Source organism: Magnolia sinica, chromosome 11 (genome assembly GCF_029962835.1).
Source record: "Magnolia sinica isolate HGM2019 chromosome 11, MsV1, whole genome shotgun sequence".
NCBI classification, from domain to species: Eukaryota; Viridiplantae; Streptophyta; class Magnoliopsida; order Magnoliales; family Magnoliaceae; genus Magnolia; species Magnolia sinica.
The window spans coordinates 12,728,969-12,801,057 of record NC_080583.1 but is presented as its reverse complement, the minus strand read 5'-3'; the positions used below and the strand labels follow the sequence as shown (position 1 = coordinate 12,801,057).

At 40.7% G+C, this 72,089-nt stretch overlaps 2 protein-coding genes across 3 annotated transcripts; one reads left to right on the top strand and one right to left on the bottom strand.

Annotated features, from left to right (window-relative positions):
• Positions 1–28,619: 28,619 nt before the first annotated feature.
• LOC131218016 (pentatricopeptide repeat-containing protein At3g12770-like) lies at positions 28,620–30,449 on the top strand. Its single transcript, XM_058212699.1, has one exon. The coding sequence runs from the start codon at positions 28,620–28,622 to the stop codon at positions 30,447–30,449; it is 1,830 nt and encodes a 609-aa protein (XP_058068682.1).
• A 5,635-nt stretch (positions 30,450–36,084) lies between these two features.
• Positions 36,085–70,271, bottom strand: LOC131218833 (GTP-binding protein At3g49725, chloroplastic). Of its 2 annotated transcripts, XM_058213673.1 has the most exons (14): positions 69,662–70,261; positions 64,386–64,450; positions 51,316–51,382; positions 51,091–51,176; positions 50,785–50,897; positions 45,433–45,501; positions 42,340–42,484; positions 40,836–40,891; positions 40,621–40,671; positions 40,115–40,169; positions 39,956–40,012; positions 38,490–38,609; positions 37,632–38,036; positions 36,085–36,359 (listed from the first exon to the last, which is right to left on the bottom strand). In XM_058213673.1, the coding sequence occupies exons 1-13, from the start codon at positions 70,140–70,142 to the stop codon at positions 37,632–37,634; spliced, it is 1,770 nt and encodes a 589-aa protein (XP_058069656.1). In that variant the 5' UTR covers positions 70,143–70,261; the 3' UTR covers positions 36,085–36,359. The 2 variants fall into 2 exon arrangements, with proteins under 2 accessions (XP_058069656.1, XP_058069657.1); XM_058213674.1 differs by lacking the exons at positions 36,085–36,359; positions 37,632–38,036 and adding an exon at positions 38,043–38,225 and having other exon boundaries at positions 69,662–70,271.
• Positions 70,272–72,089: the final 1,818 nt, after the last annotated feature.

The following is a 72,089-nucleotide window of genomic DNA, read 5'->3' as shown; positions in this document are numbered from 1 at the left end:
CTACCCTATCAAAGCACCCACCGCTTGATCTTCTTGCTCTCTTGGCTTCCTTAGCTCCTTGTGCTTCTCTTTGATGGAGGAAGATGAGAAATGGATGGTTAGGATGGGAGATCTAGGGATGAAAAGGTGGGCCACACTTGCATTTTCTCACCATGGGAGGGTTTGGACGTGAGGCTCTCTTGCTTGGATTGGATTTGAAAAAAAAATGAATGAGAGAGAGAGTTGTAAAGGGAGAGAGAGAGGGAGTGATGGGTGATGGAGTGATGGATGGGAGAGAGAGGGATGGATGTAAGAGCTCTTTTTGACTTTTTTGGCAAAAGTTGTAAGAAAGGTATGGCTTGTGAGATTTTTTTTTTTACTTTTCGGGCTTGCTTGGGAATGGGTGAAAGGTGATGTGTACTTAACATGATGGGATTAATGGGATTGATTGATTGATGTGACACCTTGTAAAGATTCCCTCGAAATTCGCACTCGCGGCGTTTTCCTCGCACCGAACGTTGGCCCACATCTCCCAACCACGGTATCGCCTTGGCGCGCGAGTCGCGGCATCGAAACCGCGGCGACGACGTGGTCACTAAGGTATAAGTCCTGGGTTGAGTCGACTCGGGTTGACGGCATGAGAATCAGGGTCGCGCGCAAATACCGGTTAAGGGTCGAAGGTTGCCGGAATTCGACCCGGAAGACCGCAGAAGCCTATGGAACGGTACGGTCTAGGATACGGGGCTTACAGGAATGACCGTGATATGCATGAAAATGACCGTGAAGTGAGGCGATTGTGCTGCGAAATGCGCGAAAATGACTGTGAAGTGAAGGGGCATGATCGTGAAATGCGTCGAAATGACCGTGAATCAACACAGATTAGGCGAGAATGCCCGTGAAGTGAGGCGATTGTATCGCGAAATGCCTGAAAATGACCGTAAAGTAAAGGGGCATGACCGTGAAATGCGCCGAAATGACCGTGAATCAACACGGAATAGGCGGGAATGACTGTGATTTCCATGCATATCACAGTCATTCCCGCTTATTCCGTGTTGATTCACAGTCATTTCGATGCATTTCACGGTCATGCCTCTTCACTTCACGGTCATTTCCGCACATTTCACGGTCAATTTGCTTCACTTCACGGTCATTTCCATGCATTTCACGGTCATTCTCGCATATTCCGTGTTGATTCACGGTCATTTCGACATATTTCATGGTGAAGTGTAGCGATTGGACTGTGAAATGCACGGAAATGACCGTGAAGTGAAGGGGCATGACCGTGAAATGCGCCAAAATGACCGTGAATCAACACGGAATAGGTGGGAATGACCGTGATATGCATGGAAATGACCATGTAGTGAGGCGATTGGACCGTGAAATGCGCGGAAATGACCGTGAAGTGAAGGGGCATGACCGTGAAATACGCCGAAATGACCGTGAATCAACACGGAATAGGCGGGAATGACTGTGATTTCCATGCATATCACGGTCATTCCCGCCTATTCCGTGTTGATTCACGGTCATTTTGACGCATTTCACGGCCATGCCCCTTCACTTCACGGTCAATTTGCTTCACTTCACGATCATTTCCATGCATTTCATGGTCATTCCCACCTATTCCGTGTTGATTCATGGTCATTTCAACGCATTTCATGGTGAAGTGTAGCGATTGGACCGTGAAATGTGTGGAAATGACCGTGAAGTGAAGGGGCATGACCGTGAAATGCGCTGAAATGACCGTGAATTAACACGGAATAGGCGGGAATGGCCATGATATGCATGAAAATGACCATGAAGTGAAGCGAATTGATTGTAAAATGTGCGAAAATGACCGTGAAGTAAATGATATGAATGAAATTGACCACGAACTGATTGAAATTGACCGCAAAGTGAATGAAATGGATTTTTGACCATTGACCTGATGGAATCTTGGAAAATAACTAGGTTAGTTGGCTAAAGTAGCTTCTCCTACCCCAAAATCATGTAGGGTACATCAAGTAACTAATTTTGGTTTAGAAGATATTCTTGTTAAATGAATAAAGATAGAAATGAAAAAAAGAGAGAAATGTTTTTTTATATGCTTATATATACATATTTATATAAATATGTATTAGAGAAAATTGTAGGTAGAATAAATTTCTCCATGTAAAAAATAAAAAATAAAAAATAAAAAATAAAAAAATTTAAAAATTTGCATAGACTTTTACGGACTGCAGTTATGGCTACGGCTATAATATGTAGCTATATCTTCAATACATATTGAATACACTTCGATTAATTGAAAATTGCAGGATTTTTTATGCAAAGTTGCTGGACAGTTCTGGACCTTTTTCAATTAATCGAAAGACAGTCGATATATCGATGTACATATCGAAAGAACTTTGATGCATAGTAAAGGACATATTGAAAAGGCATGGGCTGCGGTTTTCTTTACTGGATATAATCCGTAGCCATAGATTCCAAGATTTTTTTTTTTTTTTTTTTGTTTTCCCAGTTGTAATCCCAACCGCCTTTGTGGGTCCTTTATGAGGTATGTGTTATATCCAAACCGTCCATCTATTTAGCGAACTCGTACTAATGCTTGGGAAGAAAAATAAGACAGATTTAGCTATCAAGTGGACCACACTGTAAAAGGCAGTGGAAGATTGAACGTCTACCATTGAAACCCTTTTAGGTGTCCCAGAAGTTTTGGATCATTACGAAATTTGTTTTTCCTCTTCATCCAGGTCTTTGTGACCTTATGAATAGATTGGATGGAAAATAAATGTTATGGTGGGCCCTACAAAAGTTTCGATAGTGAAAATCAATTTTCTGCTGCTCTTTGTGGTGTGGTCCAGTTGCTCTTTGGATATGATTTTTTTTGCTTGGGTAATGCTCCCAAATGATCTCGAAATATGGATGAACGTTGTGGATATAATAAATACGTAACTGTGGGGCCCATGTAACTTTGATATCTTTTGAACCGAAGTGTCAGCGCTCGTCTTCGAGCAGCGGTCGATCCGCTTGAAGGAAAAAGCAGGGTCATTTTAGACCTTTGGCAAGCCATCCGTTCAGCTCGGGCTTATTTTTGCAAGGTAAAATATGGTGGGCTTGGTCTCGTAAATGGGCCATAAAAGGGTCGTACGGTCGCAAATTTCTCATTAGATACTGACAAGGTCAGTATCCAAATCGCTACTGAAGTTGCGTCACCAAGCCTTGTGGACCCCACCATGCTGCATGTGTTGTATCCATACCGTCCATCCATTTGGAGAGATCGTTTCATGGCATGAGAAAAATAATGAGATATATCTAAAGTTCAAGTGGACCCCACCATAGAAGACAGTGGGAGCAATGACATCCACCGTTCAAAACTTCTTAGGTGCCACAGTTTCTGATCAAGCTTATATTTTTGTTTTCACTTCATCTATCTCTATGTTAACTTATGAATAGATTGGATCTAAAAAATACATCATGGTGGGCCCTATAAATGTTTCAACGGTGGGTGTGACTGATCCCACGGTTTTCTGCGGTGGGTCCACTTGAACTTTAGATCTATCTCATTCTTTTTCTCATGCCATAAAACCATCTCTACAAATGGTTGGATGGCATGGATACAACACATGCATCATAGTGGGGTCCACATAGCTCGGTGACATCACTTCAATAGCAATTTGACCACTGACCTTGTCAGTATATAATCCGCACCATAGACGGGGGAGTCAGTGAGGGAAGAGGATTGGCTGGTGCACCACACGCCGCCGACCTGGGTGGTGTGTCTGTGTCAGCGAGTTAATGTGTCACCGAGTTAATAGGTCCTCACTTGTACTTCTTACTTTGGCAAGTATCATTCTCCAGACATGAGGAGGCTCTCTTACTAGGGTTATTGTTTTGAGGTTTCGACCATTTCTTTAATCGTGTTAGCTTTTAGGCTTAACTAGATATGTGTTGATGTCACCAAGTTCTATAGGTCCCATCAAAGCATACGCCCACCAATCAGATATGAGAAAATGATTAAATGCACTATAATGCTAATGTATATGAGGAACAAAGGGGTTGAGAAGGGAATAAGTGTTACACGATGCTAATACTTTATTTTGATGGAACCGATTAGGGCTTAAACGGTTGGATGAATGGTAGCATCTTAAAGTTAGATTTAGTGGCTCATATTTGAACTTGGGTGGCTCAGAATACTTACACTCTAGCTAAGCTAGGATAGACCAAAGTTGGGCTCTCTCTCACTCTTACTCTCCTTGGTGGAGGGATGGCTAGATGACTAAGGCTAAGGGATCTCTAGGTGAGAAGGGATCCAAATGAGAGTGGATGATTTCACTGGATGCTTCAGAGTTTTCTGAGACACTTGAAATGGGAGTGAGTGCTTGAAATGAGAAGGGAACAGGGGCTATTTATAGCCTCCAACCTGGTTTTCTTGTAATTTCTGGTGATCCCAGAGACAAAAAGTGGTTAAAGAGTTGGGATTGGATGTTACCACATGATATCATCTCATGGGTTGGATGGGGGTAAGAGGATAATTTTGGATAAAGAGATGGGCATCAGAATAAATGCACCTAAACCGCATACTTAAGTTTATTTTTTTAAAAAAAGAGTTTCACATACTTGAGGGATGCTGCCCCAAAGAGGGAGAGTGCCATGTGGCCAGCGGCAGCATGGCTGCTACCAGTCCCCACTTGATTCCCTGCTTTGGCAAGCAACATCTTCCAAGCATGCGGAGGCTCTGTTGTGAGGGTTGCTGCTTTAAGGTTTCGACCATTTCTTCGATTGTGCTTGCTTTTGGGCTTGGGTTCAGCCTTGGGTTTGAGCTTAACTAAGTGAGTCAATTGGGTTGTGGGGTTGGGTAGGTCGACCGATTGAGTTGACTTGCTAAGTCGACTTAAGGCTCTAGGGTTTTAGCTTCATAGGGTTCAGGGTTAGGCTGGATGGGTTGACTGGTTTGAATGGGTTGAGTTTAAGGCATAAGACTGGGGTTCCTAGGGTTTAAGCTTCTATAGTTATGGTTCAGGATTCGAATTCGATGGTTCATCCATCAGTTCAAATTCAATCAGCTTATCAACCTAGGGTGGAGTGTCTACAGATGCTCCTCTTTGGTAGAGGTTGTGTGCAACTGAATGCCAAAGGGGGTGTCCACCCCGCCTTCGCTAGTCAGTCACGAATTGCGATCTGGATTCATTGCCTGACTTTGTATCTGTGTCAGCTGGTTTCCTGTAAATAGATAACTTGCACATACCGTGAGGGTTTGAGAAAAACATTGTGATTGTCCCTGCGCGGGTCGCCAATCGTAACCCTTCACTCCTAATCAATACTAATATCGAAAAGGTATAGTAGAACCCTATTTTTTCTTTGGCCTTACAAGAATACTAACCCGGTACTGGATTGTCCGTTGCTTCCCATATCATCCCAAGAGTACTTGTTTGATTGTCAAAGTGGTTAGCTGCCCTACGCTTTCTACAGCCTTACAAGGAACTAACTATGCTAACTTGAACTCAATTAAATCACGCAAGCATCCACGCCCGGGTACGTGTGGGTGACCTTTTAAAATGCAATCTTCTGATTTTGACACTTAAGTTACAATTTGTCTGTTTTGCCATTTAGATAATTTCTTCTAACCAATCTTAGCCTATCGTCTTTTCAGAACATTAGTATTTGATACAATGGAGCTGACACTAGAGTTCAGTCCAATCGTATTTTAATGTGCATTCGGATCCGATAATTTTCGAGGAAACCGCGAGATATCGGATCTTATTTGATTTTTCACCGACTCCCACCTAAAGATATGAAAGATCTCTTAGTGCATCGGAAGTCTGACACTTTATTTTGTAAATGTTTTGTGATTTTGAAAGTCGCCCTACTCTGGTGAGTGATACTCTATATGGGTTTTTATTGAAAGATGATTTTGAAATGTGTTTAGCTACTGGTTGTCTCCACTGGGTGTGCCTATGGGATTTCACGTAAGCTGGTTTTTATTAATAATATGTGAGGGGCTAGTGCGCATGCTGGTTATGATGAGGATTGACCTAACTGGGGATTATAGATTTTGAAGATATTGTATTTTATTGCTTGGATTTTGGATGTCATAATCAGGACTGAGATCTGTTGGGGATAGTTCATTTAATGCAAGTCTGATCAGTGGTCGTGATCAGGAGTCTGATTAGATATGGTTGATCGGTTCCATTGTCTCATAGGGTAATCAGATTTGATTGTTTTTTAGGCTAATCCGGAAGGTTGGTTGCGATCAACTCCGACTTTTATTATGCATATTTGCCCATCAATGGCGATCAGGATTTCGATTTGCAACTAATCGAGTCTGTCGTCTCATTTTTTGTGGTCAAGATTCCAATCTATGGTCGATCGAATCCGTCATCTCACTGTTTCATGGTCAAGATTCCAATCTATGGTCGATCAGATCCATTGTCCCACTATTTCATTGTCAAGATTCCAATCTATGGTAGATCAGATTCATCGTCCCACTGTTTCATGGTCACGATTTTGATTTATGATTGATTGAATTCATAGTCACACTGTTTCGTGGTCAAGATTTTAATATATGATAGATCGGATCCGTTGTCCCACTGTTTCATGGTCAAGATTCTAATATATGATTGATTGGATCCGTCGTCCCATTGTTTCATGGTCAAGATTTCGATCTATGATTGATCATATCCGTCGTCTCGCTATTTCATGGTCAAGATTTCAATATATGATTGACTAGATTCATCATCCGAAGAGTTTGTAGTCAAGATTTCGATCCATGACCGATCAGATCCGCCATCCCACTGTTCTGTTGTGAAGATTTTAATCTATGATTGATCAGATTCGTCGTCCCACTGTTTCGTGGTCAAGAGTCTGATCTATGATTGATCGGATCAGTCGTCCCACAGGTGTGCTCTCTAGGGAAATGTTTTTGGAATTTTGAAATATGATCTGGTCCATTGGATCGTGAGTTGACGGTCGCGCTCGATGCCAATTTTTATTGAAAGATCCGGTCCATCAGATCACCATTTGATGGTTGCAATCGATGCTAGTGATGTTTTTGAAAATATCAAATCCATCGGATCGTGAATCGACGGTCGCGATCTATGTTGGTTTTTATTAAAAGATCCAGTCCATCGGATCGCGAGTTGATGGTTGCAATCGATGTTGAGAATGTTTTTTTAAAAGATTCAGTCCATCGAATTGTGAATTGATGGTCGCATCCATGCTGATTTTTATTGAAAAGAGATTGAATCCATCAAATCTCAAATCGACGGTCGCAATCGATGTTGGTTTTTATTGAAAGATCCAGTCCATTAGATAGCGAGTTGATGGTTGCGATCGATGCTAGGAATGTTTTTTTAAAAGATCATGACCATCAGATCACGAATCGACAATCATGATCGATGCTAGTTTTTATTGAAAAGAGATCTAGTCCATCGAATCACAAATCGGTGGTCACGATTGATGCTGGTTTTTATTGAAAATAGATTCAGTCCATCGGATCACGAATCAATGGTCACAATCGATGTGGTTTTTATTAAAAAGATCCAGTCATCGGATTGCGAATCGACGGTCGCGATCGATGCTGGTTTTATTAAAATGATTCAGTCCATCAGATCGCGAGTTGATGGTCACGATCGATGCTAGTTTTGTTGAAATGATTTAGTCCATCAGATTGCAAGTTGATGGTCGCGATCGATGCTTAGAATGTTTTTGAAAAGATTCAGCCCATCAGATCGCGAATTGACGATCATGATCAATGCTGATTTTTATCATAATTTGTTTTTGCAAAATTTGAAAATGCATGGGATTATCGCTCTCCTTCATATCAACCTTCCAATTTCTCATGAGTTATTAGATTTTGGGATTAAAATTCGAATTTTCCCACCATTTTCATCATATTCTTCCTTTTCTCTCTTCTATCACCTCACAATGGACAATCCGTGCAAGATTCCTTACAATGAGGTCTTCCCAAGGTCCATCTCTCCCCAAGAGAGAGGGCTAGGCTAAATCTCATCAACAAGAGGGTGACCGGTGGCAACCTGGCTGACGCCGATCCTTCCTTTACCCACTAGTTTCTTCCAAGTGCCGAGTAATGAGGTGTGGCCTTCTCTTCTATATATTTCAACTCATGGTAGCTCATCCAGCGTGCTATATTTCCAAGTTCTCTCATCTTTCTTGCCTTTCTCTCTTTCAAGTTCTCTTTCTCTCCTTCTTTTCTCTCCATCTCTCGGTTTTAAGTTGAGGCTTTGTTTGGAGTTTTGGACAACAAGGTGGTGCCCTCTTGGTGTGATGAGATAAAGGTAAAGGTAGGGTTCATTTATGATTTCCCTTCCCTCCATTTGTCCCATTTCTCTCCATGTGTTCTCATGCCTTCTCTCTTTTTCTCATAAGTACTCCCTTGAGATTTGAAGTGTGGTGGACAACAATACCATTTTGAGGCTAGGTGTTGCATGGAGTCGCGCTTTCAAGATTTTTTATTTTTCCATTTTTGCTCTCCTATGCTCCCATCTTCCCACATGTACAAAACGATACTTTCTTTCATGTGCATTAAGCTACATGTAAGGAATGTTATTTTCTTTGGGAGCTTTTATGCTATGCAAATAATGGATCCAGGGTGATTACTTGGGCCCATGTGCATTTGGATGGGCCTAAGCTTCATTTTGGTTCCCCTTTTCATGCTCTCCTTGCTTTTGCTTTCATGCTTTGTTATCTTTTTTCATTTTAAAGTGATTGGGCTCATTGAGATGGAATGGCCCACATCAGATTTTTGGTCTTCAAAATTCTCCAAGGGGGCGTAAGTGTCTTTTGGGAATCCTATGGATGAGAGAAAATGACCCGCACTATACTTTCCTGTTCAAATGAGCTTGTGATTTCGTATGGGGCACAAGTGATACAAGTGACCTATCTCTCTTTAGGGATTCCTTGGGTTAGCTTGCTCCTTTTGTATTTATGGGCTTAAGTTCCTTGGGCTCATATATCTATACCCTCTTCCCTTCTTTGGTGGGCCTTTAACAACTTTTGTGGCCCATGTCAATATTAGTCAATAACGTAGCTACTTAATGTATATGTAATGCCCAAGTGGGCTCTCTTTAGGAAGATTGTTTGCTTTTTGTAAGTGTAACGTCTTGGATTTTCACTGTTTTGGATTTCAAAAAAAATCCTTGAATTTTTTTAAAATGTAATTAACTTATATTATCACTTACAGACCATTAGCACTCAATGTTAATCTATATACAGTTGGTACCAGTAAAGAACCGCACAAGTCCGATTAATCAACCGTAGGAAGCCAACGAATCCGCCCGATCACTTGAACACCGAATTTAGCCCCATGATTTATTCACATAGGGCCCAAATCTAACTAACCTATTGCTAACTAATTAAGACAATCATTACTAAATTAAAGATCTAACCGAAGCTGAGTCAGATAAGGCCCGGATCTTGACTAATAGACCAAATCAACCCCGTTAGCATAAACCGATGGTTTAGAGTAATCATGATCAAATCTCCACTTTCACTAGTTATAAATAGGCCACACTATGAACATAGTTAATCCAAACCCTAATCATTGCCCACGAGAAATCTCAATACATAATTCATTCCAGAAATGCCCCGATTTTTCGAACAAGCTCTGGATCGCTCGTTAGTGGGCCACTAGTTCCAAAACTATAGAATAATGTCCGTCTTACTTGGCTCGATGTCCATTGTAGGAGTCAGACCTGGGTAGTGTCCAGAACCACTCAACTTGAGCCGAAGGACAAGTGCATGAGAAGTGCAAATACCTTAAAGGAAGAAGTTGAAACTTAAGTGAATTGGGTCATCCACTCTTATGCAAAGTTAAGAATTTCGGACCGTTGGTTTATGACCAAACTTCACACGTAAAGTAAGGATATTTCTCTTCTCATATCCATATGGCCGCGGCCCCGATCGACCATTGGTGACTGTTAAACAGACTTTTAATCATATCCGTTATTGGCACATCCAAATGGCAGGCCGATCATATCCACACGTAGATCATCATTAGGGTTAACTATCTTATGGTGTATATCGACATGTACACCCCATAATGGGCCCTAGAGGTTAGAAAAATCCTCCCATAGGGTTAATATAGTAAAAACCCAGCCCTTAGGGCCATTTACACGAAATATGGCACTATATAAGGGCTTCATTTGGGTACCCCCTCTCCCCATACGAATTTGCATTTTCAAAGGAAAGAAAGAAGAAAAGAAGAAGAGAGAGTAGGTGTGGGGGAGGCTTTAGTGCTTCCCTTCATCGGTTTAGAGTAGGTGTGGGGGAGGCTTTAGTGCTTCCCTTCATCGGTTTCCTTCAATTAAAGCCCTAGCATCGATCATTTTCTTCCGTCAAATCCGCCTCATTCGCGATTGGAAGGTAAGAAACGAATCCTACTTCCCAACCTAGTTTTTTCTAAAATGAATTGCATGGATCTTACATAATTGCTTCTAAATTGGTATAAGAATCATTTTTCCCAATTTGCTAACCCAAGGGACGCCATGAGTTGGGCGAAACATCACAAGTTACAGACTATTATCCTTAGGTGGCCAACTACCAATTTTAGGATGAATTCAATGATTATGGATGTTAGGGTGATGTGCATGAGTAATCTATGGAAAAACTAGCTAAGAACCTACAAGATAGGTCCGCCAACTTACTTGCGTTGATAAATTTTTGTTTGATTGGTCTTCAACATGTTTGGGTATGAAATTGGTGTTGCATGTTCTTTGTCACATCTAATTTTTGAATGATCTTCCTTGTAGCATGTATGATTGCTTCATTTTTTGTTATATTTTTGTACTATGAGTGATGTGTTGCCCTTGGTCTCTTAGGTAATCTAGCACCACATGCACACATGTTTATTTTATGCTATTAAGAGTAGTTGCATTCATAGTAACAATCTGAAATTTTATCCTCGATGTATTGTACACATGATTCTACCTGTACTAGAAGATGAACTCTTAATTGCTTAAAGTGTTATTGAATACAACCCACTTTCTAGGTTGGTCAGGGAACTGAGATTTGTGAAGGTGGTTCCATTGGTTGGACCGTCCTGTGACTAGTCCGACTGATTTGGGTGGACGCGAACGAGAGACGGTAGTAGGATTACATGGGTTGCTTCCAACCGAAGTCGTACGTCGCGTGCTTGCCTGAACTTGGGCGGTCTAGTCCACTGACTGACCAACCATATTTTTTAACCATGTTTGCTCACACCTGTTTGGAACCTGGAACATCCCTCGCCCATTGACGCCCACTGACAACAGCTAGAAACTGATCCACAGTTTTATGAGCCGGGTATGGTGGAATGGGACACTATGTTCGAACTGTCAGCTTACACTGGGGTGACAAGCCTCCCCGTAGTGACCGCGAGCAATCCCGCTATCCAGCACTCCCCACATGCTTGCAATCGGGGGTGGGGACCTTGACGGGGTCAAGGATCAAGGGGTCCTGGCCTCGCGTATTGAGGGGTCCGGGCCTCACAATTGGATAAGGGCATTAATATCATCGGGGTGTACCATTTTTTCCAACCTCTTGGATGAACGGAATTAACTAAATACTCAGCTAACATTATTCATGAATCACATTAGCTAGGATTTGGCGACTCGGCAGTTGAGGTAGCAATGAAGGAGCGTTGGTCATGCGCGACCGTGAGACGAAGTCGCTAAAGGGAGTGTTGTAGGTGAGGTCATGCATCATACATAATTCATGCATACGTATTAACAAAGACTAGTTAGTAATGTATGAATTTGTGTTTTTCATTAAATTCATCATAGAATTGTTATTTGATGTAACCTATAGCTAATGGCACCCACTGAGTTAACTACTCACTCCCACTCTGAGACAGTGTTTTAAAACACTGAGGCGGAGCTCGACGAGCTGAGTGGGGTGAGCATGGATGAGGAAGAGGAGCTTCCCCCCTTCCAGACTTTCGACAGATCCTTCTAGTCTGAGTTCGGGCTACCACGGGGTATGGATCAGGGCTCTAGTCACTTTGGATCATGTATAGGTGGGACTAGTTCCCTATTTAGATGATTTTGGATTTGTGGTTTGGATATTTTTATATTTAGTGGCACTTGATATTACTTTATGACTTACTTATGCTTCATGCCTTGCTAAACTCTTCATTGTTTATGAGATCATCCAAATGTAATTCAAATCTGAAGCTCATTAGGGCACCCATAGCACCTAGGAATTCGGGAGTCAAGTTCTTACACGGCCCCTGAAAATCTGGGGCGTTACAGATGGTATCAGAGCAATGGTTTGGATTAAATTGGGCAGTAGATTATGAGCTCGCCATAACGCATTCGTTGATGTAGGAGGAGGCAATCGAACTTAGCGACACTTATAAGACCCTAGGACCAAGCCATCCAGCTAATCTGAGCACTGAAGTCTTAGCCTAGGGTTCAGGTATAGAAATGACTTAGGTCATAAGAAATGATCTAAATCCCTTATAGTTAGGAATTCAAAGATTGGAGGTAATATGACCCAATGTCAAGGAGTCAAGCGGCTGAAGTACCACGCGTTGCCCCAGACACGTGCATTGCACTTCCGATAATCCGATCCGAGGCAGGACATACTCTCATTTTGGTTTTAGCAGGCCGAGTCGTCTCCACCTTGAGCTTGAGAGACTTCTGACCTACCTAGACCATCAAGTGAACGACGACCCTTTTGGGATTCAAGACGAAGAAGAGGAGGGGGACGATGAAGATGATGAAGATGAAAATGAGGAGGAAACCGAGGAAGCAGAGGAAACCAGGAAGAGGACTTTGGCTGCCTACCCCATGGCGGCCTAGTTGAGAGGAATCCTCTTGGTCCCGATGAACAACAAGGTCATCAAGAGACAGCTGACCCCCACAATGCGGGTAGTATTACCCAACAAACAGACCCAGAAGTACAACCAACTCAGGGTCACCGTCAACGTGCCGTCAACTCTCTCTTCCAAATCCAATATTTTTCCACTATAAGTCCCCTCTCTAGGCTAATCTTTCAAATCTCATTTCCTCCCAGGCCCATTAACCTTTAGAATCTCCCCTTCCAACTCATCTTCTTCAAAAATCTCACCTTCCACGACTTTATTCTTCTAATTTTTCTACGTACTTTCATTTTAGACACAAATCCTAAAGCTCAAGGATGAAGAACTATAATTAAACGAAAATTTATTATAAATAGTAAAAATATAAGTGAAGTGGACTTTTGACCATTAACCTAATGAAATCTTGTGAAATAACCATGTTATTTGAATAGAGTAGATACTCCTACCCCAAATTCATATATGGCATGTCGAATAACTCATTCTGGCTTGCGAGATATGCATGTCGTAAGGTGCCCCCGCCCGAGGAGCTAGTTTTCGGAGGGACCCCCACCCGGGGACTTCCGCGTGGCCCCCACCGGCCGCCGCATGGTGACCCCCTTTTGGAGTCCAAATTCATGTGGGGCCCATTTTCTTTGCAACATAGAACCTTAAAACCCCACCTTCCCTCTTTTTCACTACATTTCATCCTTCCCAAACCCCTTAGAAACCTCCCTACCTCCCAAAATCTCTAAACCATTCGTAGGAAACCACTCAAGCTCGTCACTCATTTCCAAAACCATCTTCTCCTACTTCATATTGGTCTTTTCCTTTTCCTCCATTTCACTCCATTTCCAAAACCCATCCTCAAACCTCATTCTCATACCCATTCTCAAACACCACTTCCTCTCCAAACCCTTAAACCCATCTCTTCTTCTTCGCATCAACTCTCTCTCTCTCTCTTCAAGCCTCCACCCTCAACAACCCACCTGTAACACCATGGCCCCTTCGGTAAGATATTGTCCGCTTTGGCTGGCACAATGTCCACCTTCACGGCTTTGTTCTCGCAGGTGAAAGCGGTTAGCGAACCACCCGCAAAACACGCCTTACCCTTAAGGTTGAAGCCCCGCATATAGACTAAGATCTTAAGCTCTCCCTTTCCGATGTGGGACTAGACACCCACCTCCTTGATAGCTGACTCGTCACCAACCTGACTGGGCAGGGACTCACCCCACCTCGGGAGACAGAGCGCCCTCGCTCTGATACCATTTGTAACACCTCAGCCCCTCCGGTAAGATATTATCAGCTTTGGCTGGCACAATGTCCACCTTCACGGCTTTGTTCTCGCAAGTGGAAGCAGTTAGCGAACCACTCACAAAAAGCGTCTTACCCTTAAGGTCGAAGCCCCACATATAGACCAAGATCTTAGGCTCTCCCTTTCCGATGTGGGACTGGCCACCCACCTCCTTGATAGCTGGCTCACCACCAACCTAGCTGGACAGGGACTTTTGTAACACCGTAGCCTCTCCGGTAAGATATTGTCCGCTTTAGCTGGCACAATGTCCACCTTCACGGCTTTGTTCTCGCAGGTGGAAACGGTTAGCGAACCACCTGCAAAACGCGTCTTACCCTTAAGGTCGAAGCCCCACATATAGACCAAGATCTTAGGCTCTCCCTTTTCGATGTGGGACTGGATGCCCACTTCCTTGACAGCTGGCTCGTCACCAACCCGGCTGGGAAGGGACTCACCCCACCTCGAGAGACAGAGCGTCCTCGTTCTGATTCCTTTTGTAACACCCCGGCCTCTCCGGTAAGATATTGTCTGCTTTGGCTGGCACAATGTCCACCTTCATGGCCTTGTTCTTGCAGGTGAAAGCGGTTAGCGAACCACCCGCAAAACACGTCTTACCCTTAAGGTCGAAGCCCCACATATAGACCAAGATCTTAGGCTCTCCCTTTCCGATGTGGGACTAGACACCCACCTCCTTAACAGCTGGCTCGTCACCAACCCAGCGAGGCAGGGACTCACCCCACCTTGGGAGATAGAGCGCCCTCTCTCTGATACCATTTGTAACACCCCGACCCCTCTGGTAAGATATTGTCCACTTTGGCTGGCACAATGTCTACCTCATGGCTTTGTTCTCGCAGGTGGAAGCGCTTAGTGAACCACCTGTAAAATGCGTCTTATCCTTAAGGTCGAAGCCCCACATATAGACCAAGATCTTAAGCTCTCCCTTTCCGATGTGGGACTGGACACCCACCTCCTTGACAACTGGCTCGTCACCAACCCGGCTGGGCAGGGACACCTCCTTGACAGCTAACTCTTCTTCCTCACTTTCAACCAATCATACAACACTCAACCTCAAACACATTCTCCAACATTCAATCCCCAAACCCACCTTTCAACAATCAATTCTCTTCTTCCTTCTATCACATTATTTCAACCCAACTATTCCCCACACCACCAATCCATCTCTTGTCTCTAACTTCCAAAGGAACTCACCTCAAGCCGAGGAAGATGACTTTCCTTGCAACCATTACCTCAATTTTCTCCATCCCCATGGTCCTCCCCCTCATGGGAAAGAAACGACCGGCCCCGAGGAAGCAGGGCCGAGCAAGGAACGGTGAAGCAAGCATGACGCCGATCCAAGGGGGAGATCAAATCCTGAAGTTCGATCCAAAAACAGAAACGACACCCAAATTTCAGGGTGTTACAACATTTCTGCAACTTTGAATTACCAGTGAACCAGACATATCCTTCATATATTAGAGTTTTAAAACTTTGTATCTTTTTAAAAATTGCTTCTAATCATGCCAGGAATCGTCTTGTATGATTAAATTAGATTATTTTTAGTATATTTTTATATTCCAAGTAGTTTCTAATATGGTTGGATTACAACTCCTTAGAAGGATTGAATTTCATTGCTTAAGACCTTGTAAGTTCGTATTCGATGTGAACTTCGCTAAATATTATGCGTTCCTAAAACTTTTTCTTCCTTCCCTTTTTGCATCATTGTTAGCGTCATCAGCCCTCCAAATCTCTGAGATATCTTAAAACCTTTGATTCTTCCTTTTTCCCGAAATCAACGAAACCGAAGCGTGATTTGCTCATAACCCACGCCCATAAGATCAAAATTACAATATACGGAAACATGTTTAGGTCATAGGAAGCCTTCCTAGGATAATCGTTTGACCATAGGCACCGTGGGAGATTTAAATCATTAAGTTAAAACAAGAATTAAAATGAGAACTTTCTTGGACCAAGACCCAAAGGACGACCTTATAAATAGGAGATTTGAACTTTTCATTGATGGACATTTCCTAAACATTTAGATTAATCGGACTATGGAATTACGGAAGTATACACCTGCGAAGCATTTGCTGCTTGACCCAATTCTCAATCATGGTTGACTACCAATGGACTCACTGCTCTGACTGAGCAGAAGAGCAGGATCCACCAGGACGAAGAAGGGATATAATGAGCCTTCTACCCTAGTCAGGTAGATGATCGACGTATCGGGTTCAAGCCTACTACAACCGTCTCTCCGTATTGGTCGAACATTAAAAACAAATATTTTTACTCTAGATAAAAGGAAATCGTCGTCATGAATCCAAATCTTTAAAAATAAATAGATAAATAAATAAATTATAATAAACCATCAAGGTGAAAAAGTTTTAAAGGGGGTAGACTAAAATGAATCAGACTAGCATAGATAGTATACACCCTACCACGCATATAAACTTGAAATCAATAAAACTTAGGCAAATAAAATAATAAAATCTTTACTTATTACCCTTAGGCAATTTCGGGGATGAAATTATTTTTAAGGGAGGTAGATTGTAATGTCCTGGATTTTCACTATTTTGGATCTTCAAAAAATCTTTGAATTTTTTTAATGTAATTAACTTATATTATCACTTAATGTTAGTTTATACACGGGTGGTACCAGTAAACAACCGCACAAGTCCCATTAATCAACCATAGGAAGCCAACAAATCCGCCCAATCACTTAAACACCGAATTTAGCCCCATAATTTATTCACATAGGTCCCAAATCTAACCGACCCATCGCTAACTAATCAAGAAAATCATAACTAAATTAAAGATCTAATCGAGGCTGAGTCAGATAAGGCCCGGATCTTGACTAATAGACCAAATCAACCCCATTAGCCTAAAACCGACGGTTTAGAGTAATCATGACCAAATCTCCACTTTCACTAGCTATAAATACACCATACTATGAACATAGTTAATCCAAACACTAATCATTACCCATGAGAAATCTTAATACTTAATTCATTCAAAAAATGTCCCGATTTTCCGAACAAGCTCTGGACCGCTCGTTAGTGGGCCACTAGTTCTAAAACTATAGAATAATGTTCGTCTTACTGGTGTCGACGTCCATTACGGGAGTCGGACCTGGGTAGTGTCTAGAACCACTCAACTTGAGCTGTAGGACGAGTGCATGAGAAGTGCAAATACCCCAAAGAAAGAATCTGAAACTTAAGTGAATTGGGTCGTCCACTCTTATGCAAAGCTGAGAATTTCAGACCGTCGGTTTACAACCAAACTTCATACATAGAATAAGAATATTTCCTTCCTCATATCCGTATAGTCGCGGCCCCGATCGATCATCGGTGACTGTTAAACAGGCTTCTAATCATATCTGTTGATTGGCACATCCAAATAGCGGGCCGATCATATCCACACGTAGATCATCATTAGGGTTAACTATCTTACGGTGTATATCGACATGTACACCACATAATGGGCCCTATAGGTTAGAAAAACTCTCTCATAGGGTTAGTATAGTAAAAACTCAGCCCTTGTGGCCATTTACACCAAATTTAGCACTATATAAGGGCTTCATTTGGGCACCCCCTCTCCCCATACGAATTTGCATTTTCAAAGGAGAGAAAGAAGAAGAGAAGAAGAGAGAGTAGGTGTGGGGGAGGCTTTAGTGCTTCCCTTCATCGGTTTTCTCCATTCAAATCCCTAGCATCGATCATTTTCCTCCGTTGAATCCGTCTCATTCACGATTGGAAGGTAAGAAATGAATCCCACTTCCCAACCTAGGTTTTTCTAAAATGAATTGCATGGATCTTACCTAATTGCTTCTGAATTGGTATAGGAATCATTTTTCTCAATTTTCTAACCCAATGAGCACCATGAGTTGGGCGAAACGTCACAAGGTGTGGACTGTTATCCTTAGGTGGCCAAGTACCAATTTTAGGATGAATTCAATGATTATGGATATTAGGGTGATGTGCATGAGTAATCTAGAGAAAACCTAGTTAAGAACCTAGAAGATAGGTCCTCCAACTTACTTGCGATGATAAATTTTTGTTTGATTGGTCTTCAACATGTTTGGCCATGAAATTGGTGTTGCATGTTCTTTGTCACATCTGATTTTTGAATGATCTTCCTTCTAGCATGTTTGATTGCTTCATTTCTTGTTATATTTTTGTACTATGAGTGATGTGTTGTCCTTGGTCTCTTAAGTAATCCAGCACCACACGCACATACGCTTATTTTATGCTATTAAGAGTAGTTGTATTCATATTAACAATCTGAAAATTTATACTCGATGTATTGTACGCATGATTCTACCTGTACTAGAAGATGAACTCTTAATTGCTTGAAGTGTTATTGAATACAACCCATTTTCTAGGTTGGTCAGGGAACCGAGATTTGTAGAGGTGGTTCCATTGGTTGGACCGTCCTGTGACTAGTTTGACTGATTTGGGCGGACACGAACGAGCAACGATAGTAGGATTACATGGGTTGCTTGCACCCGATGTCGTGCGTCACATGCTCGCCTAAACTCGGGTGGTCTAGTCCACTGATTGACCAACCATGTTTGTTAACCATGTTTGCTCACGCCTGTTTGGAACCTGAAACACCCCTCGCCCACTGATAACAGCTAGAAACTGATCCATAGTTTCATGAGCCGGGCATGGTAGAATGGGACACTATGTCTGAGCTGTCGGCCTATGCTGGGGTGACGAGTCTTCCCGTAGTGACCGCGAGTTATCCCGCTTTCCAACACTCCCCACGTGCTTACAGTTGGGGGTGGAGACCCCGACGGGATCAAGGATCGCAGGGTCCTGGCCTCGCGCGTTGAGGGGTCCGTGCCTCGCAAATGGATGAGGGCATTGATATCGTCGGGGTGTACCAGTTTCCCCAATGTCTTTGGTGAACGGAATTAACTAAATACTTGACTAACATTATTCATGCATCGCATTAGCTAGGATTTGGCAACTTGGTAGTTGAGGTCGCAATGAGGGAGTATTGGTCATGCGCGACCGTGAGACGAAGTCGCTCGAGGGAGTGTTGTGGGTGTGGTCATGCATCATACATAACTCATGTATAAGTATTAACAAAGACTAGTTAGTGATTTATGAATTTATGTTTTTCATTAAATTCATCATGGAATTGTTATTTGATGTAACCTATGCCTAATGGCACCCACTGAGTTAGCTACTCACTCCCACTCTGGGACGGTGTTTTAAAATACCAAGCAGATACGTCATTAGATGTCGGTGAGGCAGAGCTCGACGAGCTGAGCGGGGTGAGCATGGATGAGGAAGAGGAGCTTCCCTCCTTCCAGACTTTCAGCGGATCCTTCTAGTCTGAGTTCGGGCTGCCGCGGGGTATAGGCCAGGGCTCTAGTCACTTTCGGTCATGTATGGGTGGGACTAGTTCCCTATTTAGATGATTTTATATTTGTGGTTTGGATATTTTTATATTTAGTGGCACTTAATACTGCTTTATGACTTATTTATGCTTCATGCCTTACTAAACTCTCCATTGTTTATGAGATCATCCAAATGTAATTCAAATCTGAAGCCCATTAGGGCACCCATGGCACCCGGGAATTCGGGAGCCGAGTTCCTACACGGCCCCTGAAAACCTGGGATGCTACAGTAAGCCTCTTTCGGGCCTTGTCTTAAAAATCCCGATCTCATTTGCGTAATTGAATATTGTCACTTTTGCTTGAAAGTGGATCATAACTTAGTTCATACAAAGCCCTTTATGAGTGTAGGAATTGGGGCATCCTTGATTTAGATTTTCTAGTGCTTGGATAGACTCGCACTCTTGCCTTTCTCAAATGTCCTAGTAGTAGACCTTTGGTCCTCTTATCATTTGCCATGTACATTTTGTGAAAAGGACCAATCTCATGGTGTGGCACTTGACAAAATTCACCTTGGTGGTGAGATAAGTTCATCATGATTTAGGGCGCCTCAATTTCCACCTTAAGACCACTTGTATGCTCGTATTTGCGGCTTGTATCCTTAATGGGCTTTCCTCTTTCTCATTGGGTGCCTTCTTGTCCATAATGCCTATCTTGAAGTGGGTCATGGAATAAGCTCACGTGAAGCATTTTTTGGACTTGTTATGTATTGTGAAGCCTTTCTCATGTCTCACTTTAAGTTAGTCATCTAAAGATTAAAACAAAATGGGATATGGTACTTACCTTGACCGGCTCTTATGTAGATATGTTGCGTCGTTCTCGTAGTTTGACCAACGCTTCATCGTCATTAGATGTCAATCCTACCCACATCACTCATGAGAATAACCATCTTTCGTCGGGAGCTCATCCTAGTGTTTCTTTGCCTTTATCCGAGAACAGGGAGCTCGTGAGAATTGGGAGGATTGGTTTCCCAGCCTTCAGTCTCACCTTGATGCTATCTTGGAGGCTTCCCTATTTTCAGGCTTCCTGAGTCTTCAATTCCCTCAGGCCAGAAGGATGTTGGTGGTGGCCATATGTGAGCGTTGGTGGAACAATACTCGCACGTTTGCATTGCCTTTTGGTGAGTGGGGGATTACCCCACTAGACGTCTTTATGCACATGAGCCTTCCATTCTACGGTGAGTGTGTGCCGAATGCTGATACTCTGCCAGTCGTTATTGATGATAACTGGATGAATATACTCGGTGCTATTCTCCTTAGCTCGGAGTTCTATTATAATGAATTGAAACTCCGATGGCTGACGGCCACCTTAATGCACGTTATCCTGGGGAGATGATCGGGCGTCCTTATTCAAGGATAGAGTCATGGCAATGTTCCTCTTGGGTTCTCTCATATTTTGCTTGGGAGGATGAATTGTAAATTGATCTTTTTTATTGGAGGACACCTCGTTCCCTTACAACTTGAAGGTGGCTCTTTTAACTTGTTAGTACCATGATCTGAATAAAGTCACATGTGACAGCCACTTCCAAACCAGGTTTTGGTCCATCATTAAGGCGACCGCCACTCCCGGGCCAGTTTGGCTGGGCAAATCCCATGGGATTAGGAGGGATGGGATGGATTTTAAGGTAATGATGGTAGTGTCAATGGATTGGTTTAAGATCCAAGGGATTGCTATATCCCGGGACAAGTTCACTGGGTCTGTTTGGCACTTCCAGCTTATCCCGGGATTTTACCTTCCAATCCATCCAACCAAGGGATGGGATCAATTTTAAGGTAATGATGGTGATGTCAGTGGATTGTTTTAAGATCCGGGATTGCTTATATCCCGAGACAAGTTCACCAGGTCTGTTTGGCTCGTCATGCATATCCTGGGATATCACGATCCCATCCCTCCTAATACCGTGGGATCGGTCCGGCCAAACAGGCCCTTAGCCCTGGTTTCTTGATCCTTGGAATGGTGCCCATATACTTATCAATGCAGGTACAGGGAATGTGCTTGATCGATCTAGGTGACCCAGATGATGGTCCCTACATTGGCTAGGCCATGGCCCAAAATATTGTTGGATGCTCGTCGGTAAATTTTGAATGGATCATACCCATTCTACGGTGGCACCCAAAATATGGACGGTTCTAATCATGTCTACTTGTGAGCCCCACCAAGCAACATTATGTACACAAAACTGACGCAGGGATAAACGTGATGAGGATAACTACTTCGAATCCACGGAGCTTCTCTGGACTCCTCACAGAGACTTCTCGAATCCACGAGGAAAGAAAGTAGAAAATAGAAATAAATTCTAAGAAATTTGAAATTAATTAATTGATGAATAAAAACGAGTTCACAACGCTTTAAATAGGGGTACCAAGCAATGGGAAAGAAATCAGAATCAAACTACAACTCAAACTCCTAGAATCCGCGACTTACTATAAATAGTAAACTTACTATTTATAAACGGTCGTGATGTCTACTAGTGCGCAAGGTTTTCGGCCAAAAATAGTAAGTGTCCTATTTGGCTTCACCAAACCGTTCTCCTAATTATTCTAAGCTCTTTTCACGTTGGGCGCAACTCCTAAAGCCCAACGGATGAAGAGTTATAATCAAACTAAAACTTACTATTTATAGTAAAAACGAAATTAAAACAGGGAAATGACGGTCGATCCAGGGGTTTTTTGTAATTTCGGGCTGCGTAACCTAGCATAGTGGGGTTGGTTGGCTTCAGTAGCTCGTTCTACCCCAAAATCATATATTTTATGTCAAGTAACTCATTCCGGATTGCAAGATACGCCCGATTTAAGGTTCGATGGTTTGGATCACTTCTGTCGTCGACCGGGCCTTTTCTAATCCATCTTGGCCATGTAACTGTCCACGACCCGCTTTACATCAGTCTCCTCCACTTTAAAAGAACTCGTCCTCGAGTTCTCGTCATGCTCTGGTTCATGATACTCGGTCAGGTCCGCGACATTGAAAGTCTGTAAGATTGCCATGTCATCTAGAAGATCAACTATATAAGCATTGTCATTGATCTTTCGGATGATTGGTACCGGTCCAATCTTCTTATTTTTCAACTTGTTGTACGTCCCGGTCGAAAATCTCTCTTTGCGTAGATGGACCATAACGCGGTCGCCCACCTCGAACACTTTTTGTCGCCGATGCTTGTCCACTTGTTCCTTGTACTTCTCGTTCGAGGCATATAGCTTGGTCTGCACTTCTGCACGGATGCCCATGATCTTGTCTGCCATATGTTCTGCTGCAATGCTCATGTCTGGGTGCTTAGGCAGAGGGACCAAGTCAAGTGTGTGGCGAGGCACTCATACGTAGATAATCTGGAACGGTGATCTCCCTGTCGAGCGGTTCACCATGTTGTTGAATGCAAACTCTGCTTGAGACAAGGCCAAATCTCGCTACTTCGATTTTTCTCCTGAAATACATGAAGGAGGTTTCCCAACGTGCAATTCACAACTTCGGTTTGCCCATCAGTCTGTGGGTGGTAAGCACTGCTGAATTGAAGTCGTGTATCGAATCGATTCCATAAAGTTCGCCAAAAGTGGCTAATGAACTTCGTGTCACGATCGGAAGTAATGGTCTTGGGGACCCCGTGTAGCCGTACGACCTCTCTGAAAAATAAATTCACTACGTGTGTTGCATCGAGGGTCTTCTTGCATGGGATAAAGTGCACCATCTTAGATAAACGATCTACCACCACGAACACTGAATCCATGCCGCGTTGTGTTCGTGGGAGACCAAGCACGAAGTCCATTGATAAATCCTCCCAAGGACCGTTAGGCACAGGTAACGGGGTATAGAGGCTCATATTCTGAGATTGCCCCTTGGAGGTCTGACAAACATGGCAACATTGTACGGCTTTTCCCACATCACATACTAATTGCAGCTAGTAATACCGCTCTTCCACAAGAGCTCGCGTCTTGTCTCACCCCAGGTATCCACCGAGGGCACCTCCATGTAGCTCCTGAATAATTACTCCCTCAAAAAACTTTGGGGGATGCACAATCGATTCTCTTTGAAGAGAAAATTGTCCTGTATATGAAAGTCACTGGGGTGACCTTCTTGGCACTGCATCCAAGAATCTTTGAAGTCCTCATCCTCGGCATACAGCTCCTTGAGACAGTCGAAGCCGATCATCCCGTTGCTCATCGTAACAAGTAGTGATACACGACGACTAAGTGCATCAGCCACCTTGTTCTACTGTCCTAACTTGTGCTTCAGAACGAACGTGAATTTCTATAAAAATGCAACCCATCTAACATGCACACGATTCACATTAGTCTGACTATTAATAAACTTTAATGCTTGATGGTCAGTGTCTCTTTGAATTAGATAATGTCGCCAATGTCACAACGCCTAAACAACTGCGTACAACTCAAGCTCATAAGTCGACCACTTCTTTCGGGCTTCGCTGAGCTTCTCGCTGTAGAAGGCTACCGGCCTGCCCTCCTGTGATAATACTCCTCCAATTCCGATGTACGAAGCGTCACACTCAACTTCAAACAACTTGTCGAAATTAGGAAGCACCAAAACCGGTGTTGTAGACAAACGATGCTTGATCTCATGAAAGCTCTTATCAACTTTATCGGTCCACTGGAACGGTCCTTTTTTCATGCAATCTATTATAGGCGCGACAATGGTGCTAAAATCTCGCACAAATCGACGATAGAAAGTCGTCAACCCATGAAAACTCCTCACCTCATGAATATTTGTCGAGATCGGCCATTTCCTAATAGCTCGCACCTTTTCATTGTCCACACGAATGCCTGTGGACGTTACAATAAATTCTAGAAACAACAGGTTGTCAGTTAAAAAATTACACTTTTTCAAGTTGAGGTACAACTTGTTAATTTGTAGGACCTGCAGCACCTGCCTGAGATGTTTCCTGTGCTCCGCCTCATCCTGTCTATATATCAGTATGTCATCAAAATATACTACCATAAATCGGCCAGTGAACGGTTTTAGAACTTGATTCATCAAACGCATAAAAGTACTTAGTGCGTTCGATAGGCCGAAGGGCATGACCAACCACTCATACAACCCTTCCTTGGTCTTGAATGCCGTTTTCCACTCATCACCGGGTCGAATACGAATCTGATGGTACCCGCTCCTTAGATCTAGTTTAGAGAACACCTTGGCCCCTTCTAACATATCAAGCATGTCGTCCAACCGTAGTATTGGGAACCGATATTTGATGGTAATTTTGTTGATTGCCCGACTGTCGACACATGCGTCAGCTTCCATCTTTTTTTGGCGTTAATAATGCTGGTACGGCACATGGGCTCATGCTCTCTCTCAAGAGACCCTTACGGATCAATTCCTCCACTTGCCCCTGAAGTATCTCACACTCCTTCGGACTCATCCGATAATGAGGGCGGTTGGGCAGGCTAGCCCCAAGGACGAGGTCTATGTGATGTTGGATGTCCCTCATGGGGGGCAATCCATTAGAGAAATCCTCAGGCCAGATTTCTTTGAATTCGTTTAGCAATAGTCTTAAACTTGGAGGAATGTTTGAGGGTTCCTCTTCCTCGCCCTTCACCGCTACAGCGTATACCTCGTCGGTTTCCTTGGATTCCTCCATAAAATCCCGAATGGTCAAGAGGGAACTCCCCTCCACTTTAGAGGCTTCAGGGTGGTTCTCTGGTGCCATAGGGGCAAGGATTATTTTTCAAATATCCTTGACGAATACGTAAACATTATCTCGTCCCCTATGGGTCGCATCACGGTCCGACTGTCAGGGTCAACCGAGTAACATATAACAAGCTTCCATATCGACCACGTCATAAAGTATTTGATCCTTATAATTTTTGCCAATTGAAAACGAGATAGTGCATTGTTCAGTTACCTTGGTCTCATTCACCTTCTTTATCCAGCCGATTGAGTACGGGGAAGGATGTTTCATCATTGGTAGCCGCAACTTATCCACCATCACTCTCGAGACGATATTTTCGTTACTACCACTGTCTATGATCACATCACAGACCTTTCCGTTGACGGTGCACTGAGTACGAAATATATTGTGTCATTGTGGATGTAATTCCTTTCGTGAGGCATACAGTAATTGCCTCACAACTAGAAATTCGCCACGATCCTCGCCCGTCATTTCATCGTCACCTGCTATTTCTTCAGTAATTTGTTCATGTTCATCAAAGCGATGGTCTTCTTCTACGGCCTCATCTTCAGTACCCCCTTCGTTTATAGTCAAGTATGTTGCGGGACGTTGAGGACAAGTATTTGATAAGTGGCCTGGTTGGCCACAGCGGTAACAATTGTTCGACCTTGGCCGAGCATAATGATTTGGAATCCTACTCGGACCCGTTGTTGTGGGTGCTGCACGTTGAGGTCTGGATGAGCCGCTCCCCGTATCACGATTTGCTATTGTAGGAAGTTGAGGTACTGGGTCTTTTCCTCGTGGCAGCACTGGATCCTGCATGGGACCCGTCATAGGGGGTCGAGTTGAAGGATATAGACGAGCAGGAGCTCTTGCAAGTTGTGTTTCTGCCCTACCCGTCAATTAAACTACTTCATCCACAGTCCCGACTGGGTATATCTGAACTCGGTCCTGAATTGTCGGTCGCAACCCACCTATAAATCGTGTCACCTTCTGTGACTCAGATTCTGACAGATCATTTCGTGTAGCCAGCCGTTAGAATTCTTCAATGAAATCTGTGACTGTTCATTTCCTTGTCTGCAATTTTGATATTGCTGGAATAATTTCTGCTCATAATCACTGGGGAGAAATCGAGATCGAAGAAGGCGTCTCATTCGCAGCCATGATAAGATGGGCACCTTGTTTTAGCGGGTTCGTGAGAGTTGTAATTGTTCCCACCATGCAGAAGCACCAGATTTTAATTTAAACGCTATCAATTTTACCCTTTTATGATCTGGCACATCCATGTAATCAAAATATCTCTCTACTTCAGCTAGCCAATTGAGAAAATCTTCTATACGTAATAAACTGTTAAAACTAGGAAGTTCAGCCTTGCCTCGATAGTCTTTTTCAGCACGATCTAGATGATCACCTCAATGGATTGGTCGTCGAGCAAAACCCTCATTAAGGTCCTCGTCGCTAGAACTTAAATCATCTGGTGTAGCCCTACGGTTTGCCACTGGTAGTGCTCTACGAAAATCGGGGTTGCGTCGTACAGCAACCATGGGTGGTGGAGCCACCATGGGTGGGGGAGCAACCAAAGGTGGTGGAGCACCGCCTAGGGCTCGGGGCAGGAGTAGCGCATCTGCAAGACGGTCGAGAGTTGCCTGCAGCCCTTGCATGGTCAACTGACTCTCCCGGTGAAAAGCTTCCATTCTTTCCAAAAGATAACGAATCCCTGCATCACCGTCCACAGGATTTTGATTCATACCTTCATTGTTTGTCATCGGCCCAAGGGGAATCCTCGCTCTGATACCAATTGACGCAGGGATGAACGTGATGAGGATAACTACTCCGAATCCACGGAGCTTCTCTGGACTCCTCACAGAGACTTCTCGAATCCACGAGGAAAGAAAGCAGAAAATAGAAATAAATTCTAAGAAATTCGAAATTAATTAATTGATGAATAAAAACGAGTTCACAACCCTTTAAATAGGGATACTAAGCAATGGGAAAGAAATCAGAATCAAACTACAACTCAAAACTCTTAGAATCCGCGACTTACTATAAATAGTAAACTTACTATTTATAGACTGTCGTGATGTCTACTAGTGCGCAAGGTTTTCGGCCAAAAATAATAAGTGTTCTATTTGGCTTCACCAAACCGTTCTCCTAATTATTCTAAGCTCTTTTCACGTTGGGCGCAACTCCTAAAGCTCAACGGATGAAGAGTTATAATCAAACTAAAACTTACTATTTATAGTAAAAACGAAATTAAAATAGGGAAACGACTGTCGATCCAGGGGTTTTTCGCAATTCCGGGCTGCGTAACCCGGCATAGCGGGGTTGGTTGGCTTCAGTAGCTCGTTCTACCCCAAAATCATATATTTTACGTCAGGTAACTCATTCCGGATTGCAAGAAACGTCCGATTTAAGGTTTGATGGTCTAGATCACTTCTGTTGGACCGGGCCTTTTCTGATCCATCTTGGCCATGTAACTGTCCACGACCCGCTCTACATAAAAAACGAACTCATCCATGACCAATTGTAGTTGAGATACATGGTCCACATGTATAGCAGATCCACCGTCCCATATCTACAAAATCCTACGAGCCAACCATATGGGAACATGGATCTGTTATCCAAACCGTTGGATCTGATGGCAGCCTGCAAATAGACAAACGAGGAGAAAATACAACAAAGGATGATGGACCAATAATCTAACGGCTTATAATCTAAGAGATTTTCAGGGACTTCCACATCCATATTGGAGCCCATTCGATAAACGGTTTGGATCATAAAATCACAGACCCATATGTTGTACGTGAGAGACTCTAGTTCTCAACCTACCAAAAGAATTTAGAGACTCTTCTCAAAGGAAATTACCAAGCACTTAATCTCCGTACACGTGTCACGCATGTGTAAGATCCATCAATTTCCATGGATGGATAGGCCGTGGACAAAATCACAAGGGTTAGACGATCTTAGCCATTGACTGGAGGAATTTGGTGCAGTGAATACTGAGAAAATCTTTGATACTGTTGCAGATAGTGATGGACGATACGCTCGCACTAGAAATCGCATACGTGGTATATCAGTAATTCAAATTAAACTGTCCAAATTATGGTTCCCAGTTTAGATGTATCACAATACAAAAATTACGCTTTTTTTCGTAAGAAAATTATCAGATGGGTGGACATTATTTGGACGGTTAAAAATTAAAATATAAGTGGTCATATTTGAATAAACAAGTTTCTACCAATAAGAGGTCAGGATTACTCAACCAATCTAATTTTGGGACTGTGATCTAAAGACAATGGTTTACCCACTTTAGTCGGTTTAATTTGAGTTAATATACGCCACATGTGCAACTTTTGAGTGTCTGCGTATCAAACCTCATACTCTGGCAGAGTATCAAATAACTGGAGGGGGTTGAAAGCCAACGAGTAAGGAGATTCCAAGTTAGTTAGCAACGGCATTGCATCCTCCCTCCTCTTTCTAACGGTCATCTTTTTTCTTTTTCGTTTTTTGCAAATTCAAAATCTCTACGAATCCTTGCTCTGGGTTTTCAGCCTTATATATGCTTCTTACAACCACCAAAACACATTTTCCCTTCTATCTAATCAGACCTAAAACATCTAAAATATCCGATCTACTCCACACCACATCAGAAATTCAATACCCATGCAATTCCTACACTCACCTCTTCAAATCCCACCCGCAAACCCGCTCAATCGAGCAGATACACGCCCGAATCATTGTCGAAGGAACATGCCACTGCAGTTTCTCCGCCACCCATCTTGTCAAATCCTATGCGAAGGCGGGATATCACTTGACGGCCCGCCGCATTTTCGAATCGGTGCCCAACAAGTCGGTCTTCCTCTGGAACGCCATGATCCGTGCTTGTAACCAGATTGGGTCGTGGTTGGAGGTTGCTGAATTGTATCGGAGAATGGAAGGTGAAGAAATCGAACCTGATGGCTTCACTCTTCCCTTTGTCATCAAGGCGTTTTCTGCTCTTTCGTCTGTTGAAGATGGGAAGAGGATTTACGAACTCGCTAACCGAATTGGGTTGGTGAGAAATGTCCATGTTGCAACTGCTTTGATTGGCATGCTCCTGAATTTCAATGAAATTGGTCTTGCTCGTGAGATTTTTGACAGAATGCCTGAACGGGATATCGTGGCATGGACTGCCATGATTACTGGATACATCCATCTTGGATACCATTGTGAAGCTTTGCAAATTTTCAGAGAGATGAGATTGGGAGATGAGAAACCAAATTCGATCACAGTTCTGAGCTTGATTTCGGCTTGTGGATACACAATCCATGCTTTAATAATAAAACTGGGATTGGGTTTCTCTGTTGAGGTGGAGACAGCAATCTTAGACATGTATGCGAAGAGTGGGGATCTCGCAATGGCCCTCAGTCTATTCGACAGTATGTCGCAGAAGAGTTTGGTCTCATGGACTGCAATGGTTGATGGATATGCAGAAAACAAGTTTCCCCATGAAGCGATTTCATTATTTCGTCAAATGCTGAAATTTCCAGACCTCAAGCCAGACACCGTTGTGACAATGAGCGTGATTCAAGCTTGTGCCCAGCTGGGTTCTTTGAATTGCGGAGAGATGATTCATGGGTATGTTCTCCAACATGGGTTTGAATCTGAATTACCAGTTGAAACTGCTCTAGTCGATATGTATGCGAAATGCGGTAACATAAATGCTGCACAAATGGTTTTCAATAGAATTCAAGATCCAAGCATGGTCACATGGAGTGCAATGATTTCAGGCTATGGATTTCATGGGCTGGGATGTAGATCTCTTGATCTTTTTGAGCAGATGAAGACAGTGGGATTCATGCCTGATGAAGCTGCATTCCTGAGTGTTTTATCTGCTTGTAGCCATTCGGGTCTCGTTTATGAGGGAAGGGAGTGTTTTGAATCGATGGTTCAAATGCATGGCATGACGCCCAATGTGAAGCATTATGCCTGCATGGTTGATCTCCTCGGGCGGGCTGGGCTGATAGTCGAGGCATGTGGCCTCATCGAAGGGATGTCCGTCGAGCCGGATGCGAATGTATGGGGAGCCTTGCTGTCGGCTTGTAGAGTCAAAGGGAATGTGGGGGCTGCTGAGCTGGCATGTAGGAGTCTGTGTGAGTTGGGTGCTGATAATGCAGACTACAATGTCCTTATAGCTAATGTATATGCAGGTTTTGGGAGATGGGATGAGGTGTCTAAGGTCAGATCTGGTATGAGAAGAAAGGGAGAGGGAAAAACACCAGGTTGCAGCTTTGTTGAAGTGAATTGCAAGATGCATGCCTTTGTTGCAGGAGATAGATCTCACCCTCAATCCAAAGACATATATGCAATGTTGGAGAATGTTCATGCTCTTGCCGGTGATGAACGGTGAGCCTGTGGATAGCACTAGGGTCTTGATTGTTCATAGGGAGGAGGAAATTATACCAGAAGAGGTATATGATTCTTGATCAAAAGAGACAGTTTATTTGTTTGGCACAAGAACAGTGCAGGTGGGGCCCGCCTTTTGGTAATCTAAGCCATTGATCTGGTGGTCAGCATCATTACAAGGGCCATGCCCTAATATTTCCCCATTGTCCCACATTTTACGGGGGGAAGTTTTAGGTACGTCCAATCGGTCATGAGAACCCACCCTAGAAACCATGTGCATCACCAACAAGCAGTGGATCAAGTTCTCAATCAAGCATTGGATATTTCCGTATCCAAAGATAGTGATGTGCTCTATTGAAGAATGTACCATTACTTTTGGGCCCAGATGAAGCGAGAAGAATATCATTTTGGATGTAAGAGACGAGCAAAGCAAGAGGCGCAGCCATGGGTAGTTTTAAGGGGCTGCATTGGGAATGTTCATATTCCCTTAACGGGACAAGCAAGAAGGATCTCAAAGTGGATATTTGATTGTGATGGAAACAATGAGCCAGGCGGGCCATTGTAGCGGTGGGGTAGTTTCACTGCAATTGGAATTCTCAAATAAAAGTGAAATCCATACTGCAATCAGAGACATTCAACTACACTTCCTGTTGTGGCACAGTAAAGAGAAGCATCAATAGAAGTTTAACTCGAGCGGCATTAGTTTTCTTCAGGTAGGTAGAAGACTGTTCAGTTGGAATCAAATCCTGTTTACTCAAAACCAAGATCTTGAGCTTCATGATCTTAGAGAGAGCAATTATCTTTCGCCGTGAGCTATGGTCTAACCGAAGTTATGGCCTTTGACAGACTGGAATGGCAGAACAGGATTCATGTAGCCAACTCGAATTAATTGGGATAAGACTTAGATGATGATGATCTTTTTGCCCGTAGGATTGCAACGATGAAAGTTGTAAAAAAAATTAAATTAAATTAAAAACATGAAATAAATGAGATCCCAATCTGCATGTGCTTGTCTTTGGGTTTCATTTGATAATTTTGAAAGATCCAGCTGAAGGAAAGTAAAAGAAAAGAAATATTACCCAAGAAAATGTCTGTTGAACAATTTATCTTCTTAATTACACTGATTTGCACTTAATTCAACATAAAAGTATGCATTTGATGAACAACACGACGTCCATCTCGCTAAGGGGGCATTTGGATAGTGAGTTGCTTAAGATAAGCTACTTATTCCACAAGTAGTTTATCTTAATTTCTACTTATTAAGAAGAAAAGTATGTTTGGCAAACAACATATTTATCAGCTTCTCCTCTCTTTCGTCTCTCCCGATGCCTCTCTTCATCTACTTAAGAAAAGTAGAAATGCTAAAAAAATTAACTGAAGTAATTATGTACTTTTAAGTTCAAAAGTTCCTTATAACTAATCATAAACCAAACTTATCTAAAATAAGTCACTTATCTACTGTTGTAAGTAAAAAAAGTAACTTATTTGGTGGTATCCAAACGGGCCCTAAGTGGGTTGGACTGGCCAGTCAGATTTTGGGGCCTGTTGTGATAGGAAACATGCCCGGGCTTGAGTTTTGGGCCAGCAGGCCAGGCTCAGACCTGAAATTCATAACCTGATTACGAACCGGGGTAGACAGGCCTTAGTGATTGAGGCCCATCGATCCCTTATGTTGTTGTTTAATAAGGTCAAGGAAACATCCTATTAGTTTGTGTGCTTTTTGTGGTAGTCCTTAGGTCAAACGTCTACCATACCTTTTAATCATACAGCACGCCTACCTCAATCGCAAGGCACTGGAAAGCACTACATCCAGCGCAAAATGAAAAAAGCACCATGTGGCCTATTATGCACGGGACTCACAATGAGAAAGCAAAGATTGCCGATATGAAATTAGAGCTGTATACGAACCGGTTGGCTTAACTCGATTGACTCGACTCGGAAAAGATCGATTCGACTCAGCTCGAAATTGGGTTCGAGCTGATTTTTTTAGCTCGACAAAATTTTGAGCCGAGTCTGAGCTAGACCGAGCTTGACTCAAAACTTGACTTGAACGTGACTTGATTCAAATCAATTCAACTCAGATTTGTAAATATTTATATTTAAATAAATTATATATTTTATATACTATAATATATATTATATATTATATACATTAAAAATCTTAAAATTTGAACTCCAACTCGGCTCGTAAGCTTGAACTTGAACTCGGCTCGAAAGATCAAGCTCAAGCTTGGCTTGAACTCTGCTCAAGCTGGCCCGAGCTACTGACCAAGCCAAGCAGAGCTGGCCAGTCAGGCTCGAGGTCCGAACCAAGCCAAGTTTGAGCTGAGGTAGCCTGTTGGCCAAGCGAGCCGAGTTGGGCCAAGCGAGACTCGGTTCGTCTCGTCTACAGCTCTCTATGAAATGATAATTTTACTCTTTTCACCCTAGGTCTCATGTCCATACACATGCGCGCAGCGCTTTTTCGGATGTAGTGCCCCGTCAACATCCTTGCCAACCTCCCTCGGTCATTACTACTCTCCAATCCCTTGGCAGATTTTCCTATATATATATATATATATATATATATATATATATATATATATATATATATATATATATATATATATATATATATATATATTAGGGTAAGGACCAAATACCCCCTTGAACCACCCCCCCCCCCCCCCGTTTTATTTTTATTCCTGTCCACTCCCCACCTCCAAAGATACCTCCTCAATGTACCCCGTGTCCAAAGTACAAAATCCACCTTAAATTTTTATCTAATTTGCATACTGCCATTATTCGTAGCAAGACTTTTATAATAATAGTTATAGTTTAACGTTTTAAAAGCACAAATGGCGTAGTTACAAGGCAAACCACACCTTTCAAAATGCTGAACCAAATGTGGATTAAGCATAGCAAACAATTACACCACGAATTTACAATTGGAATTTGCCATGCTCATTATTTTCTTTTAGCCATCCATTTGATAGCCATGAAATGAGTGGTGAAGATTGATAAACCAGTGTGATTTTAGAGATGGTCGAGATAGTCTTAAATGAGCCAGCACTATAAAATGGCAGATAACTATTTAGGTCTAGCCACTTGGGCAAGGCAAGCATATATAGCGCTATCAACGGGAAATGGGCGCCGAGTTGTTTCGGAGCGGATTTTAAATTGCTCGTGCCAGGCCTATTCAAAATTTTTATTTTGCTCAGCTTAAGCCCGGCCCATCTACAGCCCTACTCATGTATGTCAGTTTTGGTTACAGAGAGCCACATAGGCACAATTTTCATGAGATCCACACCTTACATCAAGTAAGCTTCCTCATTAGGTCATTACACGTCTTAGTGGTAGACACATGAGTTTCAACATGAGGTCATGGGTTCAAGTACCCATTGTCGTGAAATCCCACTGTGGTGTGAGTGGCAGGTGTGAGTGAGTGGGTTCAAATATAATACTAGTAAGCTTCCTCTTTTCCCCCTATAGCCAAAAAAATCATGGTGATTTAAAAATCAGGTAGGTCACACCTTGCTTTTTGTAGGGCACGCAGTGGTGCTTATATGCCACCATCCATTCATCCTAGTGGTTCGCCACAACCCCAGTCACTGCGGTTTTGCTTAAATACGCCCTTAGGCCACATACAGCTTCAAAACTCCATAGAATGGTAATGAGATTCATCGCTTGATCCTTTGAAGCATCACAAAAAACTTAAAAGAGTTTCATTAGCAAACTGAAGGTGAGAGATTTCCACGTCAAAGTCCCAAGCACAACAATCAATCAGTCTGCTTAAACTTTCAGCCACAATGGGACATTGGAACAGAGAGATACAGGACTGCCATGCCTCAAGAACCTCTGAAACCTAAGTAGCTACTGAAGAGAATGCCTTTTCCATGTCATTCTTGCATAATATTCCAGCACTCCCAGATTTCAAGACTGAGACCCAATAACCTCTCTCATCTCATTTGGTTAGCCAATTTTTAGTAATTTGGGGAAAAAAATGGTATGAGAGAATGAAGAATTAGGAAGTTGTGATTTATTTCTTTACTTTCTTGTTTTTTATTTCTAAATATTTTTGGACCAAGCCACGACTCATTAAGAAAAATTCCCTCGAATAGCCCCACAGATTTTCTGCATTCGGCCAATTAGTAAACATGCTACAGGAATATGTTTGATCTGGGTCATGTCTCATCGCTTAGACAAATCTCAGATGGAATGAGAACGGAAACATCCTAAAACGATCTATGTTTTCCTTTGAAGAATGTAACTTAAATCACACAATGAAAAAGGGGGAAACAATCTCAGAGATGGAATGGGAACGGAAACATCCTAAAATGATCTATGTTTTCCTTTGAAGAAAGTAACTTAAATCACACAATGAAAAAGGGGGAAACGTCATCAATAATTCCATAGGCTACAACAGGAGTCTGCAGCTCCTTATGCTTCGACGGTCGACCCTTCAGCTGTGTTTGGATGTGTAAGTAAATTGAATTGCAGCAATCATCTTAATCAAAGAGGAAATGACCACAAAAATAAATAAATAAATATGCATCCTGGAATTCATAATAAGTAGCCCCCAAATTGAGTTATGTCCTTCTCGACAAAGAAATTGCAATATCAAATAACAAATGTCTATTTGCCTTAATAAATCTAGAGTCATCCCATAATCTAAAAATGAATGCTAAGGAGATTGAAATTTGGTAATGTCCAATAGATGAAATTGGATTAAATAGTGTATCCAAGCACGCCCTAAGTGTAGGTAGTCAAAGCTCTGACAACAAACATTTTACTCACCCATGTAAAAAGGAATTGTGCCCTGAATGAATAAAAAACACAGCTGCGTTAAAATGCTGCATTGCATCAGCAACCATTTTTCAATGACACCCTAAAATATCTCCAAAGCCCAAGCCTGCTAAAGTAGACCAACAGGTCTGGACTTTTGTGCCACAATTGCAAGTGCACACACACATTAGGTGAATAAAAAACAGAAGAAGAAAAAAGAACGGTGTTGCTGGAATAGCTAATTACATTATGTATATGTTTGTTAGCCTGACAAGCATGTCCAAGGGATACAATATACATGATACCACATGTGCCAGCATGGCAGACGGGTGCAATATCGAAACCATTCACCAGGTGGATCCGACCCTGAATCTGTCCTGACCCAACGAAAAATCAGACTGGTCCGCTCGTCAGGTAGGACGTGACGTTAAAAACAGGCAGACAGCTTGGAAACCTCTGCTGAGTTTTCAACCTCACATTTGTTTCATAAACTTTGCTCACCTGAGTAATTGGGCCAACAATATTATTGGGTCAGGGCATCTACATGGTGAGACCCCCCTCAAATGGATCTCGGAGCTATATATTGTGCTAGCACATATGATGGCGTCTACATAAGCTGCCTTATCCACGCGTGTCTGGGTATAGAAAGGCTCATATACCAATTCGACTTCCTAGTAAAATCAAAGATCATGTTCTCTTTCCATTTCCAGTTTGTAAGTACATCCCTCACATCAAAGCTGAAGATATCTGTCCCCAAGAGTTTTCATGTAAAAGAAATTTTTCCAATTAATCATGTCAAGGAAAGATACAAAGAAAGCAACATAACAAGAATTTCACTTATTGCATTGACATACAAAAATACAAAAAAAGAAAAGAAAAAGAACTCCCTTAAGAAGGGATTATTGTAATTTAAATAATTATGTCTCTACAAAGAAAGTGGACCATCAAGTTTCTATAGCAACAAAATCCTATGTTCTTTGAGAAATTTTCATCTATGTGTTGATAGCAAGCAATGGTTGAGGATTGTGAAACCTAGACCACTGGTCTTGTACAAAAATGTATGCTTACCCCGACAATAGGCACTCAACCATCTTGATCGTTGACCCGTGAATCGCTTGAGTTTCCAGCTTCAGTGGGGTACAAAAACCACCTATTACAAAAAAGACAAATTATAAGCTGAGGGAGGTTTTTTGAAGACCATGCACAACTCCACACGCACCATATTTGCCAACCATTGGCTAGTGTGTGAGACACTAAAACATCCAAGCCGTGCATCAGGTTGGCTTCACCATTTAGCTGACATGGTGCAAAAATTGGTCTAGACTCTGGTCCACTGATCAGGGTGGCCAAATGTGTGTGATGATTGTAGCCACATACGTGGGTTTGAAACTGTCCATTGTTTTGTGAAGCCTGCCCATGCACAACTCCATGTGCACCACATTCACCAACAATTGGCAAGTTTGTAATACATATACATCCAAGCCATGCATCAGGTTGGCTTCGCTGCTTGGATAACCCGGCCCAAAAACTGGACTGCTCCACCAATCAGGGTGGCCAAATGTGTGCTGGCTGCAGCTTCGTTTGCGGTTTTGAAACCATCCATTGTTTTCATACATGTCTGGCCCACTTGAAAGGCTGACTTTCCTGATCTTAGGCTGGCAGTATCAATGGGCCAGGACAAGATCTGTCCAGGCCCAGCCCGCAAGGTAAATCCTAGGCCTGAGCCCATGATGGGTCAAATGAAACAGGCCTGAGCCCAGCCTAAGATGATCATACATGACCCAAGCCCGGCCACCCACTTTTGTGCAAGATTTGGACTGTTTGTTAGGTGTCCCATATCATGCATGATATAAGACAGCAATGCCCTTTAAACCCTAAAAGGACTGGACCAGGCTAGACTGACGAACTCTTAGACACAGCCCCAGCCCTGCCTGATTAACAGATAGGCTTAAATATTAGCCCAGGCATGGCTGGGGAGTATACCAGCCCAAGCCAGGCAAGAAAGGCTGGCATGCCACCCAGCACATTAACACCCCTACCTTTGGTAAGTTCGTCTACATTGTGGTATCCATATGGTACTCACAGAAGCATACCTTAATTAAGACAATACAAGTAACTTCAAAATTCAAAGACACATATGGTCTAGATGACCATTTTCCTTGAGGCTGCCTTTGGTTCCATCCATGAGAAAACTAATTTGCCAGATACAACACAAAAAGAGCCGCATTTTGCCTTTCTGTGTGTGCGCGCGCTCACGTATGTGTGTGTATTCTACCAGGCGTAGAAATTCGAAAAACCACGTTATTTCTCCAATCATGAAATGACTATGAGCCAAACCGCACCCTGAATTCAGGAAAAGACCATGTTTCTCATAACTATGTTTCTGACAATTAAAATTCAAATCACAAATTCTACAAATTACCTATTGTTCAACTGCAGTGTCACCGTCAGCAGAAGGAGGTCTCCATTTACGGTCAAAACTGTTTTCCATTGATTTTCTTGTATTTAGCTTCCCATCAATGAGGCTCAGCAACTCTTGCAAGCCAACTCCCATAGTCGCAGATGTTTTAATGCATTGAACATCTTGAGGCTGAGTAGGTGTATCTTCACCATTCATCATCACATCCTCTGAGGATCGGTTCTGATCATCGTCAACAGCCTCTATTACCGGCAACAGCTCAGATGCGATATCATCCTCATCAATCTCTCTAGGGGACAGTTCGGATGCCATGTCATGCTCTTCTGCTTCTGAGAAACCACTGCCCTCATCATCATCACCTTGATCTAGAGATTTGTTGGCTACAGTTTCTGTTTCTAGAAGATCTATCTGAGAAGGTTTCAGAATTCAGCCGGGGGCCATATCCTTAACAATGCCACCAAAAGTACTAGAGGAATTATACAACCATGATCTGGGGATATGTATGGTATACTCTTTGTACAAGTAGGCCATTCATTCGGGAAACCAGACACCACAGACGCCTACAAAGATACTAACCATCCGATCTTTGGTTTTTTCCTGTTGACGGTGGACAGTTGTTGTAGCTTTTCGTAAGCTGTCTATTTTTCAGGATTGAAGGGCTAGGATTGCCACGGGTGATTTTGGAGGCATAGTTCATCCACATGCGTCTAATCCATGAAACACGGACGCATGGGCTCCACTTACAAAAACTGAAATGCCAAGGATACTACCATATCCCCAGTTGTGGATCCTATAACTTCTCAAAGTACCATTGGTATCTTCAGCTTTGTGGAGAAGATAAAACAAAGGCAAGACACTTACCTTATTCCAAACTTCAATCATGTTTTGGAGCTTTTCCTCAGACACCCCTATCTGCTGCAGCACCTGAAGTACAGTCGACCGTTGCTCATCGACATTGAAAGCACTAGAGTCCAGCACATGCTTCACCCATTTAAAAGGAAATCTTTAATAAGTACTGCCAGTAAACATTGCCCTGACTGAATTCAGTTTTGCAACCACATGATTATGGCAGAAAGAAGAGGAAACGTGGTTACAAAGTGGAAAAACCTAGTGACCTTTGAAAAATGTGCCAGTGTACAACAACAAGACCTGGAAGAAACCGACATGCCGAAAGGTCTATACAGATATAGAGTGGAAAATGCATTGCCACATAATTTCAATTTATAAATGCATGAGATACAGAAAAATTCATTTATATGACTAGAAACAGATAAATGGCATACAAAAACAGTGAAATTAAAAGAATAACAAATAAATTACGGCCCATTTGGTTACCATCAAAGTTCTGTCCAAATTGGTTATTCTAGACAAATATGTCCACCAGAGGCCAATGGAGATAGGCTTGCATGGAAAGGCTATTCTATTGTCCTGATTGTTGTTTGTCAAATACCCTAGAATAGGATCAAATAGATAAGCACATGTCATGCTTGTACACATTTGCACATGCGGACGTGAGGCATGTAGATTGATAGTGGCACGTGGGCATCTAGGCACATGTGGCATATGTAGGGTGCTTGAAGGTTGGACGTGGCACATGGGGGTGCCTGAAGAGAGTCACTTGTGGCATGTGTTATGCATGTATGAAAAAATAGATACTCCTTCATGTGCCTTATGGAGAATAGGCTAAAAACTTTTTATCTAAACTAGCGTATACAAGACAACAGTCAATTTTCTGGAGAGCTCTATCTTCAATTTTATTGGAATGGATGCCCAATGGTGCTTCACAAACCATGGACAGTGTTGCCATCAGGATAAGGCTACCTGGACAAACTTTTTAGTCAACCAAAAAAGCCCTTGAGGTTTATCCCAGTCTATATGATCAGCTCATTCAAATCCAGTAGGGTATTCGGATACGACACAACAAAGGTGTTGGTATGAGATCCGTGTTGGAAATGGCTCCGCAATGCCAGAATACTTGTTATTAAAATTAAAATAGTTTTAATAAACTAATAAAAAATATGTTGAAATTGTTTTTATTATTTGCAGACGGGTCCCTGTACCATGAGATTTGGAATCAAACAAGTCCGAACCTAGATCCAATCATCCAACCCAAGTGACACAGATCCTCGTAGATGTGATGAGAATAAGATATGCTCAACACAACAATTTTTTTCAGATAATGGAATATCTTGGTTATATATTATGGAACCTACATTAGCTATTACCCATCTGTGTCGAAAAAATATGCAACTTACATTACCTATTACCCATCTGTGTGGAAAAGATCTGAGCTACAAAATTAAAAATGAGATGTGAATTATTCATACCACGAGAAGGTCTGCTTCTACAACTTCTTCTAGGGTTGCATGAAATGCTTCTACTAACTGCAAGGTACATAAGTTTGAAAACATTAGGAGGAAATGCATTATTACTATTGACATAATGAAGAAACGCATCATGCACCATTTATGGTACCGTCCATGTACCTGCACGGGCAAGTCTGAGATAAATCCTACCGTATCGCTGAGAAGCACTTTCCTCCTGCAGATTTAACACAATCAGGCGGCCAATACACATACTGATTCGAAGAACTAAAGGGTACCAAGTCTTGGCAACCATTTAGTTTGCTGAGGCGCAAAATCCTGCAAGTGGAATCTACCAGATTGGAAGAGCCAAACCCCTGATCGGTAGCCCAGAGAGAAAGCCAAACCCCTGATCGGTAGGTGGCAGCCCAGAGAGAGAGAGAGAGAGAGAGAAGGAATCCACATTCAATACAAAAGGGGAGAAGGAAAAGGGGTTAGGATCTTCCAATCAAGAAGAATTTGGGTCACCTTGGACTGACTCACTAACAATGGGCGCAAATCTAATTCTCAGGACCCTCTAATCCCTTGCCAGATCAACCCTCCATCCTTATTTACAAAGGTATTCAAACAGAGTTCCACTTCTAATTGTACAAAATATCAGAGTAACAAGTGAGTACTAACAGTAGTACCCTGATGGAAGAATTACACTTCTTAATCGGGGATCCACAGTTGCAAATAATCTGCGCATAATTGGAAATGCGAGTTTCCAAGCAACAGTTAGTAGAATTCTAGAACTCACAGATAGAAATTTAGCACATGAAGGTATTCACAAATAAATCAAACTGATCAAGCGATAGTATTAGAACTCAACATGAAACTCTACATAGGGGATATTCATAGATACCGATCATCACTGTATAGATCACTATCTGAAAGAGCGCTGACTAGAGTAGATTTCCCCTGCAGCAAAACATAATAGGTTAGGCAAGGACTACATGGCTTCAATTGTGAGCATTAAGAAGTAGAGCAGTCAGCAGTGATGGCAAAAAGATCAGATTTAGAATCCATTTTTGAGGAATGTTGATACCGTGTGTTTTTAGATGCAAGTTCCATTGGCGACACATAGCAGACGTGTACAAGTGCCAGACCTCTCACTTAGTTCCAACACATGCACCTTATACACCCAAGCGAGTGACTAAATGAGACTCCATCTGAATTTCAGACTATGCCAGAACCATTAGGAAGAGGGACTATGATTCCAGGTGCCAGTCCTCTGCAATGGCTCGACGCTCCCCCCTGCTACTGATGGGCATAGCCCGCTGCTAACATGGAATACTAGCTGCCTCTCTATAGGTCTGTGGCTCATGAAACGAATGCACAGCAGCAATCAAACCGGAAGAACAGAAGGACAAGTAAGTCCATGGCCGAAAAATCAGATAAATGAGGTGGTCCTATCAGAACATGGCCCGAAATGAGGTGGTCAATTTACCCCAAACAAGCAGTTAGGATCATCTGATTTTTTTTTATATAATTGTAAATTTTATTAAAAAAGAAGAAAAGCCAAAAGAAATAAAAGCAACACCAAAACAGCACAATACACAAGACTCTAAAAAACAGCCCGCCCACTCAAACACCCAAAGAAAAAAAACAGGAGCATCAAGCCCGAACAATCAACCACCCCCCATCTGAGATCCAAAAAGAATCCTGGAATGATCTTTCTTTGGCCAAACTGTCCTCCGGCTTTCATTTGCAAATCAACAGACATGGGCAAAAATGGCATTCATTTTTGCAGCAATTTCATGAATTTCTTCTAGCATGTTAGCCAACCTCCATGGACCACGACCCTCCCTAGCCCACTCAATTGCATTTCCTGAGTCACCCTCCACAACAGGAGACAGACATTTAGCATCTCTGCAATTCTGAGACACAGCATGGCCACAACTTCAGCGAACAAAGAATCCCAGAAACCTGTTGCCCCATGGAATGACCCGGTTGCACCGATTCTGTTGGCCACAGAATTGGATCATCTTATTCGTCCAATTCTTGGAAATCCATATATAGGGGCCCACAGTCACCAGGTGACTGGACTAATCTTGTACATGTCTTCCACGTGTCCCTATGATTGCTGGTGTGGAAAAATCCTTATGGAATCAGCATTCCTCCCATTATGTTAGCAGAAGAATGGAAAAAGATAATGATTTAAAAAAGGACTGGCAAGCAAAAGATATAGGAGTTGCCACTTGCCAATCATAGACTAACCACTGGCAACTGATTCAAAGAGGAAGAATTATCATTCAAAGTGATAAACATGATTATCTGCATGCACATTTAGAAGGAAAAAGAAAAAACAAAAAAAAAAAAAAAAAATTTGATAAGCCACAAATTAAAGTAAATTTAGAAACACATACGGCATTTGTATACCCAACAACAGCAACAGTAGCTAGGCCTTGACCTTGTGAGCCACCACGCCTTCTGCGAGCATAACGTTGCAAAGCTCGAGTTCGACGGACGTCTTCAATTTGAGATAGTAAATGGTTCCTCCGCTCCAAAATCCTTGAAAGTTATAATCTAGAGTAGTTTAATATAAATATCCATGACCAAGTCAAGAACTCCAATGTAACAAAGAGCAACAACCACCAATGCCCTGCTATTTCTCAAGTTGCTTATTGCATTCTATAAATTAACATGCTAAGGAAACTGCCAATATCCATGATTTTTACTTTTTATTTTTATTTACATTGCACCAAGGAGAACATAAAAATTATGACATGCCCAATCTTTCTGAGAGAAACTATAGTTTACTGAGGGATACGAGCGCTGTACGTAGACTGCCCATGATTCGGTGATCCTTATCGTTGATATCATGGAACCCATAGTAGATAAGAAAATGCACAGGAATCTCCCAGACTCTAAGATCCTAACCCTTCAGCCTGTGGCTTACAACCTACAAATAGACAGTTGAGAAAGAAAACACGGCAAAGGTCCACAATCCACAGAAAACAGGCACTTTACAATGTGAGAGGTTTTTGGGGCAGCCACATCCATGAAAGAGGCCCACAATCACATAATCAGGGTGGTGATCCAAATCATGGGCAACACATGTGATGCAAGACATGAAAATTAGATATGATGTGCAAGATTTCAGGCTTTAGATCATAATAATTTAGAAACAATCACAATAATTCCACATCCCACATAAAGTCAAGCATTCAACAAGGGGAATCCACAGATTTCAGGCTTTAGATCATAATAATTTAGAAACAATTACAATAATTCCACATCCCACATAAAGTCAAGCATTCAACGAGGGGAATCTACGAGGGTCCAAACCTACACATGTTAGGGCTGAATCAATTAAAAATTATAGACCAAACAATGCTCAAAGGATAGTAGATTCATCCACGCATGCAAAGGATTATTTCTCAATTCATGGGATTCTCACGTTTCAATTCGGGAAAACCTAGAGTTTCAAAAGTGGAATATAACTCGAGGATTTGAGATGATCTATGGTTAGGGTTATGGAAACAAGACGAAAGAGGAGTGAAATAGAGACGAGAGGGAACTTGTGATCAGCACGTGCGTGTGGACAGCAAACCGGCTTGACACACATGCGTGGATGGCGGCCCGCATGTGTGTGGGGCCCACGAATCTAGAATCTGCCAAAGATGGGCCACCTTCCCTTCAAATTTCAGGCCAAATGGATGATTGATTTGAACACGATACTCCACCGAAGTTTCAGCCCTCCTGCAGGACCAGATTCTGGAAATCTGCTGTGGGGGAAAGATTAGCTACAAACGTGGGTGGATTTGATGAGGGGATGGCTGTAGGAGATGAGGAATATGGAGGGTAGAAGATGGGGACAATTTGGGATGGGTGTGGCTTTGCACCACGGTTGTTAGCCCTTCGAAGAAGGGAGGGTTTCGCACCCAATTAGGTTTCCACAACTTAGAGAACTAAAGAAGCAGGAAAACGCAGAATTTTATTAATCATCTTCAATGAAAAAAAAAAAAAAAAAAGACAACGAGGGGTGCCTATTTATAATAAAATCTTATACCTTTAGAAACAAAATAACCACAAATAACAACTAATCAAAGCAATCTAAATCATCCATGATGTTCCTAAAAACAATAATAACGAAAACTCAAAGTACTAGATCGTTTAGAATAGTGGGCCACGATCATTAGAACCCATGGTGGGATTCACATGACAATTGGGTCCACTCCAAGGAACCAAAACGCAATCCTCTAACTAGAAGGCCCTCCCTGGACGTCGTCATCAATCCAGATCGATGGTGGGGCCCTCCTCCTCCTTGCGTACATACATAAGGGGGCGTGCGTGTGCGCATGATGTCCCCATCAACATGTATGGACCTGAGCCTCAGGCTCAGAACCCTACAATTTGTCTTCCTTCTAAAGTAGCTAGCTTAGAGTGTTGTTGTATGAAAAATACAGATAGTGTGAAGGTAGCTGAATGAGGCAAAAATATTGCCATATGAAGGTAGATGAACGAGGGAAAATTATTACCTCCTTACAGGCAAATTTACCAAGATATTCACATTTTAGAACTTGTTGCTAAAGAATTTAAATTGCAACACACTCCTATTTCTTATTTGATGGGATGACATGCGAACAAAAATGCGAATGGAAAACTTTGTTGATGTAGGAGTGACAGAAATGATGATATGGATGAGAAATCTGGAAGAAAGGACAGAAATGAGGCTTTTCGTTGCAGCATACAAACAGCTTCCAAGGTGCATACAACAACAAGAATGCTATTATGAAGCACACTGCAGGAAAGTTCTATTCAGTGCAGTCCCCAGTGTAATGGTGGCAAGCTAGTGTGGTGATTGGGACCACTGATCAGGTAAGCCATGACATGGATGGGCCATAGCCCAAAGATCGTGACAATTGGACAGGTTCAACCATCTGATCCTTGTGAGTTTTGCTTGTTGAATGTGGACCCCTCCCCAATGTTTGCCCAACTTTTGTATTAACCATCCATTTGCATCACCAATCAGACAGTCATATAGTCCAATCTCCATTAATTGTGCTAGGGACATCCACATGATGGCCCAAGCCACAGGAAACCAAGTTTTGATCACAATGCACAGGTAAGATGACTATGGTGAAGATGTTTCGGTGCCACTTTTTGGAACTCCATGAAGGCCACATCATTGTATTACTCATATGCTGGCCCAAGCCACACAAAAAATAAAGTCCTGATCACAGTGCACAAGAGAGATGTGTATGTGAGATTTTGTGGTGCAACGGCCCATCCACATGATGGCCCAGGCCACAGAAAGCCAAGTCCTGATCAAAGTGCACAAGTGAGATGTGTATGGTGAAGATGTTACAGTGTCACTTTGTGGAACTCCATGAAAGTCGCATTTAGCTTTCCTAAATAGTCAATCCTATTCGTACAATAACAACATTGAGTACAGCAAATTGAATAACAAGATGAAGTTTGTATAGTAAATTGCTGAAATAGAAGTGTGGTCCGACCTCCGACGTTGAAGCTGGAGTTCAGTTTCTCCAGCACCACTAATAAAACCACGCCCCCCGCTTCCTCTCCTGAAAAGATAAATCAACCAAATCAAAATTTCTTTCAACAATCAATCCTTTTTGACATCAACACATATAATGTAGAGCAAAAAATACAATTGCACATGTATGCATATCAGTTTATGAAATTAATGGTGTCCAACATAATGAAGTAAAAAACTTCAAATGAAAAAAGAGATGATTAGAGAAAGAAAGAGAATTTTTTTCACTAGAGCATGGCGAGTGAATGAAAATTGCCACTACCAGAGATTGTGAGACTAAGAAAAAAATTTGTTCAATAACTTACAAAATCATCATCATCATCATCATTTAAGCTTTATCACAACTAATTGGGATCGGCTATATGAATCCTTTTCCACCAATCCACTCCTCTGTCAAGGGCCATAACTTCAGTTAGACCATAGGTCAAAGTCTTTTCTTACTACTTCCATCCACGTCCTTTTAGGCCTTCCCCTTGCCCTTTTATAGACTTCAACTTGGTCCAACTCATTCCATCTAATCGGTGCAATTCTCGTTCTCTGTTGCACATGACCAAACCATCTAAGTCTACTGAGTACTATTGAGAATATATGTACATTTTGTATTTTGTGTGTGTGTGTGTATTCCTTGTACACTCAGGTGGAGCACCATTTGTGCTTTTATTCTAATGTTATGAGAGTTGTGTGGTGTAAGACACAACAAGTTGCCGTAGCCTCTCTCTCTCTCTCTCTCTCTCTCTCTCTCTCTCTCTCTCTCTCTCTCTCTCTCTCTCTCTCTCTCACCTTTTTCTACAGATTTCTCCTTGAATCCACTTCTACTTGGTATCAGAGCCAAGATTCTTGGGGCTGTTTTGTTCTTAGCAACACCAGAATGCTAACTTCAGCTACCGTACGACTAACATCAGCATTTGTACTATCTGTACAACCATGTGGTAAATGAAAGGTATGGTTTGGTAGATCTTGACTTTAGAAGGTTCATGGTAGTTTACTTTTCCTCATCTTATTACCTATTGGTGCTACTCCTATATTCCCTCGAATGCATTTATTTCTAGTTCTATCCTTCCTTCCCTTGCCACTCATCCATCTCAACACCCTCATTTCAGCCATACTCATCCTATGAACATGTTGTTCCTTAATTGGCCAACATTTTGTCCCATAAAGCATGGTTGGTCTTATATCCATGCTATAAGATTTCCACTTCAATTTGAGTGGTACACAACAAACACATAAAACTCCAAAAGCACATCTCCATTTCTTCTACCCCGCTTGATGTCTATGGGTAAGATCCTTCTCAATCTCTCCACTCCCATGATTATCGACCCAAGATACCGAAAGTGGTCATTTTGGGAAACTTCTCGGTCAGCAATCTTTACTAATTTTTCATTTTCACTCCTGTTGTGTATAAAATTGCGCTCCATATACTGTGTTTTAGTCCAACTAATTTTAAATCATTTAGATTCAAAAGCACCCCTCCATAAATCTAGTTTTGTTTTTACGCCCTCTTTCCTCTTGTCAATCAAAACTATGTAATCTATAAACAACATACACCATGGGATCTCTTCCTAAAATGCCTTGTTAACTTATCCATAGCCAATGTGAAAAGTTATAAGCTCAATGCCAACCCCTAGTGCAAGCCAACAGTAATTGGGAACTAACTTCTCTCACCACTAGTGGTCTTCACATTTGTTACTGCTCCCTCATGCATATCCTCAATCATGTTAATATATCCTCTTGAAACTCCTTTCTTTCTCAGCACCCACCGTATTAACTCTTTAGGGGCCTTATTGTAAGGTAATTGAGTCTCTTACCACTAGTGGTCTTCACATTTGTTACCGCTCCCTCATGCATATCCTCTATCATGTTAATATATCCTCTCAAAACTCTTTTCTTTCTCAACACCCACCAGATTAAGTCTCTAGGGGTCCTATTATAAGCTTTCTCTAAGTCAATAAAGACCATGTGGAAATCCTTCCTCCTCTCCCTATATTTCTTCATGAATTGTCCAAGTCAAAAAATAGCTTCAATGGTAGACCTCCCTGACATGAAATCAAACTGATTTTATAATACATACTTGATACTTCTCATGCCTTAGTCTGCTTAAGCACTCTTTCCCAAAGTTTCATAGTATGGCTCATTAGTTTAATCCCACAAAAGTTAGCATAGCTCTGTATGTCTCCTTTATTCTTATAAATAGGTACAATGGTACTTTTACTCCATTCGTTTGACATTTTCTTCAATCCTATAATCTCATTGAACAACTTTGTCGACCAAAATAACCCAATATCTTCCATACACTTCCAAACCTCTATTGATATACCATCAAGTCCAAAGTCCAAAGTCCAAAGGCCTTTCCTAATTTCATCTTTCTCAAAGCTTCTTTCATTTTAGACATCCTAATCCTAAGAAAGTATATATGGACTCCGACATCATTTGAGTTTATAGTTACTTATATCCCCATGCTCTCAGAGTGATCATCATTTAACAAGTTCTGAAATAGCTTCTCCACCTTTCATTGATCTCATTTTCCTTGAATAGTACCTCTGGTCATCGCTCTTAATCTATGTAACATGATTTAGGTCCCTACTCTTCCTCTCTCTCATTTTTGCAAGTATAAAGCATTTACAAAGCAATGCAAAAAATAATCCACCCATAGGCAGCACAAAAGATACAGATGCACTTCTAATACAAGTCTGAGAGAGCATCGACTTCAAACAACTTGGGCATAGATACAACATCAACAAATCTAACAATAAATATCAACACAAATACATCTTCAAGCGATATGTCCTTATTTGCAAGAAAAATTCTCAAAAGCTAAATGAAACACCCCAGAGATTGGGTTCCTCATCAAAACCACAAACAAGAACCATCTACAAGAGACTAAATAGAGATTCAATGCTAGAAATAGTGTAGATGAAAGCCTTAGGGCACCCTAGGCTTAATCAATGTTTAAAATATCGTTATCGTGTAATGTATCGCACCCTTGGGATACGGATACATATCGGTTATCACAAGGGATATATCGGTTGTATCACGTAATGTATTGTTGTTGTTGGGAAACATGGGAACATTGGAAAATTGATTGAATTTTTCAATGAAACTTCAGGGATTGTTGAAAAGGACATCAATACACAGTTAGAAATCAAAACATTACAAAAAAAAAAAGCACATAATAGGGGTTTCCTTTGAATGGAGTCCTAACATATGCGCTTTCCAACTGAACTAATGCAAGTATATGCAAAGTCTATTCATATAATTTATAAATGTAAGAAGACATGTATGAAAACACAAGCAATACGTTCAAAAGCAAAAGAAGAATCATTAGATCAGGTTACATACATGTTTAATTTTGTGTTTGGATATAAAGGATTGCAACTGATTTACAAGAAATTGAGAAAATTTTGTTTTTTCTCAATTTTCCGCAGCTTGACCCATCTCCCCTAAATCTTGAAATCGAAGTTCCAAATCCATGATTCTTCTCCATACTTTTTCATGGAAAACATGAAGAATCATATATATGTAACCATTTGACACTGGTTTAACGTGATTTACAGCAAACATGGATCAAAATTCGAAAATGCTCACTGGATCAAATAGGTGGGATATATCGGCACTACCTATGCGTTTCGTATCGCACAGGTGGGATACAAGATATATCGTGAAATATATCGACTGATATCGTCGATATTTAAAACACTAGGCTTAATTGCCCCATTGAATGCCTAGAACACCTAAGTGCGTCTAGGCCCACACTTGGAGATCCCAAGCGCAATTTTTGGAAAAAAAAAAAAAATCATATCATATTACATATAGATACATTTTGATGTTTCCAACAGTTTTAATTCTAAAACTAATTTTAACACAATGAAATGAAGTTGACAATAAAGCTATTATATATCTTTGATAGAGTGATAGTTACAACACTTCCAAAGACTTGCATCTATAAAATACTAGAATTTCAAATCACCTCAATTTCCTAAACCTAAAACCCTAATTTCATAAAATCCCAATTTCTCTTATGGCTTGTTTGGATGGTGGTAAAAGAAAAGAAAATGGATGACTTTTCCCATGATGGGACATTTCACCATGTTTGGATAACAAAATGAGGGATTTCAAAATCAATCATTATCCAAAACACAATGGTCAAATCTCGTGCACAAGAGACGAGGTGAAAAATGTGAGTGTTATGAGTTTTTCACTTGATATTCAAATAATATTCCCAAAAATAGAATACATGGGAATACATGTTTCAATAGTGCTCTTGAAAATCTTGAGAAATCATTACTAGGTGATTATTGCAATTTTCTTTTCTTTTCTTTTCCCACTATCCAAACAGGCCCTCAGGTCAAGACCCCATATCCCCAATTTGCCCTAAATCCCCCAATTTTTAACCCTAATTTTTGAATTTCCCCAAATCCTAACCCCAGATTTCCCAGTTTCCCCAACTTACCAAAACTCCCCAACCGAGAATCACAATTTTTCCCAAATGGCCAAATCCCTATTTCTCCAAAACCTAAAAATCCAACTTTTTAATATCCCCAAAATCAAGTCCGCAATTTATCTTCTATATCTTGTATGGCACAAATGGAAATTCAAATTTAAGAAGTCCAATGTAGTGCTTAAAACACTAATAGAAGAAATAAATCAAGAAAAAGATCTAATGAGATTTATGAAAAATCTACAAAGTTTTGAAGAACGGGCAACTCTTAATGGGTGTCAAAATACCAATTCTTTGAGGTGCCCACAAAGGGACCTCACAGGCGGGTCAAAATGCTTATGCTTGTGCCTGGACTGCTTTTAACCACACCAGCTAGAAATGTGTTCTTATTTTTTTTTAATCTGAATATGGACATGTGTTTTACTATGCTTCTGAATATCCTACTTTTTCTAAATGTCTCAGTACTAAAACTGTATTTTCTTTTGATTCTTCACGAGAAAAGATTTGTACTGAAACGGGTTTCTTTACTACTTTTCTAATTTCTCAGTTTCCAAATTGATGCACCAGTACTTGCCAATTTCTTCCCAACATCCATAATTGAACTGGACACAGACTCCATAAAATTTGAAGTTCTTGGAAATTGGAATATTTTGCACCATTTTGTCTTGCATGCATTTCTCACAGCAGCTAGCACATTATACAGTGAGCTTGCTTGTGTTGAACCCAATGCAATTATTTGCATAACGTTCTCCGGAATCAGTCCTTTTGACCAGAAGACAGCTAACGGCTTATCTCAGACATCCTGCTCCCCATCTATTACAAGCTCATCGGAACGTATAGCACAAAACAAACCGTAAATAGCCATGACAGACTCACCCTCGAGCACTGACAACCTCAGCCTCTCCAGCTGCTCCGAATGTAAGACTTCCATCAGGGCCACGCAGACGAACAAGTCTAGTCCTCTTGTACATTAGAGCAGCCAACTCCGACTGTTAAAATGAAAGGGAACCACAGAAAATTACAAAAAGGCACATTGCAGAAATTAAAAACATACAAAAATAATAATAAGGTATAACGTCGGTCCACAATCTGATAAAAATCAGACCCAAAGAAAACACTACAACATAAAAAATAAAATAAAAAACAGTAATATCATCTAAATGGAATGCTTAGATATAAAACCTGCAGTTTCGCTTCCTTTGTTTGGGCATGAGCATTGAATATCTCAATTATAAGACCCACACGATCCAAAACTGGCATGCCCCAAGCTCGCTGCCGTTTGGAGTTGGAATATAAGAGTAAGCATGATCAGCTTTCTTCAAAAGAGAGATCCAATACAATAGATTTTAAAGCTTTAACTTCAAACACTTTGCTGGAAAAACAGAAGCAAAGTTGAGAACACACGACTTGCCTCCAAATTGCGCTGTTGAATCCCAGAAAGGATTGTATTTACAAAAACTGCATCCAATTTGTCCTGTCAAAGTCAAACTATAAGTTTGGTCATCAATAAAATCAAACAAACATGTGCATTCAAGTTAATGTGTCAATCATTTCTGAATCACGAAAAAGACATGTCATCTATTCGATCATTAAAGCAATTAATGTGAAAATTTGCTGATAAATATTAAAACTGCCCAAAGACGAAAAGGTGAAGCCAGTAAACAGTTCGATTGTTAATACTGAGAAATACTCCAATGCTCTCACAGAAAAATAATTAATACTGCTCCTTGTTGCATGGTTCACTTGGTGGTGCGACCCGGTTATCGAGTCAATAAGAATTTGGTGTTTGCAATATCAATAATATCGGCCGATATTATCGATACCACAGGTCAGCGGCACGAAACCCTCCCGGAATAACATAAAAACTGCTTGATTCCTCCGTATCGCACGATATCGCACTGTATCATGAATTTTTACTTTGCTTTTATACCCGACATCGTCGATATCGACCAGGAACCTCCATGTTTTTTTTATAAAATAAAATCTCCAAAACCCAAATTTTTCCATTTTCCCCTCAATTTTTTTCCTTCTAACTTAGTTGTGGGTGGATTCCAGTCCATCTTTTGCAACGATGTGGGAGAAAAAGGATAATTTCAAACCGGAATCATCTTCTCGGATTTGGGGCCATTTTCAATCAGTAAGATATTTTTCATTTCGCTACATTTATTTTTGTTTAAAACATGTAAAATGAGAGTGAAATCATAAAACATTCTTGATTCTTCATGCTTTGCATGGAAAATCAAGGATTTCAACCTTCGATTTCAAGATTTGAGTGTAGGTGGCCCGATTTGGGAAATTTTGGAGAAATTTCAATTTTTTCCGAATTTCGCCCAAATTACATGCAATGTTGCACTCCAAACATGAAATCAAACAGGTATGAGGCATGAACTACTGATTTGTTAACTTCTTCTTTTTCCAGATTTCAGGAAAAAATATTTTTTTTAAAAAATTTATTAAAATATTATTTATTTCGAAATTTCCCTTCAACCAACTATCAATTGAGACTAATTTTGAAGTATATAGGAGTGTTTGATGAAATGATCATCACATACACTTTAATTTCGAAATTCGAATGTAGGTGGCCCGATTTGGGGAAAAATCGAAATTTCTCCTAAATTGCTTGCAATGTTGCACTCCAAATATGATAACAAAGATGTATGAGGGCTGAGCTGTTGATTTAATGGGTTTTTGTCAATTTTCAGAAAATAAAAATTATTTTTTAATTAAAAATTAATAAATTTTTATTAAATTATTAATTTTTATTTCAAAATTTTCCTTCAACTAGTTGTCAATTGAGATAAATTTCGAAGTATTTAGGAGTGTTTGATGAAATGATCATCGCATATATTCTAATTTCGAAATTCGAGTGTAGGTGGCTCAATTTGGGAAAATTGGGGAAAATTGAAATTTGGAAATTTTCAATTTGAATATAGTTGCATTAGTTCAGTCAAACAATGTATAGCTTAGGACTCTATAAAAAGGAAACCTATTGCGTGCACTTCTTTTTTGAGATGTTATGATTTAAAAGTGTATATTAAGGTCTTTTTTTAACAATCCCTTAAGTTTCATTGAAAAAGTCAATCATTTTCCCAATGCTTCCCCATGTTTCCCATAAAGTGCGATAAATTACCCGATTATATATTCCATGTGATAACTGATACGTATCTATAACCCAGTAATACATAACGCGGTACCGATATTTCGAACATTGGATACAATCTTGAGATCTGAATCACAAAGAAATGAACGCATATGCACTCACAAGAAATATTTAAGTAGAAAGGGAGAAACAACTCGATTGATATTCAAACTTTTTTCCTTACAATACTCAAGAAAACTCAACTCAGAAAATGCGGAATGCCTACTTCCTTTTAACTCAGCACAGTCCCCTTGGAAGCCTTCTTTCTAGAGATAAATTATAACCAAGTCATCTTCTTAATATATCTTCTCCCACCAATGTTCATTCGCAACTTCTCAATGCCTAATATTGTTCTTTCAAGCTTCTTCTTCATCTGAGTTTGCAAGTCTTGGATGTGCTTGGCTAAAGTATCGGCATATTCGCTCACTTGATCTTGTACTCGTAATACTACCAAGTCGAATACATGATGTGGACTTCTACCATTTACGATCTCAAATTGGAAATTTTCCGGTGTATAGTTTACTAAGCTGTTGTAGGCAAATTCAGCCTAGGGTACAGCCAAGTCCCACTGAGATACATTATTGCCTACGATGCTCCTCAAGACATTACCAAACCGTCTATTTACTACCTCAGTTTGGCCATTGATGCAGGACATGAAAATTAAATATGATATGCGAGATTTTAGGCTTAAGATCACGTTAGTTCAAAAACAATTACACAAATTCCATATCCCACATGAAAGTCCAAACATTCAATTAAGGGGAATCTATGCGGGTCCAGGCCTACACATGATAGGGCTGGATTAATAAAAATTATGAACCAAACGATACTCAGAAATAATCATCCACGCATGCATAGTAATCAGTCCATAATCCAATGGATTCAGAAATTCCAATTCGGGGAACCCTAGGGTAAGAAAATTGGCAAATAACTTAGGAAAAACGTAATCTAGGGCTAGGATTCATGAAAAACGGCTATGAGAGGATAAAAGAGGATAAAAACCTGAGCCAAAAGACGATCCCGCGTGTGAACAACAACAATGGCCAGACGAACGTGCGTGTGATCCTGGCCGCACGTGTGTGGGGTCCACTATTCAGAAAAAGGCCACCTTGGCCCTGGTCGGCCAGGGATGGTCTCCAAAACCCCCAAATCTCAGCTCGATCCGATGTACGGTTTGTGCGTGGTGCTCCGCCGAAGTTTCAGCTCGCCTGCGGGCCGAAATCTGGAAACCTGCTATAATGAAGAAATCTGATGCAACAAAAGGACGAATTCGAAGTACGAATGGTGGGGAAAGATGAAAAAAAAGATGATGGAGGATAGGGGTGAATCGGGATCGATGTGGCTTCGCACCACAGTAGTTAGCCCTTCGAAAAGGGAGAGCTTCGCACCCACTTTTGAATTCTTCCACAACTCACGAAGAGAGCAGAAAAATAAAGCAGGAATTTTTTTATTAACTTCAATGAATCAAAAGAACTACAAGGGGTGCTTATTTATAGGAAAAATCTTATACCCCAAAACTTGCACCATGTGCGCAACCTATTACTTGGCGATGAAGTAAACTAAAATAAAAACCAAACAGAAAAATCTAAAGCGTTCACAATGTTCTAAATAATAACAATAAACAAAACCTAAAATATGAAATCAATCCGACGAGTGAGCCACGATCATGAGATCCCATGATGGGCTTTTCTTGACTATCGGGCCCAATCTTTTGAACCAAACTTCGTCTTCTAGGTAGGAGACCCTCCCTGGACGTCGTCATCGAGCCAGATCGATGGTGGGGCCCTCCTACTCTGTGCGTACGTGCGTAGGTGGGGCGGCATGCGTGCGCGTGTGCGCAAGATGTCCCCATCAGCCATCTGTTCGAAGATGATATGAACAAGGGAACTGAAGCTTAGTTCCCAACCACTTCCATATAGTGTACCAGAAGTGCCCCAAAAACTTCAAATCACGGTCATGGAATGCCAAATCGGTTACGTATCGGCCGTATCGGCCGATACGTAACGGTAACGGTACAAACCGTTACCCGTTTCGGGGCCGAAACGGCCGATTCGATTTTTTGTACCCGTATCGGCCGATACGGGACCGATACGGGCGTAACGGGCCGTTACGGGGCGTAACGGGCCCGAAACGGTAACTTTTTTTTTAGCTCTGTTTTTGCCGTTTTTTTGAAACCTCTTACTTCCAAATTGTTTCTAAGTCCTTCTACTACTAATTTCGACCAACCTTAGCTAGGTATTTGATAGAAAAACACATTATATTATAGATTTTTTTGAATCAAAGCTCGGTGGGCCATTTTTCAGAAATTCGTCAAAAATAGGTATTTATACTTTTTTTAATATATTTTGCTGTTTTAATCATGTCATATGATGTGTTAATCATAGTAGAACATGTTAATGTGCATTTTACAGATTTGGGGTGCCATTTAATAATTTTTTAATATTTTTTTCTATTTACGCATGAATTTTGGCCCCTTTTTTTAAAATTCGAAAAATCAGTTTTTAATGATTGTTTTGCTGTTTTAATCATGCCATTTGATGTATTAATCATAGTAGAACATGTTAATGTGCATTTTACAGATTTGGGGTGCCATTTTATATTTTTTTAATATTTTTTTCTATTTACGCATTTATTTTGGCCCTTTTTTTGAAAATTCGAAAAACCATTTTTAAATGATTCTTTTGCTGTTTTAATGATGTCATATGATGTGTTAATCATAGTAGAACATGTTAATGTGCATTTTACAGATTTGGGGTTCCATTTTATATATTTTTATATTTTTTCTATTTACGCATTTATTTTGGCCCTTTTTTTGAAAATTCGAAAAATCATTTTTAATGATTCTTTTGCTGTTTTAATGATGCCATATGATGTGTTAATCATAGTAGAACATGTTAATATGCATTTTACAGATTTGGGGTGCCATTTTATATTTTTTTATATTTTTTCTATTTACGCATTTATTTCAGCCATTTTTTTGAAAATTCGAAAAATCATTTTTTAACAATTATTTTGCTGTTTTAATGATGCCATATGATGGGTTAATCATAGTAGAACATGTTAATGTGCATTTTACATATTTGGGGTGCCATTTTATATATATTTTTGTTTTTTTTCTATTTACGCATTTATTTCGGCCCTTTTTTTGAAAATTCGAAAAATCATTTTTTAATGATTCTTTTGCTGTTTTAATGATGCCATATGATGTGTTAATCATAGTAGAACATGTTAATGTGCATTTTACATATTTGGGGTGCCATTTTATATTTTTTTCTATTTACGCATGAATTTTGGCCCTCAAAAATAATTGCAAACACCTAAATGTAAGATATTTTCATATTACATTCATTCTAATATATCTATCATTGATAGTAGATAGTTAGAAAATTAAATATATGAATTTTGTAGTCAAATTCAGGTTATCTGGTTCATAAATTCATCAGACAGTCCGATACAACTTCTCACTAAAGAGTGGACCGTTACACCACCATAAACATGTTCCAATTTATAAATGAATGCATATTTGGAATGCTTAGAATATTCCGGATTTAATCCATATTTTTTCATATTTTTTTGGCAAAAAAAAAATTTTGCGCCGTTACGAGCCGTTACGCCCCCGTATCACCGTTACGCCCCCATATCCGTATCGGTTTTGGAGGTCACTGTTACGCCAACCGATACCGATACGGGACACCTTGATCACGGTCCTAAGTTAATGTTTTCGATACCCCATGAAGCACAATCTCCGTGAAAAATACGTTGGCAATATGCAAACATCCATCATCATCCTTTTACATGGAATTCCCCTTCGAGTCTTAAGAAGACCAAATGAAGTTCATAAAAATGTCCACTCATGATGTAATTTGAATGAGAAGCAACGTAAAATGCCAGTGTTCTACATATGACCCTTAGAGACTTGGCATCAGCAACATCATGCAACAAACCACTCAAGGTCACTCGCATACAAGGCCAATAGCATTTTCCCTCCACTATGGTCAATTATCTCTTTCAAAGCGTCCACCTAGTCCTCCACGTGGATCAGATAAGATCTCCCACAACAATCCGTCAAGAATTCATAAGCAATAACCCTTGAATAAATATACATCATGTGAGATGAATTCACACTTTGGATCTTGGCCATCCGCACATCTGTCGAGCACATTGCCAAAAATGGGGTCTTATATTATTCTTTTAGTGCTTCAAATTCCACGACCTCCACGGCAACTCGGCAAGTGTACCTAATAAAACCACCATCCTACTCAAAGCGTTTGCCCCTTTGTTCTTACTTCCAATTTTGTGACACAAAATAAAAGTATATTCTTGTAGAAAAGCCATCTGCTTCGCATGATGAGTATGCAACTTCTTTTGAGACTTGAGATATCCCAACGCTTCATGGTCCGAGTATAGAATGAATTTCCAATGAATCAGTAATGCCTCCAATGACTGGGCCATTGATCCTATGTGGAGTAATTCTTTTGTGCATCACTAAGCTATTCGCTAAAGAAAACGATGGACTTTCCTTCTTGACTCAGTTCCGCACCAATGCCAACAATTGAAGCATCACTTTCCACTTCAATGACTTTATTGAAGTCCAAAAGTGCAAGAATTGAAACCTCTATCATCTTCTTTCTCATGGTACTAAAGCTTCAGTCCGCCGTTATAGTCCGTTCGAAGTTACCTCCCCACATGCAATCAGTGACAGGTGCAAAATTATACTGAAATTCCAAATAAATCTCCAACTAAAATGTGGCCAAGCCATGGAAAGAACGGGCCTACGAAAGGGTTCATGGGGTGGGCCACTCCGCAATGACCTTGATTTTCTCCTGGTCAACCTTGATCCCTTTTGCAAACATAATATACCCCAAAAACACAACACTATCGAGAAGCAATGAATAATTTTTCAAGTTAATATATAGCACTCCCTCCGTAGTATATCAAATATTTGCCTCAAGTGGTCAAGTTGAGCAAATGAATCAAGACTAAAAACAAAAATATGATGAAAATAAACAACTTAAAACTTACCCATGAAGGGGCAAAGTACCTTTGTCATCAGCTTCATGTAAGTAATTGATGAGGACATCACTTCACATCTTTGTGTACGTATCAGAGGAGGAGGCAGGCCGCACTGTTTCCTCTATGGCTAGGCAAGTACCCATGATCAGATTGAAGACCCCGTGTGCATGTGCAAACATCTGGAAGACCCCACACTGGGAAGATGCACATGGGCTGCTTTAGGGAATGGGTTGGACCGTCGGATTCGAAGGACATGATAATCAGGTCGTTGGATCGCATGGATCACATGTCGGGCCATTGACAGTGGATCATCTTCATCAGTTTTTAGATTTTATCATCTTTTAGGATTAAGTTTATGATTACTTTATGTTTGGACATATTATGAGTGATTTAGTTGATTTGTCTTTAGACTAGGGTAATTTTCATCAAATTTCATAAGACGGGGTTGAATTTGTAATTTTTTTAAAATTTATTGAAGCTATAAGAGAGGGGTGAGCATGTGACGGTTGTGACCTCTCTTCGTCAGGTTTTTTAAGGGGAAAAAAAAAAAAGCTCATTGCTTCTTCTTCTTCCATATTCATGTGATTTGAATGTGACTTCCATGTGATTTGAAAGAAAGATTGGCGCGAAGCTAATCTTCATCAACGAAGGTGCAAGGTATCTATCTATCACTCTCATTATCATCCTTTCATCAACCATCGAGGTATTCTTCAAGTTTGACTTCCATGTGATTTGAAAGAAAGATTGGCGCGAAGCTAATCTTCATCAACGGAGGTGCAAGGTATCTATCTATCACTCTCATTATCATCCTTTCATCAACCATCGAGGTATTCTTCAAGTTCTTCAATTTTCTCCATCCCAAACCTTACCCATTCTTCCAATCCTTCATCCTTCCACACTTATCAATGAACCAAACGCTAAAGACCCAAACCCTCACAACCTAGCCCGCACATGTGACTATATGGCCACGCGTGTGAATCCATAGGGTTGGCCGTATGGCCACCCTCTTGTCCCATTGGTTTTCCCTTACCCTTACATCAAAACCCTACTCCACCTTTTCCAAACCCTGACCTAAAACCTATAAATCCCTCATTTTCCTATTTTCCCAAAATACCAAACCCTAATTCTACACATCCTTCGATTAAGCCCAAATCCTTATAATCCTTCCATCCAAAATCCTAATTCCCTTGTCCTATTACCTAAACCCTTTAACCCTTCTACCTAATTTACCCCATTAACCCTAATTCCAAGTTTTCCCCAATTTTCCCAAAACCCTAATTTCACCCTAGTTAGTATTAGGCCTTCTCCTTTAAAATAGGTTTTACCCTATGTTACTTGGATGTCCCTACATCCATTAGATCCTAGTTTCTCTTATTTAATGGCCCTGTAAGATTATGCTTGTTAACCTAGGCTAGAATTATGCATGATCTTCTCGTGGGATTTTGATATTTGTGATGATGATAGCAAGTTTTGTGGTTTTTTTTAATAAGTTAATTTTGTTGTTTGATCTCACCAATATTTGAGTTCATGCATCTGTCCAACATCAGTAATCGACACATTTGAAAGGCCAAAGGCATCATAATGCAGTCAAACAACCTATCTCAAGTCCTAAACGCGATCTTCCACTCGTCTCATCGCCAAATACGAATCTGATGATATCCACTCCTTAGTTGATCTTCAAAAAGATCTTTGTTCCATACAATATATCCAACATATCATCCAATCATGGAATAGGAAACTAGTAATAGTTGATAGTAATCTAGCTAATCACACAACTGTCCACACACATCCTCCAACATTCATCTTTCTTAGGAGTCAATAATGCAAGAATAGCACAGGACGGTAGGCTTTCCCAAATCAAACCCTTCTGTAGTAACTCGGTAACCACTCGGTGGAGCTCAACATGTTGGCTAGACTCATTTGGTAGTGCACAAGATTCGGTAGGCTCAAACCTAACACTAAATCAATGTGGCGCTAAATGTTCCTCATAAAAGGAAGTCCAGTTGGGAATTCTTCAGGCACCAAATCTCCATATTCATGAAGAAGCTCTTGTATAGGAGGCAAAACATCTACATGTTTTGTGTCTTCTTTAGCAAGCAAAAATAAATGATACGGTCTCCTTACTTTCCTCTTCAACTTTTCTACACAGAGAGATTTCCAACCCTCCTCTTTATTAGATTGGGTGTTAGAAGATATTTCATTGTGTGCACTGTGATATTAACACCATCCTTAATGAAGGAATAGGTGTTAGCCCGAGCCAATTGCACCATATCTCGGTCCCACAACCATCGTCTCCCTAACAAAATATGGCATGCATCCATGGGGACCACATCACTCTCCACCTCAACCTTGTACTTAGATCCAATAGAGAAAGAAACAAAGCACCTAGAATATAGAGATTTTTCTCCCCCTTTCTTGAACCAACAATCTAATATGGGCATGGATGCTTATGTCCTTTGAGTTTTAGCTTATCCACCATTTCTTGTCCCCCTCAACCATGTACTTAGATCCAATAGAAAGAAACTAAGCACCTAGAATAAAGAGAATTTTCTCCCCCTTTCTTAAACCAACGAATCTAATATGGGCGTGGATGCTTATGTTCTTTGAGTTTTAGCTTATCCTACCGATTGTCCACGGTTAAAGCATGTGAAAGGAGTGTTATTTTGTCTTGTCTTAGGCGCACTAGCCCCTCGTCCGACCATAACCACCTCCCCCCATGTTAGGGTCTAGCTTCATTGTTGGACGTTAGCCCATCGTCCATCAACCAATTGGAGGCCATGTGGTCGCTTTACATGGGAAGTTAGCATGCGACCCATTGTCAATAACGATCCTCGTAGGGCACCAAATCATTTCCCAAGTTCCCAACTAATTATCGCATCAACTTTTAATGCGAGTGTATTTGCAGCGGACATCTTAAATACATATTTGAAAGACAATTCATTTCTGATGTCCGAGTTAAGACTATTAAAACATCTTGAAACATTCTAGTCTTTATATTCACGAAACCCTGCTCGTGATGTTGATGTATGAAACTCCTCAATGTATTCATTTACCGATTTATTCCATTGATGTAGATTGCAACATCTTTGATAGAGGTCACAGGAATAAGTCGAGCGTAGAACTCCTTTTTAACCTCTTTTCCATCTTTTCTCATAAATTTACTTTCTCATTTCCTTAACGGACTCGTTCAGCTCGGAAATTGTCCCATCATGTTAACGTGTGGTAGGAAAACTTCGTGACTACTAACTTAATCTTCCAATTGTTGTGATTTCCTTGCACTCAAACACCTTTTCCACCTTCCATAGCCAATCAATGAAGTCATCAATATGCAAATGGCCATGAAATTCCAAAAAAAAATACCTTATTTCTGGGCTCTTTGTCACATTCCAATAGTCAAAAGATTCGATCGTTAGTGTCTTCACAAGCCGAGGCCACCCATTGTTGGTTAGGACCTTGGTGAGGAGCTTCCCCTACATGTCCACATGCTCCAACTTTAAACTATGGATTCCCTCCACATCGAAGCTCTCTCATTTGATTAGTGAAATTGCCTACCATAAGCGTGACTTGATCAACTCGCTCTATGAGGATGCGGACAATTGGGTTACTTGTGCAAACTCTTCCTGCGTCACCCCCTTCAAAGCCATTAGAAGATGATATAGAGTCGAAGATACCCCCAACGATGACCCGCTCTTACACCAAAATGGTACAGCCCGATTATCAAGTCAATGTGATCGCAATACCCGAATTGCAAAGAAATGAGCATGCCTGCACTCACAAGTAATATTTGAGTAGAAAGGGAGAAATAACTTTATTAATATTCAAACTTCTTGATGCAGGACCGATGCATGAACCAAAGAACATATGAGATCAAGTAATAGAATTAAGACAATTAATAAAATAAAATAAACACAAGCATTGCCATAATCATCACAAATCCCATGAAAACCAAAAGAACATCATGCATAATCCTAGCCTAAGTTGCCAACATCGTCACACAAGATCATTAAATAAGAAGAAATTAGGATCTAATGGATGTGGGGACATCCAATTAGCATAGGGTATAGTCTATTTCAAAGTAGAAAACCTAATACAACCCAGGGTAAGAATTAGGGTTTTGGTAATTTGGGAAAGTAGGAAAGTTAGGGATTTTGGATTTAGGGTTAGGGTTTTGGGAATGGAAGAAAGAGGTTTAGGAGAAGACGAATGCTTAGGTTGTGAGAATCGAAGAACTTGAAAACAATACCTTGATGGAGGGGAAAACAATACCTTGATGGATACCTCGCACCTTCGTTGATAAAGATTAGCCTCGCACCAATCTCCCTTCCAAATCGCTTGTTGATGAAGATTAGCCTCGCACCAATCTCTCTTCCAAATCGCATAAAATATCTTCAAATCGCATAAAGATGGAAGAAGAAAAAAGAAAGAGCCTTTTCTCTTCTTTTTTTCACAAAACCTAATGAGGGAGATGGTCACACACCCACCCTCTTTTTATAGCTTTAAGAAAGTTGAAATTTTACAATTAACACCCTGTTTTGTGAATTTTGATGAAAATAGCCCTAATCTAAGTAAAATCAACTAAAACACTCATAATAATGTCCAAACATAACATAAACAAAACTAAATCCTATAATGCTGATAAAATCTAAGAAAACTAGTGTGGACAATCCATGATTAACGGCCCGATCATGTGATCCAACGGCCCGATCGTCACGTCCCTCCGATCCAACAATCTGGATCACTTCATAAAGCAACCCATATGCATTTTCCCAGTGTGAGGTCTTCTAAATGCTCGCACATACACATGGGGTCTTCAGCACGATCACGGATACTCGCCTGGCCACAGGGAAATCAATGCGGACCGTCGCCTCCTCTGATACGTATGCAAGGTTGTACGTGAAGTGATGTCTTCATCACTTCTCTTCTTACAATACTTGAGAAAACTCACAACTTAGAAAACATGGCGTGTCTATAGACCCTAAAGTCGATCCCTATGAATATTTAATGAAAATCTCCCAACTATTAAATAAATTCCAAATCAATCTTAATTGATTTCAAATAAATATATAATTTATTAAAGATAATAAAAATCCTACCCCCAGATTTGGCCTAAAATAGCAAAAACAAATCTACTAAAATACCCCCAAAATCTTCAATCATATCTTCCACATCAGCCTCCCTATTTTCCACAAATGGCAAATGTGATCTCTGACATTTAGCTCAAAATTTTGCAACAAACAACCCAAAATCAGAACATGTTAGGCCATATGGTGGGCCGTGGGCCTACATCAATTGGATAGTTCCAATCCAATAATCTGAGTATGAACTATCCATTAAGTTCAAAACATATTTCATGCACTTTCATGCAAAAATCGCATTGATCATATCCGTATGATCCAATCGATCCTTGATGTGATCTTCTTTCTATAGCCATCTTTTTGCCAAGCCATGGATGGCATGGTTATGATTGCCCAACAAAAGTGATTCTTTAGAATCATAACCAATCCATGATGGGCCCCAGAAAAAAGATGGATCAAATTGCTTGCTGGACCTCTTTTTGTGTAAACTATCTTGACCGTCCATAGTAAAATCGATGTCCTTTAAAACGGACTGTCAAGACAATTTACACAATCCAAGTAGAAATGAACTTAGAAGTAACACAAATGGTATTAGGTAATGAGATAGGGGAAGGTTGATGGTTTGGCCATGTGAAACGGAGACCAAGAATTGCACCAGTTAGGATGGAGTGGGTACAAGTTGAAGGCTCTAAAAGGGCAAGGAGAAGGCCCAAAAGGACGTGGGTGGAGACAATAAGAAAAGACTTGATGACCTATGGTCTAATTGTCATGGCACTTGAAAGAGCGAAATGGTGGAACAGGATTCATGTAGCCAATCCCAATTAGTTGTGGTAAGGCTTACATGATGGCAATGATGATAATGATTAAATGGTTAATATTTGTCAAATTAGTGTGATGTCTGCATGGTAGTCCATGAAATGCATTTTGACCTAATGAACAGTCTAGATCAATGGATTGGACCAAGAGTTCCAATGCAACTAAGAGCACCATAACTTACAGTGCTCTAAGACTGAGAGCAGTGGTGCATTTCTCTTTACTATCGTCAGAAAGAAAATTTTTCCATCCCTTCTATGAGAAGATAGAGATGAAATGAGCAGGGAGAGTTCCAGTCATGAAAACATGACTTAATGAACAAGCCAAAATTGCCCCAGTGGTATGCTGCTTGGACTTTCCGGGCATAAGCATGCGAATTGCAAAGCATGAAAGAAAAGCATCAAGTCATGTATCCACATTAAGGAAATGGTCCTTACCCCTGATTCCAAAGCATTTAGATGGCATTTCACATTTTCCACGGTCCCCTGTCCAAAATACGTGTCTGCCACATATATCAAAGAGGAAAAAATTGCAGTTATCCATCGCCCCTCGACAAAATTCATCCACACAGTCAGAAGCAACACATAAAAACCAATCAGTTAACCAAAAGTCATCGTCAACAATCAAATTTGAACCAACAATGAAAGACCACCAAGACATAAAACATTGATCACTCTAAAATAATCAATCCTCAAAGAATGTCAGGAAATGAATTGATGAAAAGCAAAAAAGAAAAAAGAAAAAGAAAAAAGTGCCATTTATTTCATTATTTAGTCTGCCCAAAGGTACAAATTATCTTTAATAGTCCGAGAAGCCAGCACCCTATTGTGCTTCCCTATGCTTATGTTATTAATTTAAACCTAACCTCAAAATCATTTTTGGCAAGCTGACTTACAGAGACAACACTTCTTCTCACCGAAGGATCATAGAGAGTGTTTACCAAGTAGATACTTTTCAGAAGGAAGAGGAATCTGGGATCCACCGATGCCCAAGATATTGCAGTAGTTGTCATTCTCCATATATACAGATTTGCAGCTTTAACTTCTAGGAGTTCCTCAAAACATAGTCTTAGTCCTAGAGATGTGGCTGGATGACCAAAGTTATAACCCCACCAATTGTAAATAAAATATTTAACAATTAAAATTTAAAAAAAAAAAACCTAGTAAAAAATCAGTTGTAGTATAAGTCCCAGGTCTAGGCAAAAATACAAACCCAATCGTGTGTGAAGCTGCAAGTAGAGGTGCAACTCCAGGTTGGTTCGGGTTGAGGGTCAACTTGAGCCCAACCTGATTCCAAGAGGACCCATCCCGCAACATGACCCAACCCACATTCCAACCCTAGGTGCCCAACCCGAATTCCTTTGTACTCGACCTGACCCAAACCAACCCAATTAGAAGTGAATATTTCAATCAAAAACCAACCCAGCCCAAATATGCTCATCCCAAACCCAACCCGACTTCAAATCGGGTTGGTGTTTTTCAACCCAAACCCAATCTGAGGACCTTGACAACCCAACCTGAAATTGGGTTGGGTCAATCGGGCTTGGGATGATCCAAACCCAAGTTGCAGCCCTAGCAGTACGATCCGCATCAAGTGTAAGCCAACAAGTTTGATCTATTACAGTATATCAACCTGTTCAAAGGTGTACGGACTTGGCTTTGTAGCACCATTTTCACCAGTGCAATCCTTGTGGCAAATATAGTGGAAGTAACATTAACAGCCGAAAATCATTGAAGGCAAGGTAATACACACTTGAACAATCAGTACTCAGTAGCATCTGATCTACTATTGTTTTTAAGACATCCTGAGTAGAATTATGAACTGTAAAGATTTATCATCAGACTCAGCTAAGCACGATACACCAAATGGAACAATTTTAGTATGTCAAAACTTAGCATTAGCGATCAGTTCATTTTGGATGTGTGGAACTCAGTTCCCCAGAAGTAGTATTCCAAGGAAGTCGGCATTTACATGACTCTTGCAGTGAAATACTTCTGGCTGAACTCAACTTCCACAAAAAATGTGTAACTCAGGGTCTCACCAATTAGTCATCATGTCGGTTTCTAGGGACGGAAACTTCCACAAACTCAAACAAAATAGGGATCTCTCTACTCAATCTTAAAGTGCCCTATGGTGGATGGCCCATTTCTCCCTAATGCATACAAGACCATACAAGAGAAGTTAACGGATGCATCCATAATACAAAAGCTGATCGATGAAAGATCAGGCCATCAGATTGTATACCAGACCCATCAAAATCTCCTCATCGAAGACCTAATAAATCCATCTACATTAATGATATGGACCATCCATCTGTTCAGATTTTCAGATTTGGACGATCCATCCATCCACAATATAGATATGGACCATACGACCTTCCAGATTGCAGATCTAGATCACATCAAGGGTCCAGATTGGCCTGAATGATCTAGATCAGATCCCTGGTTTGAAAACGGTATTGGATCATATTAACGAACAGATTGGAGTGCAAAACAGATAGCCAATGTATTCAATAGGATGATGATTTTACCTTAAATATCAACCAATTATTCAAACTTGAGATTTACGTCCAACCATACAGTTTAGACAGCTATGACACCCATATTGCGCGAAAGTTCCAAAGAGTTCTATGTAAAATCTATACGATTGACATATTCAGTTCTGAAGGAGTTTAGGCTCTCTTAGTTGCAAATTGTGCTTGATATATTCAGTGTTAAGGAGTTTTGGATCATAGTTGTTGTTTTAGGTTTTTCTATTGGAGATGAAACTTTTATAAAGAGTTAAGAGTAGATTCGGTGTTGTTATTTGCATGGTTTCTAGGGTTCCTTATTGGTTACACGTTTTTAGAGCAGATAAATAAGCAAGCCCATGTGGACCAATGGGCTTTGTTTAGATTTTTCTCATTAAGTAACCAACAGGGTTTCTAAGTTTTTTTGCACTATTTGAAGAACAATGTATCCGTAACCTCTAAAAGCCATATGTGTGACCATGGAAAAGTAGCTATAATGAATGAATGAGTGAATGAAAAAATTCTAGAATTTTCCAGCATTTGTTGCTTGGCATGTATTGCTTTTTATGGTAGAAGAAAATGGAATCTGTGCACAAATACTAGCGCTAATACTAGTGAGTTATTGAGCTTTGCTTACTGTTCTTTTCTTCTTTTCTTCTGTTTCTACTCCATCTGTGTATGATTTTTGAAGCTTTGTGGTGCCAGGTCTGATTATACAAGTTCAAACAAGATCTGCAATTTTTGCTGCATCATTCTCTCATCACAACACAACAATAAAGGTGGACTCCACCTCCACGTGATCGACTGTCAATATAAATGGTAGGACCTAGGCAGATATAAATCAATATGGACCATCTATTTTCTAAGTGATTGATGGAATGGTTAGGATCATCCAATTAATGTGATTTTTGAGAGGGATAGTAAACAAAGGTCGGTCCTAAATAATTGATGGTCCAAATAAATGACCGAACCTTTCTAGTATAATTAATAAGATTCATTCATTTTCCCAGCCATTGATTGGATGGTTAAGATTATCCGATTTGAAGTGATTTTTGAGAGGGAAGGACAATCAAAGATGGGTCATATGATGGCCATATCGATGCTTATACCTTTTCTTGTATAATCAATATGGATTGTTCATTATCCTAACCACTAGTTGGATGGTTAGGATCATTTGATCTAAGTGTTTTTCTTTTCTTTTTTTTTCTTTTTTTTTGAAGGATATTTTGCAATGTTGTCGAACCGCATATGCGATCATGTGTGATCGCATATGCCTATGTGCAAATGCGATCAAACAATTGCATATGTGACCACATTTTTTATTATTATTTTTTTAATTTAAAAAAAAAATCAAAAAATATAGGAAAATTAATATATATATATATATAAGAAATTAAGGAGAACTTTCCTAAGTTAATAGATAACTAATTTTACATATTTAAAATACATTTGAGAGAAATAAAATCAATTAAACAATGAATTAAACATCAAGTGCTTGAATCTTGATCTGCATATGGATATGCGCATACGCGGTTGCACATGACAACACTGGACATTTGATCTAAGTGATTTGAGAGGATGGACAGCCGAGGGTGAGACTCACGAGATGGGCAACCCATAACAATGAGACCTTTTCTAGTATAATCAAGTAAGATGGGTCATTGAAAGACCTTATGGAACTAGAAGTATAAAAGCCATGTAGTGGCACTGACAACAGGTCACAAACAGGTTTCAATTACGAGGAGTCTGTCACTCCTATTGTGAAATTTCAATATGTGACAATTTTGGCTTCTACAATTGCATTCTTTGATCTAGAACTCCACCATTTGAATGGTGATTTCGATGAAGAAATCTATCTAAAACGGTCAAGGGGTTTATTGTTAGAAGTCATGAAGATAAGGTACATAAGATCATGAAATCCTTGCATAGACCAAAGTAAGACAGTGGTATATGAAATTCCCCAACGCCATTACCACAGTTGGATTCGAAAGAAAGAATTGTTGGTGTGTTAAGAATAGTAAGGTGAGTTTTCTTGTCATTATATGTAGATGACTTTTAACTGCTAGAACTGGTATAACTGTAATCTCTAAAACTAAGAATTGGCTGAGTTCTCATTTTGAAATGAAGGATCTAAGTCATGCTTCGTATGGACCAAGAATATAAATCACCTGATATAGATCAAATTGTTTGTTGACTTCGTCATGAGAATCTTACATAGACAATTTATTTAGAAGTTTCGGAGTAGAAATGTTTATACCAATTGATGCTCCTATGAGCGTGTGTTTGAGGGTGTAACAAAAACTCCAATACACGGGCGCACCCACACACCCACCCACAGGCATGCGCAAACACCACACACACATGCACGGCATGCACAAACGCGCACAAACACAGCACACATGACCGTGCGCACACACAAAAAGAAGCTCCTTTCGCACTCTAGCCCATATCAATATACAATGATCTGACCTTCAGGCTCAACGAACATGACCAATCCTAGAATCTCCTGGCTTTATATTGTAAGTTCTAACCAATCACCCATGAAGAGATGTGTTTCACAAGCAAAGAGAAAAAGGCAATAAGAGACATCATGTATGTGATGTTGTGTATGAGAGCATATCTATATTTTGCCACAAGCATTGTAAGCATATTCCAAAATAACCCTGAAATGCCTCACTGGGAAGCAGTAGAAAGGATCCTGCAAAATATCGAAGTCCACTGAATTGTAGTTACATTCCTTCCAAGTCCAACTTGCAAGGAACATATGCAATTCACTGCCCAATCCTTCAATACTAATTAGAATTCGTCACAACCACTTTAAAAGACTAATAATCACAATTCAGTTGGAAATTGCATCCAAACAGACACTGAATTTCATCTTCTAACCAGAATGCATTCCAAGTTCAAAATTAAAACCACCTTCACCGAAACTCAAATCTATCACCAACCCATTTCAAAATTATCGGATTTCTATCACCTACCCATTTCAAAGTCATCAATTTCGCTTTTCAAATCAAACACAAACATATGAAATTCAACACTAATAAATTACAACTGAAATTCAGTACCTCAAACTACACGCACCAAAACCAAAATCAACCCATTTCAGAGTCCAACAATTGATACTAACGCACCAATCTTCCTCACAAAAAATAAAAAAATAAAAAAATAATAATAATAATAATAATAATCCAAAAGACGGACCTGCATGCGCCTTGGGTGATCTCGCAGCCGGGTTCTGAACAATAAGGTGTGGCGGCATCTCCCTCTCCCCGAATTCGCCACATTCATCACCATCCCGCCGCTCCTCGAGAGAATTCGCGAGGTTCAAAGCCTCGTCGAGCTTCGCCTGCAGAAGGGTGTCAGGCCGTAACCGCGGCTGGATGATGAACAACTTTGGTGGGCTCTTCGGGTCCCTGTTGACTATGAACTCTCCACCCCCATCATCTTCATAGTCTTCATCGGCCTTCTTCTGCCGTGACGACTGAGAAGAAAATGGAGAACAGAGGATTGAATTTGGTGGAAATGTGTTGTTTGAGGGGGTTGTGAAAAATGGGTTGGGTGGGATTTTCAAAAGGGAGGGGGTATTTGTTTGGAAGGAGGGAGAAAGGGCAGAAGGAAAGAAAAGGGGGGTTTGGTAGAGAGATCTGAGCGGAGTTTTTAAGAGAAAGATGGTTCTGAACATTGCTAGGTTTGAATCTGAGAAGGTCTGTCCTGTGTATTTTGGGGGTGTTTTGGAGGGGGGGTGAGTGACTGGAGGGGATACTACCTGTTTTAGGCGGGCACGATTTGGCTCGAGGCCCCAACACCAGCCAGCTTGCTAGTGTGAAAGCACTGTAAGCCCCGACGTGATGTATTTGTTTTATCCACGCCTTCCATCCATTTTTCCGTATCAGTTGAGGGCGTAAGCCAAAAAAAAATATGAAGCACATCACAAGCTCAAGTAGACCACACCATGGAAACAGTAAGAAATAAATGCTTACCGTTGAAAACTTTCTAATGGCCACGGAGATCTATCTGATATTTGGAAACGGATTGGCTACTCCCTCTGCCACCACCCCATTGGCTGGTGGTCGGTACTCTGTGAGCCCTGCCATGATGTATGTGTTTAATCCACTCTGTTCATCCATTTTTAAAGATTATTTTAGGGCCTAACCCAAAAATGAGAGAAATATAAATAGCAGGTGGACCACACCACGGGGAAATAATAGTGATTGGATATCCACCATTAAAATCCTCGTGAGGCCCACTGACTGTTTATTTGACATCCAATCTGTTGATTATGTCATGCAGACCCAGATGAAGGGAAAACCAAAGATCAGGTTGATCCAAAACTTTTATGCCCCCAAAATTTTTTAAATTGTCGACATTCATTAAACACTGTTTCCTGTAATGTGGTCCACTTGAGATTGGCATATAACTCATTTTTTGCCTCATATCATAAAATGATCTAGAAAAATAGATGGACAGCATGGATGAAACACATACATCATAGTGAGGCCCATCGAGCACTGGCCATCAGCCATTGGCAGGTGGAATCCGTTTACCTGATATTTGTGTTTTCTTTCCTTCTGTATTACCTAACGAAAATATTGGATGATAAATAAACATGGCCATGGTCCTGGGAAGGTTTCAATCATAGACGTTATTATTGGCATTGTTTCCTATCGGTGTGGCCTATCTCAGCTTAGAATATAAGTTGATTTTGCATTCGTGTCCTAAATGTGCCAGCATAATAGATCTACTAGATCAGGCACATGTCATGGTGGAGCCACAAAGCTTTGATACAGCTTGCTAGGTGGTGTCACAGCCACTAGCCAAACCGCAATCCGATTGAATCCGAATTATTTGCTTACAACAAATATAAAATACATATTTATCATTACCCAATTGGTCCATATCATCATCATTGATGTTGTCAGCATTATTATATTAAATACAGTGTGAAGATGTGGTCCAATTAAATTACAACCGGAATTTTTATTCCGGTCGGACCAAGGATGGAGGATATGATTGCCTCCCTTTTTGGCAGCTAAGCCGATAGTGTGCTGTCACCACGTTGTATAAGTAAAATCTATTTCATCCATTAGACTGGACATACGGAAGTCTGATAATAATAAAAAACAAATGTGGTACGCACCAGTATACCAGTGCGGAGCCATAGAAAATGAGTAAGCGGATTGGCTGCTGTACCACACACCAGCTATATGGTTGTTGTACTGGCATTAAAAAATTCTATGGGTCCCATCATGAGGTATGTGATATATCTAAACCGTCCATGCATTTTAAGAGCTAGTATCAAGACCTGAGATGAAAAATAAGACATATATAATGATCAAGTGGACCACACTAAAAAAAAAAAAGAGCAGTGGGGAATTGAGCATCTACCATTGAAACCCTTTTTTGACTAGGACCCAGCACCAACTAATTAGCAAGCGTCAAAGTTCTGTCAGCCCTACCATGATGTATCTGTTTTATCCAGGCTGTTCAACCATTTTTCTAGCTTATTTTAGGGCATGAGCCTAAAAATGAGACATCCAAATCTTAGGTGGACCACACCACAGGAACATTAGGGATTGAAATGCTTGCCGTTAAAATTTGGCTGGAGCCACGGAACTTTCAGACGAGCTGA

Excerpts from the sequence above, each read along its gene's own strand:
- LOC131218016 (XM_058212699.1), top strand. The coding sequence starts at position 28,620 with ATGCTTCTTACAACCACCAAAACACATTTTCCCTTCTATCTAATCAGA.
- LOC131218833 (XM_058213673.1), bottom strand. The coding sequence starts at position 70,142 with ATGTTCAGAACCATCTTTCTCTTAAAAACTCCGCTCAGATCTCTCTAC. Across the intron at positions 51,383-64,385 it reads TAAATGCTTTGGAATCAGGG|GACAAATTGGATGCAGTTTT; the intron begins GTAAGGACCATT and ends TGACTTTGACAG. Across the intron at positions 45,502-50,784 it reads GAGGTTGTCAGTGCTCGAGG|GAGAGGAAGCGGGGGGCGTG; the intron begins GTGAGTCTGTCA and ends TTATCTTTTCAG.